Source organism: Solea solea, chromosome 15, assembly GCF_958295425.1.
Source record: "Solea solea chromosome 15, fSolSol10.1, whole genome shotgun sequence".
Classification (NCBI taxonomy): Eukaryota; Metazoa; Chordata; class Actinopteri; order Pleuronectiformes; family Soleidae; genus Solea; species Solea solea.
This window is the reverse complement of record NC_081148.1, coordinates 3,545,560-3,617,648: the sequence shown is the minus strand read 5'-3', so window position 1 is coordinate 3,617,648 and position 72,089 is coordinate 3,545,560. Positions and strand designations below refer to the sequence as shown.

At 39.9% G+C, this 72,089-nt stretch overlaps 3 protein-coding genes and 1 long non-coding RNA gene across 5 annotated transcripts in view; 1 reads left to right on the top strand and 3 right to left on the bottom strand.

The window, feature by feature from the left end:
* LOC131474147 (B-cadherin-like) overlaps positions 1 to 7,710 on the bottom strand; it is a 19,496-nt gene extending 11,786 nt beyond the window's left edge. The window contains exons 1-4 of the mRNA XM_058651896.1: positions 7,393 to 7,710; positions 5,632 to 5,746; positions 1,131 to 1,219; positions 329 to 679 (exon numbers count right to left, since the gene is read on the bottom strand). Of these exons, the coding sequence (XP_058507879.1) occupies positions 329 to 679; positions 1,131 to 1,219; positions 5,632 to 5,746; positions 7,393 to 7,443 (606 nt within the window). The 5' untranslated portion in view covers positions 7,444 to 7,710. The remainder of the gene's footprint in view (positions 1 to 328; positions 680 to 1,130; positions 1,220 to 5,631; positions 5,747 to 7,392) is intronic.
* Positions 7,711 to 21,335: 13,625 nt separating this feature from the next.
* On the top strand, positions 21,336 to 22,884 carry LOC131474413 (uncharacterized). Its single transcript, XR_009242286.1, has 3 exons — positions 21,336 to 21,458; positions 21,564 to 21,700; positions 21,943 to 22,884. It is a non-coding gene; the product is annotated as an uncharacterized LOC131474413 (long non-coding RNA).
* Positions 22,885 to 39,382: 16,498 nt separating this feature from the next.
* Positions 39,383 to 58,525, bottom strand: si:ch211-195b21.5 (uncharacterized protein DDB_G0287625). Of its 2 annotated transcripts, none has more exons than XM_058652446.1 (8): positions 58,160 to 58,525; positions 44,896 to 45,035; positions 44,073 to 44,790; positions 42,850 to 43,360; positions 42,069 to 42,133; positions 41,885 to 41,981; positions 41,660 to 41,799; positions 39,383 to 40,517 (listed from the first exon to the last, which is right to left on the bottom strand). In XM_058652446.1, the coding sequence occupies exons 1-8, from the start codon at positions 58,376 to 58,378 to the stop codon at positions 40,005 to 40,007; spliced, it is 2,403 nt and encodes an 800-aa protein (XP_058508429.1). In that variant the 5' UTR covers positions 58,379 to 58,525; the 3' UTR covers positions 39,383 to 40,004. The 2 variants fall into 2 exon arrangements, with proteins under 2 accessions (XP_058508429.1, XP_058508431.1); XM_058652448.1 differs by having other exon boundaries at positions 39,383 to 40,514.
* A 560-nt stretch (positions 58,526 to 59,085) lies between these two features.
* fam98a (family with sequence similarity 98 member A) lies at positions 59,086 to 70,539 on the bottom strand. The gene is made up of 8 exons (XM_058652449.1): positions 70,309 to 70,539; positions 68,071 to 68,219; positions 66,884 to 67,018; positions 65,695 to 65,876; positions 61,743 to 61,823; positions 61,540 to 61,656; positions 61,022 to 61,189; positions 59,086 to 60,357 (listed from the first exon to the last, which is right to left on the bottom strand). The coding sequence occupies exons 1-8, from the start codon at positions 70,344 to 70,346 to the stop codon at positions 59,689 to 59,691; spliced, it is 1,539 nt and encodes a 512-aa protein (XP_058508432.1). The 5' UTR covers positions 70,347 to 70,539; the 3' UTR covers positions 59,086 to 59,688.
* Between the last annotated feature and the right edge of the window lie 1,550 nt (positions 70,540 to 72,089).

Sequence of the window (72,089 nt, the reverse complement as noted above, 5' to 3'; positions counted from 1 at the left end):
AAGGCAGTCAGAGTGCGATCGACTGTAACTTCAAATTCCCACACAACATCGAGTTCAGTTTAATTTCTTGTAAACAGTGCGCTCACATTTGAATTGTGATCGTCTAATTCTGCATCGTACATATCTGCCGAAACATTGCTCTGCTGTGTTAAAGTGGCCTCCCTCTGCTGTCACTGCAAATAAAATTAAAGCATTGAATACAATGCTGTGGCTGAAAAATTAAAGCCCTGTAAATGGACCTAAAAAACATCTAAAAACCATAATCTCGTTACATTTTGTATTGTATTGTTGAAGTTTCACATCCTTCCAACAGTGTTTCTAATCATACCTGAGTGTTGTTGGCAGAAACCACTTGAGTCAGAATGAGCTGATGGTCATGGTGTTTCTGTTCTCCAGAGTGATGCTCAACAATTTGATGGTGACTGCCATTGTGGGACCTGTGGTTGTTGCCATGCATTCTCCCATGGTGACCATCATGGGGTCTTTCGTGGTTACGCCCAAGGTGATGCCCACGGTGATGTCCACGGTGATGCCCATGGTTTTCCTCATGGTGCCCTTTGTGGTGATGTCCATGATGATGCCCATTGTGTACTAACTTGACTATTGTCATTTTGTGACCACTGGAAGAATGCATAGCAAACTCATGGCGTCCTCCATGAAGATTAACCAGCTTATTTACCTGGAGAGAAAAAGCTCATCAATAAAGGCTGAAAACTTTGTACATGAGAAAAATGTGACTCAATAATACACTCCAGCATGTCTTGGGAGGATTTACAGTCATGACAGCTACTGATTTTTATTGGGTCAAAATGCAGACTAGGTCAAGGAAAAAAAACATAAAAGACAAGTTGCTGGAATTCACACTTATATTAAATGTGACATGTTATTGTACTGTCTAAAATCTATGTTGAGGTTTCATGATGCAGAACTGGCCGGAATCTGGTTGTTTTACCCCAAACTATAGAACTTTAACAAGAAAGAAAATACATCAAATAATTAGCTAAGGAAAAAGAAACACCCCTTCTTATGATCACATTTATTGTCCAACCAAATTTAGCCAAATACACCAATTATTTTAACTTTTACAAATATGAAACTATACGTAAGGAAGCGTGCTAAAGTTTACTCACAGACAATACTCCATCTTTGTGCAGAGTGAAACGATCGTCATTGGTAAAGTAAACAAAGTCCAAGACGCTTGTGCAGTTAGTGAAGCTCACTGTAATGGGACGGAAGAAATTAGTCCATTAGTGCTTGCAGAGAAAACTGAAACTATAAATCCACAGCATATGACAAAGTACAATACACTTGATTAAAAAATAACAGAATGTTATATGCAACAAGATTAATAATAAAAAACACAATTCTGAATATTTTATTATCTTACATTTTATCATCAAATTTAAAACTTCTTTATTGTGATAACTAAGAGCAAATAATAAGAGAAGTTCATCTGACACATTTGCATTAACATTTCCAGCTCAGAGTGTTTGTACAATGCTCCAAAGTATCAATGTATAACAAACGTTTGTTGTACTGCTACTGAAGAGTGCATCACTATAATTATTATTTTACTAGCTGTGCAGTTACACCACAAGAAGTTGACGTGTCTTTGTCTCTCTTCTGCTCTGCCTTGTGGTTTTTAGGGACACTGCTCCTAAATTAAAACATTTAGGAGCTCAATTAAAATGTATCTAATAATGGGTTTGTTTTTTTATACATACAAGGAAATAGAACTTTGAAAAAGGCTGTCATAAATTCAGTTTTTAATGATTTGTTTCATAACTTAATATGTAAACGTAACATAGAGCTTGGTTTGGATGGAAAGGAAGTCTGTGCCTAAAAAGCCTGCACAGTCTGCTCAACACACTGCTGCGAGCCTCACATGCGTCATATGTCGGGATTTGCATCGTATGTGCGCGTGCCGTGTGACGCCATCCTGCGAGTTTAACTCCAGCGCGTCAAACAGATCATTACTACATCCAACAACTCCCAACGTTATTTCTTCCAACAAGATAAAAGGTGCAGGCATTAAAGTTCTCCATCGCCACAATAAGTTTGGCAACAATAACAACAACACTCTCACGAGACGGAGACGAGACAAACACGTCCTGTGTTAATTAAGTTAGTGAATGAAAACTGAAGCTCCAACTTCAGCCGTTTTCACTGATGGAACTGGGCGATACGGACTAAAAGTCATATCTCGACATTTGTTCTGTGACGTAATTGGGGTTTCCCCCAAAGCATTGTATCATATTAGATAAAATGTTTTCCAGAGGCAAACCCTTTAAAAATTAAACAAACAGTCCATTATAAATTTAAGCCACATGCCAAATGTCTGGTCACTGAAATAAAAATGCTCCTTGAATAAAAAAAACAAATCTCTTTCCTGCATGACAATAATATACAGTAATCGATTCAAAAATACAATATTGTTACAATTTTAACAGCAACAATAAACACTTTTCCACTGACGCATTAACTGCAACTGCACTGCAAACTGTTATTTCAAAAATAAAGGAACAACAAAAACAGATGATGGAGATAGGACCTATCTCCCCATATAGTTTAAGTTATTTCATTTCAAATGTTCAGAGGTAAATGTCCAGTTTTTATGTATTGTTCTGTGTAGCTCACAAAATAGTATCTGTGCTCCAGTTTCTGTGATGAGAAGTAGCACATACAGAGGGGTGTGGTTTCTCTTTTTTGCCACAAGATGGAGTATCTGCTAAAGTGAGCACTGCTCAGGAGGTAAAAGCACACGTGTTTGCTTTTTCAGCGTGAGAAATACAATGTGTGGCAGGAGTTTGTGGCAAAAGACTGAAAAGTCTGACTGTCACGATCTAAGTGAGACGAGAGCCCTGCAACAGGTTGCAGTACATTTATAGAATAGATTAGGGCTGGCCGATATCTCGACATTTCAAACCCTGCTGCAAGCTTCATTGACCCATGGTGAACAAGTGACATGATATTACCAAAGTTGTGGCTTTCCATATCTCTAAAGACATGGCCCCCATATCAACAGTGGAGCAGAGCAGCTTTGTAGAGCTGCTAAAAACACTGAATCCGAGAAACCAATTGCCCAGTCGCAATTACTTTGCAAGAGAGGCACTTCGTAAGTTTCTGTTTACATTTTTTATTTGAAATGTGCACAAAGGAGGAAAGTTTACATGTTTGTTGAACTTCGCACAAAGAGATGCACTTAAGGTTCTGTTGACATGTATTATTTACAGAACCATCAACCTCAGTGGAAAAGTGTTTATTGTTACTGTTAAAATTGTAACAGTATGCAGCGCTTCTCTCACAAAAGGTCAGAATGATTATCCAAAATTGTCCACCAAGCCTAGAAAAATGAGTGGAAGCCATGGCTGAATATGACAACAGAAAGGAGGAGTTGGTATCTGGATGAGCTGAGGCAACTAGGTGAATGACTCCGCGGTCAGTGCTCAACTCAGTATCGACCGCTTTTGCTGACACAGTCAATACATTTACTGTACATTGACAACATGGAGAAAACTGATGCACATCAACATCACACTACAATATAACCATCATATAAGTGTTTTAAAAGTAGCTGGGACAAGAACTTTCCTATATGAGACACGTTCATTGATATCCATTGAAAGTCATTACTCTGACGCATTGATTACAGTATAGTTTTACAGAAACATTAGTCACGCACCACTTCAAAGCAAACGATGGGTGTGAAAGAACACATCAAGAAAATGTATGTTACTGCAAAACCAGTCTAATCTGTTATGGTTGAAAGAATTTCTATGACAATAAGTCACACACGCACGCAATCAACTAACAAACATTTTAAGTGAGTCAGTTGAAGTGGTAAAAGAAAATAATGCTATGCTTCAATCAGAGACAGAGGCTCGCTCTCAGTGAAAACATGCAAGAAGGTAAAACTGATTTGAGCCACTTACAAAAGGCTCTGCTAATAAAATCTATGCCTTTATATCACCATTGAAACAGCTTTTTCTGACTGGAAAATTTAGTCTGTCATCTGATCACTCAGCATCAGCATCTTTAGCTCATGGAAAAGGCGAGCTGCTGGTCGATGGCTGCCTTGTTTGGTCAGTTTTTGTCACCAAAGTCACACAAAAAAAAACGACATTTAAACTTCCCAATGGAGGTAGCACTGGAAACAAATCATGCGTGACATGATGTAAAATTGTTGACTTCTCTATGGACCCGATGTGGGGAGCGCACAAAAGTGCCACGGATTATATAGATAATGAGGCAAACCTATTCATTAGACATTTTGAACCTTTGCTACTATAGTCTTTCAGGTCAGTCTTTGTTAAATGACTGAAATCTGTTTTTCTCTTTCACCCCGCTGGCAGCCATGTTTTCACTGAGAATGTGTCAGTGCCTCAGAGAACCACACTTCAAAATCCTGAACTATGCCTTTCTCTCAATAGTGCTGGTGTTCACATGAAGGTGAGGCTCAATCCTGCTCATTCATGCACTCAATCAAATACCACTGGCATATACTGCACACTGGACAGGCTCCACTCCCTCAGTGATACTGTACAGGAAAATCATAAGAGCCAAGCAGCAGGTTAACAAGTGCCTGTGTTAACCTTTACACCAAAATATTAAGCACACTGAACTCTGCTGTTTTTCTTGGTTTCAGTCTGTCTGACAAAATTCACATCAATATTCCTCCAGTACAAACTAGAATTTCTAATCGGCACTCATCACCCATTTTGATAATCGATTAACTAGTTGTTTTTGTTAATAATTAAAACAAGCTTTCTGATTTTGCAGCATCTTAAATGTAAATATTTTCTGGTTTCTTTGCTCTGTATAACAAAGATATCATTAAACCTAAATCATTTTGGTCTGTGGAAAAACTAAGAAATTTGGGAACATTATTCACAGGTTTTGAAAACACTGATTCACATTTTAACAATTTATGGACCAAATGATTCATCGAAATAAAGAAGATTATGAAAATAATGTTGGAAAGTAAAGTTGGAGCCTTAATCAGTAATAATGGTAAAAAAACAACTCAAAAGCCAAATAAAGCAAACTGGAAAACTGGTTTAACTGGAAAAGCACTTTACCTAGTTAACTAGGCAAGCACAGACATGACATAAGAAGAGCACAACAAAATGTGTCATCGTTTCATCAAGTAGAAAGTAAATGTTCGGCTTAGAGAGGTTGAGAACCGTGACAGACATAATGATCTGACAATCAAACAGTAACGGAAGCTATAGAAAATGAGGCATTAATGTGGATGAACAGCTTCAAGTGCTCCTTGTCTCTGAATACACGACACCAGTTTAAGAGCAAAGGCTGCAGAACAGGCTCAGGGACATTGTTTTGGCTGCAGATAAGAGCATTACAGAGAAATGCAGTCTGAGGCAAGCTGAGAAGGGAGGTTGTTTGCACTACCGGAGAAAACAATGTAACTGGTCTAAGCCAGAGGAGCTCCCTCACAAAACTTCTAAAGCCTAATTCAGGTCAGAATGCTTCCTTTGCTAAATTGTTCATCCCAGGTGGGAGTGATTAAAAATGTAAAGTGCAAGGATACTGAAAAACCACCTCTCAGTTTCAATCTGCATCCAAGTGCATTATTAAGCAATAAGTGACAGGACTGGACTGTTCTGGTCTTACCTCTGCCCAGTTTTGTGCCCGGCCTCAAGTGATTACTGGTCACAGTGAAAATCAATTCATCGGACTTGAATCCAGGTTCACATTCTGGCTTCTTAGCGGTAACTAAAGCTGAGACCTGAAGGAGAAAACAAACAAACCTATTTTAGTTAATCATAATCCAGATGTAATCAGTCGAAACACCAAAATAATAAAAAAAAATAGACATTGAATGACACCACACCGAGAGTTCCAGCATCCAAACAACTTCACAAATCAGATATTCAGTGGTTATTGTTGGTGGCAGTGCTAGTTTCGTAAAATAATCACATTAGCCAGATTATCAAACATCAACATGTACACTGGCACTATTAATGCAGTGGTATGTGTATATATATATATATATATATATATATATATATATATATATATATATATATATATATATGACTTATAAGAATGGAAACAAAAAAGACATAAGTGTTAAGTGCTACTAAACTAAGAGTTTACTAATGCAACAGTTATACATCACTCTGTGACACCACAGACATGTAAACAAAACAAAATTATGTGAATCTGTAATTTGTTATATTGAAGTTACACACTACAGCTTTACAGTCGCTACTCAAGAAAGAGGAGATGATGTGAACAAGTTGATGACTAGGAATTTAAATTAAAGGGGACTCGTAACAGGAAATGAACAATCTCAAAGTAAAATTGGATTGCTGCCTATTCACACAGCTTCCTGTGTGTGAATACCTTCTGGTTCTCTTATTTTCATAATCGACGAGTCTGATTTTTATTTTCTCGATTAATTGTTTGGTCCATAAAATGTCAGAAAACTTTGATAAATGTCTATCACGTTTCCTAGTTTAGTTTTAGTTAGTTAGTTTTTAGTCATTTGCTGAAAAAGAAAATGAAAGAAAACATGTGTGTGTGCAGATACTGGGTGAATACTATTCTCTACAATGTCTTGGATATGGAATTCCAAAAATTCCCAATTTTTACTGCAAAAACCCAGTGGCCAAGTGAAAATCCTGGGTGGGGTAATGAATGCAAATGGATACCGTGTCGTTTTGCTGTCTCTATAAACAATTGTCACCATAATGACTGTTTTAAGCAAATTCTGCCTTTAATAATCTAAACATTTAACATGAAACGAATATTAAACACTGGCACATAGAGAAACAGAAAGTATGCTGTACACTGACACATTTAAACCATGATAACTTCCCTCAAACAAGTTTGGATAAGGGATTATAAGGGATTTCTACATTAAGTTCCACACTGAAAGTCACGTGATTAAGGAAACAATACCAGGGAAAAAAGACGTGTGTGTGTGTGTGTACGGAGAGGAGATCAACGGTTTAAGTGGAGTTTAACCTGTGAGATGACGACACACGCGGAACAAGGGCGAGGCCCACGCAGATTGACACATTAATACCCACTTTACTTAAAACTTATCGTCGTTCGGGGACCTATCTTTAAAATAGTCTGTACATGTACACACACACTGTAGTTGTTCAATAACGGTATCGCCGGATACCTACCTCAATTCAATTTAATTTAATTTAATTTAATTTAATTTAATTTAATTTAATTTAATTTAATTTTAATGCAACGGCCGGTTTGAATTAATTTAAAAGTAGTGTTACACAAATAAAACGCCGATTCAATCGTGTCAGAATGTGTAAATACGTGAAACGTTAGAAATAAACGGCTGATGTTTTTTTAAATTGAACACGACAGAAACGGGTGTAATTTAACGACAGCTGGAAACCTCACCTGGAAAACCACGAAGAAAATGGCGACAGCGGCGAGCCGAGTCGTCCCCATCTGTTTTTAAATCCTCGTTTGAATATTCCACCAAAAAATAAAGTCTTAAAAAACCAAAGGTAGGGTGTAAAGAGTGTGAAACGGTTTCCTCAGCGAACAGTCGTCGTCGCCGCGGCGTCTCCTTTGTCCTGTGTCCTGGAAGTAGTTTGACTAACTGAAGAAGTTCAGCTGAACGTGTCGCTGCAGGTACTTTCAACCTGTGACGTCAGCTCACAGGTGCAGCTCCGTCTTCCTGATATGGTCATGGAGGCAGAACACACCCACACACCCACTGAGACAGATACCAGCAGTTTCTGTTCACTTCAAGCCTCAGCACAGGTAGTTGTGGTCAACACTGTGCTGTTATTAACTTAGCTGCGACCATTTCCTCTCTGCTGACAGTCATCACAGATCTGTCTGTCTGTCTGTTTGTCTGTCTCTCTCTCTCTCTCTCTCTCTCGCTCTCTCCGCCACCACACACTCACACTCACACGCATGCGCGCGAAACTGACCGCACTTTATTCACACACTGGCAGAAAAACAAACCAGATTTCCGCATTTTCACATTTTAATCAGATTAGTTTGGAAAGTCTGTGCAGCAAAAAGAAAGGGGAAAAGATTTGATTTTCCTTTAACCTCTGCATTATGTAAAGGGTTTTGCACCACTGATATCAAGGCGTTTATATGATGATATTCATGATAGTGGAATTAAATATTGATTTAAAAATACATGGACGATTTTTACTACAACTAGATTTGACCATATTTATTGTCAATTTAAACACTTTCATTAAACATAATAAAACCAAACAAATACACCAGATATCATCTAGAACTTATGTAATACTGCTCATATAAATATGCACACACATTGCAGGGGGTTTCAAATGCAGTTCAGAACAGGTTTCTGCACATGTTTTTCATTCTGAATACTGTGTCCGATTAAAATCTGGAAAAAATAAATAAAAATAAAATATGGCTGTTAGCTCAGATGGTTAGAGTGTGGTGTCAATAATGCAAATGTTATGGATTCAATCTCCATACTGATCAAATAACTGTTTTGTGGGCATCCCATGGCAAAGTGAAAGGGAATTGAGCTTGTAACCAGACAGGTCAAGGGTTGTGGTGCTCCTGAGCAAGGTACCCATCACCCATTGCTCCCTTGGTGTGCTGCCCACTGCACCCGTGCTCCAGTTTGTGTGTGGATAGGTTAAATGCAGAGGTCAAATTTACTATCCCTAATTGGTGTGTCTTAGTGAAACCAATTCTGAATGTGTGCACATGCAGGGCGATTGTTCATGGTCATCATCAGACAGACGAGGCTTGGACTTCACCCCTGATTGTCTCTAATCCAGATATCTCTAATCCAGATATCGAGTGTATGTTCTTTGACAGAACATACACTCGACTGTGTTTTCACAAATAAAAGTTGAGGACATCTGTTCATTTTATTGGAAAAATAATTGAATATAATATATACTGTAGTTCTGCAGGTTATTGTGTTGGTTGCCTGAAAGTCCATGTCGTGTTTTTTAATTTTAACCCCCCACACTGTGGAATCAATAAAACCTTTATTTTAAGTTTCCTTAACGTTTCCTCCCGTAACTGCCGACCGGGAAGCTGTGAAACTGAATGTTCAACTTTAGCATAGTTACAGACTTCAATGTTTATTTTATATTATTAATTTCTTGTGATGTGTGAGTAGAATGAGAATGTAGATTTTTTATCAGAACGTTGAAAAAAGTCTGGAATAATGTCCATACTTGAGAAAAAAGCACCCAGGGCTATAGAACGGATCAGATACACTCAGTTTGTGTTCTGTGATTTTTTTTTTGTTGTTGTTTGTTGATATCTGCAGATTTGAAGTCAACAGTGAACTTTTAATGCTTGAAACCAGCACTGATACAGTTAATTCACGCAACGTCCATGGCAAATCTGAATTGCTATGACTGTGGGGAGAAGACAGGAACATTGCAAGCTTTGAGACAAAGAATATATCTGGTCTAAGATTACCGTTGCACTACTTAATGAATCATTAATCTGTCATTAGTGTGAAACCAGCATTATTCTCAAAAAGTAAGTGGGAGTTTCAGGTTCCACACTTCCATCTTTACATCTAAATGAGATCCATATCTGTTACTGGAACTCTCGGTGTGGTGCCTTTCGTAAGGCAAAATAGATGTTAGAATGTCATTTCCACACATGAGTTGCACAGCACGAGCAGGAAGGAACAACTGATACAGAGTCACTATAGTGTCTGATGTCAGGGTGCGTCACTGCCACTCTCGTTTTTATTCATTTGTCGTTATACCCTTTGGGCAGGCAACATCATTACGTCTTAACCGTTCCATAAAGTGCATTGAAGTCTTTATGATGATACGTATCAATAATTAATGACAAAGTACAAAGCACTTCGTCATCCATACATATTTTTCGTCCCCTCATTGTATGGACATCAGCAGACTGGAAGAAGAGTGCTTTAATAGCCTGGACTATGGCCTAAGTGAATAAAGCCGCATTTCTACCAAGTCGAATGGTTTAGAACAGTACGTATTTTTTGTGTTACCTTTAGCAATAGTATAGTATAGGCACCCTTCCCTTGGGGTAGCAGAGTAAAATGGTATGGCAGTCAGAGATGAGTAGGTGACAGAAAACCGTCACTACCTTGCAATCAGTGTAAATATCCCATAGAAGTCGATGCAAACACCCACAGTCTATTCTCACACAAAGCCTGACGTCTTGTTGACACAAACAGCCACAAACCGAGCAGGAACAAAAGAGCTGCTGGATGTCCTCTATTGTTGTCTGTTGTGTTGCGTTCCATGTTGTCGTTTGTTGTCGTTGCACCAGTATGACTTCACGTTATGTATGCAACTGCTCATTGTCTCTTCATGAGATCCGTTATGCCATGCACTCCTTTATGCCATTCTTTAATTATTACACAATTTCTTCTCACTTTCGTACATTTTACAGTTTAAAATATTTATTTGTATTGTTTTGCTGCTATGTTAAAACAATTTCCCCTCGGGATGAATAAAGTATTTCTATTCTATTCTATTCTATGTATCTCACTGACGTGGCCATCAAGCACAGCCCACAAAATAAAGGACAAAACCCTGCCCACAAAATAAAGGTATTGTTCTTAGTCAAAACACAAGCCTGAAGCCGTAACATACTGTACCAAACCGAACCATACCATGATGAAAACACAGTATAAGTGACTGCTGACTGCCCCACCCCATCATGCAAAGTCATTGGCTGGTTCATAACAAGGCTTTTATTTTATTTATTAGCAGATTACATTCCTAAGCACAAACTTACAAACAACAACTCAGGACGGTGCCAGCTGTAACTCTCTAATCACAAAGGCCTCGGTGTAGCATTGGCACCAGTCCTTTTTGCTGTGTCTTGCCTGAGTGGGACAGAGGACTGATAACTCAAATAACTCAGCTCTATGTATCAGCAGAGAAAAGCCTCCAAAAGCCTCTTACAGATCGTGCTGTGGTTCTGTATGTTTCATGTACATCGTGATACAAATCAGAAGCAGCATGGCTCTTGTGGGTGCTGTGTTGTGTGTAGGAAGACAATGATTTCCGGCAACAGTACTGCAGTTTATATGCCGTCTCCTTCTACTTCTGTGTTTGAGACTGGCGAGGACATGTTGGTGCATGTGCAGAACACCAAGTACGATTCCAGTCGGACTAAGCGTATATATGCAGCAGTAATCAGACTAACCCATGAATGGCATTATCCAGGTACGTTAGTCCAGACAGTGTTTACATGACATTAAGAAAACTGAATTATTGGCTAGGAAAGTTCTGCAGTTATTGTGAACAATTTGTCAGGGTAATGAGGAGGTCATTTTGGGAAAATTTCAAAATAAAAGAACTAAACTGAGAAATGTAGCTCTTGGCAGGGCTGAGGTTTTGTCAAACAGTGTCCCTTTAATCAGATGTGTTCTAAAAGTCTTACGGTCTCACAGCTTGGAAACAAGCACTGCAGAGATGGGGGCTTTTCTAAGAGCAATAGAGAGAGATGTTATCTTCTGTGCTGCCTCTCCATCACTCATCTGTCCATCCATCCCACAGAATGACAGCGGGTCGGGATGTGGGGGCAGAGGAAAGAGCGGTCAGTTACTACAAGCATGCTTGTGGGATAAAGAATTACAGGCGGAAGGAGGGAGAAAAGAAAAGAGAAGGAAGGGACAGAGGAGGCAGTGAGCAGTGTCAGATTACATGTGCAGTAAGTGAGTGATTCACTTCCTCATATGTGGCTATAGGGGTAATCACTCCTCTATATGTTATTTTCACACTAATGTGATGTCATGAGCACTGGACATTTGTTTACATGAAGAGATAATTGTCCACATATATGTCAATCTCAGTAATGTCATCATCAGTGTCTTCACCAGTGTAGAACTAATCTGGATGAATATATTGTGAAAGTTCTGGATTCATGTTCATGATTCATGTGGATTCACAGCAATGTTTGAGTCTCGACCTCCCGTGTTCTCAGGGTCTAGTGCAACATAGTAGTCTATGACCTGTATTATGATGATTCCTTTAGTGTTCCAATGTTACCTAAACTTCCTGTTTGGAGACCCACTTTCTGAGGATGGCAAAATATCATGACCCAAATCACAATATAGAGCAGCCAATCTGGGCATTATGTAGCAAATCATTTCTAGCCACATCACTAACATCTCATATAATTTTGAATTTGTTAATCAATTATTTCCAATTTTCATTTTATGTTTGTTATTTGGAACATATACACATGATTTTTAACTAGAGGTTTGGGAAAATTCTGCTTATTTGTTTGGGGACCTCAAAAACAATCACCCACGACCCAGTGTGTGGGAATCACAGTCACTTTGACTGAAATATCTCCACAGCTGAATGTTGCTGGCGATCCCTAGATTTTATCCTGTAACATTATTATATATACACTATTATTATTTACTGATAAATAAATAATAAAAAAATAAATTGTCACAGCTAAAATATTACAGTTAATAAACCTAACCTGGTGACATCATCAAGAGCAACAGGAATTGCTTTGGATTCTTTGTCTTCTTCACTGTAAAGTGGAAGGGAATGGGAAAAAGGTATTTCTGAAAGTCTCACTTTGTCAGATACATGGGTTGTGAATCCCAGACCAAACAACTAACAACAAAATGTCTGTAGGCAACTTCTTGCCTCAGGGGACAGCAACCTGTCTTTTAATGAAACAAGTCCTGTCTTTCAGGACGTAAAAACCCATCATCCATTTGCTATGAAGGAGAAAAGGGTCAGGCTCAGCACTCCCCCACACAGAAACTGAATGTTTCACATTCCAGGGGCAATTTTACATTATCAAGGTCCCACTGGATGATAGGCTTTAGCTTGGGTTGGTCTACTTTAGCCATGGCACACTCTGCCAGTGCCAATAATGCACTATATTACAGATAATTCTACACACACGTCATCTTAAGAATATATTCACTGATGTATTTCAGTATGGCTGGAAGCAGTTTTCATCCATCCAGAGCCCACAAATGAAATGGTGAAACCACACATGACAGCGGTTTGTTCTCTGCACAGTGCAACAATGCGTCTGATATTAGCCACGGTTAACTGTGAAAACAAATGTACGTCTGTTTTCTCTTATCAAACACAAATGTGTTTGTTGTGAGCGCAGCATAAGAGAGTGAGCGGTGGGATTATGACATCATTGTTTTACCAAAAGTAGCAGAATTGTTGCAGGCACTTTATAAACTGCTTATTCTCTCACACCAAAGTCCACTGAGAAAATCACTGTGGGATTTCTAAAATATTCCCACACACACACACACACACACACACACACACACAGAGTGCTGTGACCTCCCAGTATCACACTGGAATGTATAACAAGCGCTCACACTCCAGATGAACTTGAACCAGGTTAATTAGTACAGTGGGGATAGTTCCGTAGCAACCAAGCTAATGTTGTCACAGACATTAAGTCAAACTTCATTCTAATTACCATGAAGTTTGTTATTGATGTGAATGTTTCCCTAGTAATTAAATATAAAAGCGACATTCAGATTCAGTAAACATTATTAATATCATACAAAACATCAGCTTGTTAGCATTCTCAATCACAAGAGCTATTCTCATAGCATCTGCTTTTATTTCACTTTTGGTGGCATTCAATAATTGGCCCATTTGATATGTAAACCCCAATGATACAAAGATACAGACCTTTACAACCTTGCTCATTTGTCAGAAGTCAACACTAGGCTCCTTAGTTCTACTGCCTAGTATCTCCTCCATCAAGGCCAATATTGTTGGCCACTAAAGGGACAATGGAGTTAATTATTAACTATCAGGTCAATGTTTAGACAATCTAGTATCTGTTGGTAGTTGTGGACACAGACAGAAACCAACAACAATTACAATGTTCAATGTTGTACGTGTGTAACTTTAAATACGTATTAAAGATGAGTTTTTTGAAGTCTTTACTTCAAAAAACTCATCTTTTACTGACACATCAGCCCTAACTTCTCTATTGTTAAAACATGGTGGACCTGGCTGATATAAATATAAAAGGCTTGAAAAACAACTATTCATTCAATCAAGTGATTGTACACTATAATCGATTTACCTTCAATGTCTGCCAGATGAAAGCTATTTCATCTCAATTTTCCATACTGGACTTTTAAGGTTATGATATTGTAACAATGAACCACTTAAACCAGCCATTAGACAGTCCTGTCTGTCAGGAAACTTAAGTCTGTAACCCACCTACTCTCACACACACAGTCCACACAGCACTGAAAATGTAACCATGGCGACATTTTATATCTGTCACTGGTCCCTCTTTCAAGTTTAGCTCATTGTTTGAACGGCACACATCGTAATGTCGCGCTGGAAAAGGTGCAGGGCTCAGGGACCAGACTGCCAAAACAAATAATTAGAAGACACAATCTCTGTTGATCAGAGCCAGAGCAAATGCAAAGCTGCATCTTTAGTGTTAGGTGTTAGTCATGATAACAATGGATCTATGCGGTTCATGTAAGTCAGGACAGTGTGACAGAGAGTCAGCATGAACCCTTAAAGCAACAAAATGAAGGATTTCAATGTACAAATACTGTCTCCAAGTTTATTTTGATGGTACATCAACTTACAGCAGGATGAATGGCCCCACCTGCAATGGCACGAAGAGAACTTGACTACTTTACCATATACGTCACAGTCCCACATTCACCCATTCACCCAAAAGACGACGCAAACAAAGCGATACATTTACACAGATGGCACTAATCAATGAGTGGATGTCATGGCATGTCATTGTCAGAGGAGACAAAGAACAGAAAGCCAGCGAGTGTTAGAATAAGACGCTGAACAAGGGCCGAGGGTGAGCTGGTGCTGTTACTGTTGGACAAGTAAGTGCAAATAGTTTGCTTTACATTAAGCACCATTGTTCTTTTGTTGTATAAAATGCTGTAACATAGGCTGCGGTACTGGGTCTGAAGACATGGTTGTTTGTACATTAGAAGGAGTACTGCTTCAGAGTCCACTGGTAGATGAATGGATGGGAAAATAAAGAGGGAAATGAAATAATAAACTGATTAGATTTATAATGCTGAACTCTGTGTCCTCTGCCTGGCGGTAACAGCTCATACTGACACAGTATAGTATAGTAGTACATGTCGTTGTCTAGTCAACAAATGCACGTTACTGCAACATACAGCATATTTCACGTGAGTTGTAACAGACGGTACTGTGACAAGTGTAAAAGGGGCTTTACACAGTCAGAGCAGTTCAAAGACAGACTCAGTCACACAGGGCAGCTCATCACTCCAAGTTTCTCTTAAGAGCACATTAGACGAACAACCATTAACCACAAAGACACCAATCACCAAGTCTCTGGAGGGCGAAAAAAAAAGAAAAGAAAAAAATCAATGTTGTGCTGGAATAGTTTAAGAGTTCTGAATCTTTGATCGGACATTATGTCTGATGTGTTGAGAAGGAAACATGAGCCGCGAAGCAAAAACGTCAAGCCAGAGTTGATCAAAAGTAGCACAACACACATTGTGAGAAGTTTGCTTGTGGTATCTTGGTCTAGTCAAGATAATTACGGCAGAGTGGCGATTCATAAAAACAACTTTACAGCAGCCTCCTCTAAAATCACTTTCATATGACGTTTTATAAGCAATGCAGAGATTAAGCCTATTCAGACAATTAAATGGCTTTTGGGTAAACAGAACTCTGAAATAAAATTTAATTGAATTGAATTGAATTGAATTAAATTGAATTGAATTCAAAAAACATCATTGCATCTATTACCAAAGTGCTTGGTATGTCATGTGCAAAGTGTAATTGTCCAAAGTGATTCATACAGAAAGTAAAATCACTTGCTGTATGAATCATTAAAGATGGCAAACTACAGTATGTTGACCCAAATCACAATATAAATCGCAAAAAGAGCAAGAGCAAAATTGCCACGTACCAAGTGCCACTGCTGTATTATGTTCATTTTGTTAAATGTCGCAGATTTGAGCACTTAGGGTTAAAACATACACATAAACCTTGACTTTAAGGTTTCAAATCTTCCGTCACCCATCTGTGGGTCCTGACCCAGTCTTTGGCAAACAAGAGCAAATGGAAATAAATTGTTAAAGGCGACATAGACCGGAAGCTCCAATTAACACTGCGTTTGTGTGTGTATCTGCGTCATTACCTCGTTTATGAAACCCTAAAGTTTCAGAACAAACAGATCAGCCACTGCTGAGAAAATAGGGTTTTATTGTTTTCCTGGGCTCTGCGAAGCGGATCGGCACTTCCGCATGTTGATGATGTCATCAGTAATCCTCACCACTCCTCTCACCACCGTAGCGCCTCCTGGTGCGGGCACTAGTCCGGGCACATCTGGTTGCGTACATTTAACCGCAGAAGAAGAACTACTCTTGTTGTAGCTGCTGAGATGCAGAGCATCCACCGTGCCAGAGGGGGAGCTGTGTATCTGAGAGCTGGCCTACCAATTACGTCACTTCCAGGTACCTGGCTAATCACAGGACAGTGGGAAAGCTCTCGTTGGCTGGCCAATCACAACACAGTCTGTGTTCTGGGGGTGTGGTTTTGGTCTGAAACAGCGCGGCTGACGAGAGCGTCATTTTAACCATGGATTTTAACCATGAAAACAAGTTAAAGGCGACATAGAATGCTTGTATCACACATATATGTGAGTTATGGAGGTCTACTTACATATATTAACTTGTTTTCATGGTTAAAATCCTCCTAATCGCTGCAAACGAGCCGATCAAAATATCTCCTCACTGACGCTCTCGTCAGCCGCGCTGTTTCAGACCAAAACCACACCCCCAGAACCAGGACTGTGTTGTGATTGGCCAGCCAACGAGAGCTTTCCTACTGTACTGTGATTGGCCAGGTACCTGGAAGTGACGTAATAGATAGGCCAGCTCTCAGATACACAGCTCCCCCTCTGGCACGGTGGATGCTCTGCATCTCAGCAGCTACAACAAGAGTAGTTCTTCTTCTTCTGTGGTTGAATGTACGCAACCGGATGTGCCCGGACTAGTGCCCGCACCGGGAGGCGCTACGGTGGTGAGAGGAGTGGTGAGGATTTTTGATGACGACATCAAACTACGGAAGTGCCGATCCGCTTCGCAGAGCCCAGGAAAACAATACAACACTATTTTCTCAGCAGTGGCTGAACTGTTTGTTCTCAAGCTTTAGGGTTTCATAAACGAGGTAATGACGCAGATACACACACACAAACGCAGCGTTAATTGGAGCTTCCGGTCTATGTGGGCTTTAATATATGTAAGTAGACCTCTATAACTAACATATATGTGTGACCGTGAAAACAAGTTAATATATGTAAGTAGACCTCCATAACTAACATATATGTGACCGTGAAAACAAGTTAATATATGTAAGTAGACCTCCATAACTAACATGTACGTGACCATGAAAACAAGTTAATATATGTAAGTAGACCTCCATAACTAACATATACGTGACCATGAAAACAAGTTAACATATGTAAGTAGACCTCCATAACTAACATATATGTGACCATGAAAACAAGTTAATATATGTAAGTAGACCTCCATAACTAACATATATGTGACCATGAAAACAAGTTAATATATGTAAGTAGACCTCCATAACTAACATATACGTGACCATGAAAACAAGTTAATATATGTAAGTAGACCTCATAACTAACATATACGTGACCATGAAAACAAGTTAATATATGTAAGTAGACCTCCATAACTAACATATATGTGACCATGAAAACAAGTTAATATATGTAAGTAGACCTCCATAACTAACATATATGTGACCATGAAAACAAGTTAATATATGTGAGTAGACCTCCATAACTAACATATATGTGACCATGAAAACAAGTTAATATATGTAAGTAGACCTCCATAACTAACATATATGTGACCATGAAAACAAGTTAATATATGTAAGTAGACCTCCATAACTAACATATATGTGACCATGAAGACAAGTTAATATATGTAAGTAGACCTCCATAACTAACATATATGTGACCATGAAAACAAGTTAATATATGTAAGTAGACCTCCATAACTAACATATACGTGACCATGAAAACAAGTTAATATATGTAAGTAGACCTCATAACTAACATATACGTGACCATGAAAACAAGTTAATATATGTAAGTAGACCTCCATAACTAACATATATGTGACCATGAAAACAAGTTAATATATGTAAGTAGACCTCCATAACTAACATATATGTGACCATGAAAACAAGTTAATATATGTGAGTAGACCTCCATAACTAACATATATGTGACCATGAAAACAAGTTAATATATGTAAGTAGACCTCCATAACTAACATATATGTGACCATGAAAACAAGTTAATATATGTAAGTAGACCTCCATAACTAACATATATGTGACCATGAAGACAAGTTAATATATGTAAGTAGACCTCCATAACTAACATATATGTGACCATGAAAACAAGTTAATATATGTAAGTAGACCTCCATAACTAACATATATGTGACCATGAAAACAAGTTAATATATGTAAGTAGACCTCCATAACTAACATATATGTGACCATGAAAACAAGTTAATATATGTAAGTAGACCTCCATAACTAACATATATGTGACCGTGAAAACAAGTTAATATATGTAAGTAGACCTCCATAACTAACATATATGTGACCATGAAAACAAGTTAATATATGTAAGTAGACCTCCATGACTAACATATACGTGACCGTGAAAACAAGTTAATATATGTAAGTAGACCTCCATAACTAACATATACGTGACCATGAAGACAAGTTAATATATGTAAGTAGACCTCCATAACTAACATATACGTGACCATGAAGACAAGTTAATATATGTAAGTAGACCTCCATAACTAACATATACGTGACCATGAAAACAAGTTAATATATGTAAGTAGACCTCCATAACTAACATATATGTGACCATGAAAACAAGTTAATATATGTAAGTAGACCTCCATAACTAACATATATGTGACCATGAAAACAAGTTAATATATGTAAGTAGACCTCCATAACTAACATATATGTGACCATGAAAACAAGTTAATATATGTAAGTAGACCTCCATAACTAACATATATGTGACCATGAAAACAAGTTAATATATGTAAGTAGACCTCCATAACTAACATATATGTGACCATGAAAACAAGTTAATATATGTAAGTAGACCTCCATAACTAACATATATGTGACCATGAAAACAAGTTAATATATGTGAGTAGACCTCCATAACTAACATATATGTGACCATGAAAACAAGTTAATATATGTAAGTAGACCTCCATAACTAACATATATGTGACCATGAAAACAAGTTAATATATGTAAGTAGACCTCCATAACTAACATATATGTGACCATGAAAACAAGTTAATATATGTAAGTAGACCTCCATAACTAACATATATGTGACCGTGAAAACAAGTTAATATATGTAAGTAGACCTCCATAACTAACATATATGTGACCATGAAAACAAGTTAATATATGTAAGTAGACCTCCATAACTAACATATATGTGTGACCGTGAAAACAAGTTAATATATGTAAGTAGACCTCCATAACTAACATATATGTGCGATACAAGCATTCTATGTCACCTTTAAGTTGGGTAATAGTTGGATCCTCTCCAGATTACCTTTTGATTATTGTCTCTCCTTGTTCAATGTGGACAATTAAGTTGAACCTATCATAACCATGTGAGAAGATCCATTCATAGCATCTGGGAACAGTGATAGTGCTACAGTGTAAAGCAGTCAGTGTCAGCCCATGTCCTCAGCTATCAATTCCTGCTCAGTGATTATTAAGACAGAGAGATTACAGGAAATGCTCCATAGGAACAACTGTGTATAGTATGAGACCAGTGTGTGTGTGTGTGTGTGTGTGTGTCTGTGTGTTGTTTATCAGTGCATCTGCAGCTGAGAACAGCACAAAAGCACTTCCATCATCCCGTAACACTGAACTTCCTGCTAAAAGCCCATCATCAGGCCATACATAAGCTTTTAGTTCCCCTCACATCTTTATGGCAGCAAAGCCTTTTTACATTCCAATGAGAGCTTCTCAGCACATGTTCACAGAAACTGATACAAACAACTTCAGTGTTTTGAAATAAAGCACCAAAGACAAGATTCAGACTGTATGTGTGTGTGTTTGTGCTTGTGTTTCTTATTTCGGACCTTCTCTGACCAGTCGTCAGAACCTTCCTTTCTGAGGAACTGGATTAGTTTAGGGCTAAGATTTGGGTTGTGGTTAGTTTAATATTAAAACATGGTGCAAACATCTAATACATACAAATGAGTGATAGTGAGTAGAAACTGATGTAGTGTTTCTGTCATTGAACTCAACACAAAGACTATGAGCTCCAGTAACTGACGTCACGCAACCAAGATAATGCCGTCTGACAGGAAACAGCGCTGTTCACCTTGATGGACATGAATACATGAATCAGGCAATAATGTCAGACAACTTGTCTCTTCGCTAATAAAAGTCAGGAGAGCATGTTACCGGAGCCCGAGCTCTCCAGAGAGAGAGTGGAGGTGAGTGGCTGCTATGAGATTCACCTCAGGAACGTGAAGCCATGAGGATTCTGCAGGTCTGGAATAACATACTCTCTGGCTGTTTCCAAACTCACATTATAAAGATCAGATATGCGATGTATCATTCGATCTACGTGGATTTAAAGTGTGCAGGTTGAATCCAACACCGCGGTTCATAGAAACTCTATTGAAGTTTTCCACGATGGATGCTATCCTTTTCTTTTTCCTTCACAACAGCTCACAATAAACCCTGATGGTCAGTGCTCTATAAGGTGTGTGACATGTACGTGTGTATTCACGAGCCTATCGCCTCCTCCTGGGTGTAACGACAACTTTTGTCCTTTGTCGTAACCATAAATGAAAGCTACAACCACTGCACTTATGCTTCAGCTTGGTTAAGTTTGGACAAAAATCTATTCTATTATCAGGATGTTCCAACAAGTCTGCTAAAACCCTCCAGTTCATTCAAAATGCTGCAGCACGAGTTCTGACAGGAACTAGAAAGAGAGACCATATCAATCCATCTAAACTGGCTTCCTGTACAGTTAATAATTCAACTTAAAATCCTCCTCCTCACGTACAAAGCACTTAATGTTGTAATAAATCAAATCAAATAATAATACTGTAAATAATGTAGGCCACCACTGTCGAAATAATAATCCCTATTTAATACAATTTAAACTGATACTTGAAGTCTGTCTCAGAAGAAGATTTAATCTTTTTCCACTGAGGAAGTTTCTTTTCGACCACAGATAAGAAAGAGCATAAAAGACACAAAAGAAGAAGTGTGCTGTAATGATGCCAGTTGAAACGTCTGTGTGGTGCGTGTCACTACCCGACCCGTACCGCAAACACGTCGTGTTCCTGGTGAAGATCAGACAACACGCTGTCTTTTCCCGCAGTTTTGGAAATCAGCCAATCAGAGGTAACTGGTGCTTGACTGAATTCCTAAAAATGTGTTGAGGAATGGGAGGTGTGGTGTTGGCAGCCCTGGCTTTGGAGTTGTAAATATTGCCCTGTTATGTTTCAGATTCCAACAGAGTTCAACAGAGTAGTGAGGAAAAAATCGTGGAGAAACCTTCTTTGATGCACTTGATGGTTTCTCTCCAGGCCTCATGGACCTCTTCAGGAACAAGAGAGGGACATGATCCTTCTACCTTATTCCTCGTAAAATCTTTTTTAAAGATACAAGAGTGTCTGGCTATAAAACCAGTTTTAGGGCACTCTTTTAGATCATCGTACATCATCGTACCAATATGGCAGAGAGTAGTCACTTTAGACAGGTAATGTTCATGTATTTAATGACTAGAACTGTAGAACTATAGTTTTTTTTTGTCTTAATTGATGAAAGTGCCTTGTATTCGGTAGCTTTATCTAACTGGCATGGTTTTCTTCTCTTTCTGTGTTAGGATGTTAATGACAAGGACACATACAGTGAAACTTGGGTGGGAATCTCCTGCATCAACGAAGAAAATCTTCAGATCAACCCATCCAGAGTCGGGATCCTCTTGGAAGGCAATGTGGTAATGGATGAACTGTGATCTGTGTCCTGTTTGGACTCAGTTGTGCTCTGCACCTGGACGACCCCAAGTCCATGAAGAACACTGGCTTATGTATTCAGCATGTTCAACCTTGGCAAAAGTACTTTGGCATCCAAAATTCAAGAAAAACCAGCTTGCAGCGTAAAGCGTGGTTCTGGTATTGGTTCCTGATGTAGATGTTGCACTTTGAAAGAAACAGGTTTGTTCTAGCCGTTGTTCTTGAATTTAGGCATTCACTTACTTTATAGTGATTGCACACTAATTTCAATTTTTTCCCTTTACATTTATTTTACTATTATTATTATTATTGTTGTTCATTTTATATTCATACAGCCTCATTGGGTTTGACCAAAACTGTACTTTTTGTCAAATGTCGCAGGCTTTTAGAGCATGTTTGTCATTTTAGTCACTGTATCATTGCAACATTTAAAAAAGAAAAAAATTCCACTGTTTAGTCAGACATGCTGTGGAATTTGATTTTCATCCAGGGCAAGAATTAACAAAAATAAAGTTAGTTAACCTCTTGAATGTTTCCTGATTTGTAATCTGAAATACAATGGAAAAATTCAACGTTTTTGGTTTGGTTTTCTTCAATTTTATATTTCTGTGTACAGTATGTTTTGCACATGGGTTAAATCGACATATATATTAAGAAATTGTAGCAGTTGTAATATATTTAAAGTTGAATCTGCTTTGATTAAATATATTGAACTTAATATACTAAGTGTAATAACAGAGCAAACATTTGGTATTACACAAGATCTGAACCAACTTTAATGTTAGTATATTAAATTGAATAAACATTGTTGTTTCTGTCTTACACAGTGTCGTGAGATGAGATGAGCATGTTGTCCTTTGGTACTAAAACTGAATTGAATTGAATTTGGTTAAGGTTAGGATAACACTTTGGTGAAGATGTCCAAATGAATGTCAAAAGCCAACTGTCTGTGTGTGTGTGTGTGTGTGTGTGTTGACAGGCCCAGTCATGTTCTTGGAATGTGCTGTGGTTTCACCTGAAATACTACACTCATGCAGAGGTTGGATGGATGAGTTGTTGGGGGTGAAGGAGTGAGGTCGTGAGGAGTGGAAGCCTCTTCCTGCTCCTGAGCCACTGCTTTAACATTCTTGTTTACTTTCTATCCACTAAACTAACTCTACACAACGCTGTTGACAGAGCACAGTAGACAGTAGATTGAATGTGGATGAGCTCGTTGATTCATGGTTGAAAACAAATACAATTTGGAGTCACCTGTGGAAACTACACCTCCACCAGTTACCTTCTCAGTCACATGACCCTGTTACCAGGGCTGAACTCAAATCAAACCAAGTCTATTTCAGTTTCCACACAGGGGAAATGTGGACACCCGTCCTCCAACATATAACAGGTAAATAATACATTTAGATGGGCCATTGATCCATAAAACACTGTGAAAACAAAACAAAACAAAGTAACCACAGAGAGATTTGAGATAAATGAGAGTTTGAGATCGCTGGGTTAACATTTGCTCGCCGTGACATCGTCAATTCATTTTTCATACAAAACTCAGTGCTTCACAGGATAAAAACATAAGGAAGGAAAACAAGTCACCACCCAACAATCATCTCAGACGACATACGGCTGGAATTATGCATTAAAACTATTATTGTGGATGTGTAGAAGTGAGGAAATTAAAAAGTAAAGAAGTGAGAAAGGGAAGTGAAGTGAGGAAGCTATCAATAGATGTGTGGGAAAACACTGAAGACTAAAATACTAAAAACACAAGGTAAAAAAGGCAAAACAAAAGTGAAAATGGAACAAAGACAACGTAATAGATCAGTAAATCAGTACAAAATAAATGAATATAAAGAATAAAGAAGGACTGTAAGCAATGAAGGATGAGATAATATATAGTGTTATGGTAACAACAGGGACCAGACCCAAATGCAAGACACAATGTCTTGCATTTGCAAATCTCTAATTCTGTAGATTAGAGAATAAATGTGCTGGAGAATCCGGGAATCCCACATGGTTTTGGTGAAGGTGGAAAGTGAGTCAGTGTCTGTTTGTTTGGCGTCTCCTGGTGTAACGGCGGACCCACGACCAACTGGGAGGTTTGTTCAGAGGACATAGAACTCACGGCTGAGACAGTTCCTGAGACAGGAACAAACAAAGAACTTCTACAACACTGTCCAACACCACGCTGAAGAGAGGGGAAGATCTGGTGATGAGTGGCTGCAAATCCAGACGCTTTATGGAGCTGCTCTGATTGTGGAAATGAGTCTCACCTGCAAGAGAGAGTTAGCCACGCCCACACACAGAGCACACAGACAGACCACAGACAGACTACAGACAGACTACAGACAGACCATAGACAGACCACAGACAGACCACAGACAGACTACAGACAGACTACAGACAGACCATAGACAGACCACAGACAGACTACAGATAGACCACAGACGGACCACAGACAGACCACAAACAGACTACAGACAGACCACAGACAGACAACAGACAGACTACAGACAGACTACAGACAGACCACAGACAGACCACAGACAGACTACAGACAGACTACAGACAGACCACAGACAGACCACAGACAGACCGACCACAGACAGAGGAGAAAGAGGGGCTGCCATGACGATATAGCATCATAAAATAATAGGTGCAGTAAAATAGAATTATAAATTCAGTGAAAGGAGACTTAAGGGTAGAATAAAATAATAATAATTTATTTTATTTATTTAGTTGTGCTGGATACTAAAATGATGGAATCTTACATTGTAAAGTGAAGTAAAAAGAATTCAAATAAATATGAAGAGCCAGGATAAAAAGGTAGGTTTTAAGTTTGCTTTAAAAAATGTGAACATTCTCTGCCCTGTGATGGACTGGTGTACCCCACCTTTAGCACCAGTGATGAATGAATGAATGAATTCATTCACTGCTGCCCTCAGTTCTTCAGGAAGGCTGTTCCATAGAGTGTTTTAGTTCTTATTTGGAGTATTTAAAGGTCTGGTCTACCCTGAAGTCCTGAGCAAAGCAAATCGGATCGCTAAGTGGGGCTAAGACCATTAACCATTAGATTATATTCAGGAAATAGATTATGTGAAGGGTGATTTAGAATGTAGAATTTAAAATCTAGTAAAAAAAACAAACACTAACATGCTGTGACCTGGTGTACGTCAGTGTGAAATCAGCATGGACTCAAGGATGAATTCCAGAGAAAGCTACTGTGTTCATTCTTTGTCAGTAAGAAGCCAATCAGAGCCTGGTGAAAACAAAACATGTGATAATGATGGAGCTGGGAGCAGATTACTCCCAGATTCTTATGAAACATGTTGAAGGTCAGTGGACAGATGATCTTCAGGGTCAGGTCGTGTACATTCAAAGACATTTCCTCTGCTGTAGGCAGTGGCCTGTGAAACAGGGGAAGCTCATTTCAGGCTCAGTTATTTATACATACGTCCTGCAAACCAACAACTAGAACAAGGAAATGTGATAATTATGTAAAACTCAAATGCAATAATAGTGTTTTAATTCAGTGTATATGTACAAACAGAAATGGGCTCCATCGCCGAGCAAATACCACGACCAACGACCAGCTATTTATCTCAAACTTCCCTCAGCAAAATCCACGCAGGCCTGAGGCAGAAAAGGCCCCACTGTTGTGTTTGTTTCTGCAGCGCTGTCAATCAAAAACTGCTTCTGCCTTTCAGAATCGCTGTCACGCACACATCACACACACACAGCACACAACACACACACTGCGGAGTGTCACACTGCAGCATTTGGACGCACTTTTCGGACGAAAAGAACAACAAAGCAAAATGCAACATATGCCAAAATAATATTTCTTTCAAGTCTGGGTCAACAAACAATTTGCATCGCCATTTAAAAACTCACCGCCTGACAGTCAAAGTGGTTTAATATTGACATGTAAATACAACACAGTACAGTTCTGATGACATTGTAGAGGAAGCTGAGCGTCATTTCCTGTGTAGCCTACGACACTAAACTGCATCCAGGCGGTGAGGAGGTCGCACGTGGGATCAGTGCACCCCAACCTGCGCAGAGGTGACCGTTACTACTCACTCTGTGACTGACCAGTGCAGTCGGGTCACCTGGGTTTGGAACCTCCAGGTCTCCAACAGCAACTGGCGGATAAAAGCAGTGTCAGAGAAGGCAGGTGCCCAAAGTGCGTGGGACTCACAACTCACGCGAAGGCTATTCACGCCAAAACCAGCGAGCATCAACCACTGGACCAGACTACAGGTGACATAATTACCAGCACTTTATCATAATTCAGCGTTCAAATACTGAAGGGTATATGACTGTGAAGTGGAAGAACTGTATACACCTGAAAGGGTGTGTGACTTCATTTTGTACCTGCCACATGCAGCACACTCACTCTCACATGACCTAACATTATCCAGGAATGTGGGAGTTAACAGGAGAACAGGAAAAAGTTGGGACTTCAGTGTAAGTGTGAAATGAGTGATTTAGTCTACATGTATCAACATAAACTGTTACTTTCATTGTGATCATTTAACTTTTGTTGTTTCTACTTCAACAACCTCAAAAATCCTTCTTTCTAAATTCTTTCACATTTCTTTGAAACACCACTTCCTTATTCATGGTAACCTTTATCATGAGTTCCTGTAAAACACCCCCTTACTGTACACCAGTGACATGCGGTCAGGGGAGGCAGAGGAGTCGTGACTGTTCTATAAATTAGTTTTCTGTATGATTTCAACATTTCTGTGGTCAAAATCACTGAATTATCACAATTAAAAGCTTTTAAAACGACTAAATGTTTCTATGAAGGTCAACATTGAAATATAAGCTTGTATTTTGGGTTGTGATATTTGAGGAGTGCCTCCCGGGTCATGAACCTCACCGCACGTCACAGCTGTACATGTGCAGTCACAGCTGATGAAACAGTGTTGTACAATCACACCCAGACAGTCTGATGCATCCAGAGCTGCATTGAACATGATAACAATCATTTACTAAATGATCACTTATGTGTGGTTTTCTCTTTAGTTTGTCCTTCTGTTAGCGACTTCTTGTCTCGGTGACTTCCCAAATATGTCCCCATTACATTTTTGGTAAGAATCTACTCACTGATGACATCAGAAAAACATCCTTATCTCTTAAATGTGGTATGTGTATGCAGGATCAGACGCACGTTCACACCTCCACAAATGAACCGGACTAACGGCGTTGGATTTGAATTAGAAGAGCTGGTGAGAACACGACATCAGTGACATCTTAACAGATCAGTAGATATAAGCAAGTTAAGTTCTAGAAGATCTAAGGATTTGAGGTGATTTAAGAAAATGTCCTTTCTTTTCCCTTTAACTCAGACTGAGAGATGTTCTGTGCTCATCTCTATCAAAAACAACGTTCCTATTAAACAGTCTAGACAGTGACATTAAGTCATGGATTGCTATATTTAAAATAAAAAAACAAGTTATAATGAAAACGTAACAACATTAACTCTTAACACGTTTACATGAAACCTGACCTCAGATAGATTAGGATTTGGTGTGTGGCATCACTCTCCCATTTCTCACGCAGACTGCCTCATCAACACCCACTCGTCACAGCAGGACAGAGGATTCATTGTTTCCACTGATATCACTGATAGTACACTGAAGTTTCAACACAGTGACTTGCATGGAAAGTAACTGAGTATATATACTCAAGTATTATACAGACAAATGTGTTGGACTTGTAATTAGACGTACGTATATATATGTGTGTGTAAATTTGAGAAAATTCTCCTTTTTATGTTAAAACAAAGACATCATCGAAAAGATGAGAACACAAAAGTGTTTTTCTAAACTCATGACACGACTTCTTAGAGATATGTGGTTTGTAGACGTGCAGCAGGTTATTTTCAGTCCAGTAATGAAAGCATCCAGATGAGTCTCTCTAATTCCCCTTGTCCCCCCTGATTAGGCATAATTCTTATTATTCTATTCTATTCTAATTATAAACCCTCAGGGCTCCTCAGTTAAAGTAACACAACGTTACACACCTGTGACATCTGCTGTAACGTAGAATTTTATAGTTTTCTTTTAGTGGCACAGACCTGAAAGAGAGGTGCCCTGTGATAAATTCACACACACACACACACACACACACTCGTGCCGAGGATGCACTTTCTCCTCTGGTGGCATATACAGGAGTAGCTTCTTTGAACACAGTGCAGAAACATGCACCAGGTTCCACTGGCCGACGATCGACAGTTGGGACATCTTCTCCGGCCGTCATACATTTGTTCTCCATGTTGTAGTTTTTTTCCACACACACAGTAAATAAACACTGTATGAACTGCTGTTCCTGACAAACATACGCTTTAAAGCCTGCATTATTCGACTTTAAACCTCTTTCACACAATAATCACAAAATCACCACAAAACAAAACAATGTGAGGGGAAAAGAAAAGAACAACATCATGGGATCATTTACAGTGATAGAGTCGTTACTGTTTCATCTCCTTTTCTGTCGTCCCCCCCCCCTCTGTTGCTTATTTTAACCATAAAAGTGCCAGGAAATGTCCTGTGAGTGAGTGTTTTTGCTCATTGTAACAGAATAACGTTCAATATCTGGCAGTTCTATACAATTTACTGCATGTTAAAGTATTATATTAACAATTTAAAATGACCGTAATAACCAGACGTTGGCTTTCACTTTCACTTATCAGCTTTCAGAAAGCGTTGGAATTCTTCCGTTACATACTTACGGGAATGCAAAGTGTGCTTGTGCAAACGTATCGTCGGCAGGATTGTGTGAAGTACTTGAAAGTGATACTTGAGGAAAAGTACAAGTATCTCACCTTTTAGAATATTACTAAATATTACTTGAGTACTTGAGTATATGAGTTGAGTATTACTTGAGGCGAACAACTTCAAACAACATTCAAATGAACCTTCTGTCATGAATGGTGACAAACTCTCTCTCTCTCTCTCTCTCTCTTACGTCACCAACTCTTACTACTTGAGTAACGAAGATGATTATGGTATATTTGTATCAGAGTAAAAGCACACATTTAATTTAGGAAATGTGGTGGAGTAAAAGTAAAAGTTGTCAGAAATATAAAGTACAGATATGTGAACATTATAAAAAGATCTGTGGTGTCGTCTACGTACATGAAACACAGGTTTACGCCACAACTGAAGGTTCAGGAGAAAAGAGCAAAGAAAGGATTAGTAATCATACTCATAGTCATGATGAGTTACTAAAGAGCGACATTCATATGATGGCCCACCGTGATACTGTCCCTCTGTGCAACTTCCTGTTTGTGTGTGAGTGCTTGTGTGTGTGTGTCATGCCCTTGAGGCTTTGTGAGTCACGCTGTGATGAGTCTGTCAGTCACGCTGTGACAGAGACAAGTCAGACTCAAACGCTCATCAAATTGCACAATCATATCACATCTTCTCTTATTTCAGTACAGATTTGACTCCACTCTGTCTTCTGTAAAGGACTTGTTTTTATTACGTTAGTATCACTGCAACATTATGAGTTCACCATCAAATTTGATTCCTTTACTCAATCAACCAATCAATCAATCAATCAATCAATGTTTATTTATATAGCCCTTTACAACTCGAACCAGGTCCCCAAAATCCTTTACATCAAATAATAAAACATACAATATAAATAGGAGTAATACAATGTACATGTATTTTTCATACAAATATAAAATATAAAATAGAATTAATAAAATGAAAGAACAGAATCAGAAAATATACACTGAGAGCAGAAAGAGTCGTTAATACGTCCTTAAGTAAAATGCATGTTTATCAAAGTTCCTGCTGCAGAAATCACCCTGTTAACTGACCATCAGCGCCACCTGCTCATTCAGTGATGGACAAGAAGCAGCTCTAAATGGATACTTCAGGGGTTTCTAATGTGGCTACATCAGGTATTGACACATTGTCAGTGCTGCTCTCTGCTCTCTGCTCTCTGCACTGAGAGCGATGCTGCGTTCCTTTTATAAAGCTGGGCTAGTCTTTGGGAGGACGATGGGAGGAAACTGTAAAACACACACATTCAGTCACACTAGCTCGTTTGAATTAGCAGCTAAAATGCTATCCAGCTGAATTTCACGTGACTGGACATAATAGGAAGTCGCCAGTTGCCGTGACGTCAGCTGATGAGCACAGACTTGTTTGTTGCAGAGACGTAAGGGAGAGGCCAAACATGAGTAACATTAGTGCCCTTTCCCACCCCCACCCCACCCCCCACCCCCATGTGGAGCGTGGGGTCATTTCCTGTCAGGCACCATGAGAGGGAACATTTCATCCTTCATCTCAGTGATAGCAGCAACAATCACTGATACATTTAAGTGCTGTAAATGCAGACTGTGCAGACACTGGTACGTGTTTATCTCTTTAATAACTCGAGAAAAACAAAGAGATTTGCATGAAACATAGAAATGTGTTGGTGTTATGAGACATTTTCATCTGGTCTTGAGCACCATCGTCCCCTGTGAACTGTGAAGTAAAAATAAAAAATTGTAATCGTTTTCCCATGAACCTCAGGGGACGTTCAACGAGGCCAGAAACACAGACTATAAATAAAACTGGTTTCAGTCTCTTCTTGTCTGGAGACTGAAACCAGTGTGAAAGTGTCTGAGACCTGTGTTCTCTGGAATAAAGGTCTCTGGTCTCCAGGACTAGTTTCAGCTCTTCTTCAATACAGCATGCGGTCGATTGTGTAAATGATGGTCGCGTTTAGAGTCAAACAAACCATAAACCACAGCATGTGATTGACAGCCAGTACAACACAAGCTCAGGACGTCACATGACTCCATTTCTATGAAATATTTCTCGACTCGGGGGAAACTGAGCGAGTGAAGCACGATTATTCAAAAATAGTAAAACAAAGCTACATGCAAAGCTGGATTGAACCTGTCAGATTTCACTGGGCACTTTCACAGTTCCACAAAAATATTCCACAAAACTTGACAGACTGACTTTTTCTCATCCTTATGATGAATAGCCAGAGAGGACCTGATTCTAGACCTGCTGGATCCTGCCACAGGGTTCCCACACCTTGGTTGACATCAAATTCAAGGATTTTTCAAGCATTTTCCAGGACCAATTTCCTCAAATTCTAGAATGAAATTTAGAATTTCTATCTATCTATGTATCTATCTATCTATCTATCTATCTATCTATGTATCTATCTATCTATCTATGTATCCATCTATCTATGTATGTATGTATGCCTGGTTTCTGTGTTGTCATGCATATACAGTGTGTCTGTAGAGGTGAACAGCGTTGTTTCCTGGGTTGTGTGACATCAGCTACTGTAATGATGTGATGGTGAATGTGCAGCAGACACGTTCTCAGTCAGGCTCCACCCATGCACTTCCATGTATGGTCACTTCTGGTTATAAAAACACAGCATTGGGATGGATGAAGCAGTAAACTGGAGGCTTCAAAACAAAAGTGATACAGACAAAATTCATCATGGATGAGGATAAAAAAAAAATGAGTATTGATTGAACATGTCTGATTGGAAGTGATGTATTTAGTTGCATCTCATACGTCTTTTACGCAGAAATAACAATAAATAAAGGTATTGTACCTGCATCGTTATATAAACCTGCAAAAGAATGCAATGGTCTTCTTTCCCGTTGCCAGTAGCAGAGTTTATCTTTCTCTTTCTTTCCTCCAGAGTCGTGTTTGGCATCACAAACACCCAGCATGCAACACACAACAAAAGAAACAAAAGAAAGCACCACGGTTGTAGATCATTACTTGAATAGAGAAGGTGCAGATTCTGTGACTGGACTGGAAAAATAGAAGTGTGTGGTGTGGTGTATAGTGTTTTGTCAATAGGTAAGTTCATTGTTCATTTCACCATGGGAGAAATGCACCATGCATCTAAACAAACCTCACTCAGGAACTAATAATGGACCTTAAAAATGCAAAAACTCTGCTCCAGACATGTCTGCGGTACATTGTATTTTAGGGTTTTAATGCTGAGCATGAAGCCTGTTTAGTCATTTTTCATGTCATTTTTAAAGTTTTCCATTAAAAATGACTTCTTTCAGAATGACTCTGCTGCTACAGAAATACACCAACACTGGATAAGTGTGAATAACATTTGAATAATAACAATGTATACAATCATAGAAACAAAGACAGTATGAAGAAGCTAATCTTCCGTCTGGTGGTGCTCTCATGACTCTGAGTCTGCCAGAGCTGAGGTCAGAGGATAGAGTGTGTCCTGGGGGGGCGGGGTCATCGTGGATCTTTGTGGCCCGACGGAGGAGCCAGCTTGACTAGATCTCCTCTAGGCGTGGGAGTGGGGATCCAGGTCCCACTTCTTCCCCATTGATGCTCAGGCCTGAGTGTCACATGGTCCTTGTCCTCTGGAAGTCAATGAGAGAATTGAAATGTTCTTTTTGGTCAGTTTTGTCTAGATTTTAACATTACTCAAGTTTTATTTTACTGTAATTCTACTAGATATTTGTTGCCAGTAAGTTACTGTTGATTTAACAGTAAACGTTTAACAATGCTGCACGTGTTGCACAATCATTTGACTGTGGAGCGAATACTGCGATTGTGTCTAATCCCACTGTCGACAAAAAAGTGTGTGAGCGGGTATTAGTGGGTTTGATGTTACACACCATGTGTATGTTGGTTCTGTTTATGTTCTCACCAAATCACCTGGTGAGAACATGCCTCACGGTGCCTGCACTGTCATGTTCACGTCATGTTCAACCCTGCATGTGGCAAAGAGAACCAATCCACCACTACAATCAGTGGTGGGATTGAAAATCAAATCAAAGGGTATTTTCTGGCTGCAGGTAAATGGCCAGACTTGCACAAACATGAAGGATTCCTCTGCCGCCCTCTAATCCCTGCAAAGACGAGCACCGCCTGAGGACGAGGCCTGTCTGTCTGTTGTTTACCTGTGACAGAGCTCCTGATCACACCCTGCACCTCAGCCCCTCTTTATCCCTGCTGCATGCCTGTCTATTGTCATGGCGTAGGTGTGGTTCCTCTTCACAATTGCAGTCATTCACATGTCAATAGAAGCAGCAAATCCACTTTAAAGACAGAGAAAACAAAGCAGGAACGCAGTGACCTTCATTGTTTTTGAAAAGGATAATGAGGGGAAGTCTGCAGTGTTGTAGTGAGCTGAGCTACCAGTTACTCTACATTTAATTAAGCTTCACTACACCAAAGCTACCCCCAGAGAATTGTAGCATGCTAAGCTACAGCAACATGGCAAAGGTAGTTTAACTACATTGAAGCTATTTCTTTTTCATATATATATATATGTATGTACGTATGTATATATATATATATATACATATAAATATGTATATATATATATATATATATATATATATATATATATACTGTATATGTATCAAAAGAATAAAAGAATAAAAGGATCAAAAGAATAAAGACCTGCTTCAAACATCTCTGTGATGTTTATTTTGAACTATGCCATTAAAGACAATGTGCGTCTAACTCTGTCCAGGTCACCAGGTCAACTCTCATCAACTTAATTAAACACATGACATATTTTGACACTGACAGTATCTGTAAGGCTTTTTATAGTTTATATATAAGTTTATATCTGATGTTTATGTTTATTTTAAAAGTTGTGCTTTCACAGGAAATTATAAGTAATGTTTTCATGTCCACTGTCGTAGTGACACATCAGAGAGAGTTGTGTGTTGGGTCGGTCGTCGATCACTGACGTCATTCAAACACAGATCTGTCTCGAGGTTCGGCCACGGCTCCGTCCTCGAGATCAACGCGGCTCAGTCCTCCACATCCACGGCCATCTTTCCATCTTGGTGACGTAACTCAAGCTAATCTCTGTTGTAGGCATCAGCCCAAGGATTAGTCCGTGATGTCACCAACATGCGGAAGCGCTTGTGTCGGCTCCACATACACGGCCGCGCATGGCGGTGACGTCATTGACTGATCCTTTTATTTCAGACCGCGGTAGAAAACTCCGCTGCGCTGAGCTTCATGGCGTGTTTCCACCGGCTCGGCTCGACTCGGCTCGACTCGGCACGGCACGACGCGGCACGACTTAGGTCGCATCAACACTACAAAAAAAAAGTACCTACTTGACGTGGGCGGAGCCATCACTGCAAAAACATGCAGACACAGGTGTGTGTGTGTGTGTGAGTGAATCCTTACTGTCTCTACATGTTTCCCCTGTGATGGACTGGTGACCTCATGACCTTGTGACCCCGTGACCCTGCTGGGATTGGCTCCAGCAGCCCTGTGGTCGACAATGAATGAATGAATGAATGAACCCTTCCACAGTCAGGGATTTTGTGGGATTATAGTCAGGTGTATGATTAACCAGTTCTACCAAACAGGTGCTTGAAACACAGTCATTAACTGACCCATAAACAGTTACACACCCACCTAAAACCTTTACACAATACTGTATACACTATTCATTTGTTATATCTATATTTATTTAGTGTTGTATTATCATTATTATTGCTAAAACAATTTTATTTATTCCATATCTTTAGAAGTCTGCAGCCGGGTACTGGCTACATTTGTATGTTAAAATAGTTTTTAATAAAAACGTGAAACCTTCACTTAAGGAAAAGGGGAATTCAGATCACTATTTTTAAACCTATCCCAAGGAGATTGTAGCATTTTGTCAGAATTATGGCTTTGAAATAGCGAGTTGTTAACAGGTTTATAAAATGTGTACAATGACTGTATCAGACTGTTTATACTCGAGCGTGTGATCAGGTATCAGACATTGTCGTGTTAGCATTAAATTAGTGTAATGTAAATAATTGCTGTGTTAACATCGCCGTGCAGACTAGCTCTTCATGATTTACCCACAAAGTTACCCACACAATCTGTTGCTAGTGTTTGTTCCCAATTGTCTGTGTTCCTGACTCCACTGTGTCTCTGGATCTGTGTGTCTCTGGTAAGATGCTCTACACTTTGCCTGTTAGACTGTTTCCGACTGTTTTGACACATCTATCCACCATCTTCACTTTTATGAAGACATGTTCCCTGATTTTCTCTCTCCTCTTCCTCACATATACAGTACTTCACACACTGGTGTAGTGAATTAGATTAAGACGGAGCGAGAGATGGATGTTATTTATTTCATTCATTCATTCATTATTTTGTCATTTGTTCATTTTCTACGCACTCTGGTTAAAATTCTTCAGCTCCACTCCAATCACACACCGTGGTGAATACAGGAGAACCATATTTATGATTTCCCCCCCAAGTACCACCAGAGGAAGCTTGCGTACCACTGGTGGTACACGTGCCACCGTTTGAGAACCGCGTTATTTCCTGCCAGAGGGCGGAGCTCTATCAGAACATATGCCTAAAATGACCCAGCCATTGTGTGGTTGCACAGGTCACCTGACCCTGGTTGACCTCAGCTCTGTTTTTCTGTAAGACTTAACACTTTTGCTTCGTTCTCACGGCGACCGCAGGATGATTTTAGTTCAGAGAAGTATCAGAGACGTTCACAGGAGGGTTTACCTGTTTAAAACTTTTTTTAACAGCTCAAAAACAACATGCTTGTCTTGACTTGTCTGATGATAATTATGTGTGTGTGTGTGTGTGAGAGAGAGAGAGACTGCTAGACGAGAAGTGAAAACAAGAGGATGTATTTCACTTCCTGCCTGTGAAAGTCATGCAGTGATTCATACTGTTGTGTACAGAGGCATACATACATGCATATATACATACATATATACATACATACACACATATATACACATACATACATATATAAACATATATACATACATGCATATATACATACATACATATATACATACATGCATAAATACATACATACATATATACATACATACATACATATATACATACATATATGCATATATATACATGCATACATACATATATACATACATGCATACATATATACATACATACATATATACATACATACATGCATACATATATACATACATACATATATACTGTACATACATACATGCATGCATACATACATATATACATACATGCATACATACATACATATATACATGCATATATACATGCATACATACATACATATATACTGTACATACATATATACATACATACACACATATATACATACATACATATATACATACATACACACATATATACATACATGCATACATACATATATATACATACATATATACATACATATATGCATATACATACGTATATACATATATACATACATGCATACATACATATATATACATACATATATACATACATATATGCATATACATACGTATATACATATATACATACATGCATATATACATACATACACACATACATATATACATACATACATACATATATACATACATATATACATACATACATCACTCCCTGTAATGCTGACTGGGAGCGGAGTGGGAGTGAAGTATTGTTTTCGGTGGTTCTGTCTGTCTGTCTGTCTGTGTGTGTATGTGTGTGTGTGTGTGAGGCTTGTTAGAATTTGTGATAGACACACACACACATTGCAGAATTGTAACCCTGTCAGACGCTCTACCACTGCACCACAGAGTGTGTTACACATACAGGCCTACAGAGGCTTGCTGTGTGAATGGGGTGAAGTCTGCCATCTCTGATTGCCTTGTTTGTTTACTGTTATTAACCTAAATGTTAGTCTCATTCTAGTTATTTATTTTACTGTTTGTGTTACTTTTATTGTTTTGGGTTATATTTGCTTCATTTGTTTGCTGTTATTAATTTCACTTCCAGACTTGTTGTTGTTGTTGTGTGAGTGTTTTTATTTGTATTGTTATCGTCATTGACAGTGTTTGCTGTTGTGCTGTTGAGTTGCATTGTTGTGCAATAAAGCATGTTAATGTGTCGGCTGCTACTTTGGTCATAGTTAAAGTTGCTGACGTCCATGAAAACCTCTCAACCACATGACAGGGTCTGCTTTCCTGTGCAAGTGTCACAGACTCAGAGTGAACGTGACGTTGTTGTGTGTAAAGAAGTGACTTCAGCCGCTCTGCACCACCGACTGAGGCGGGTTGTGACTTGACACTGATTGGAATGCACTTCAACCTGAATCCTCAGACTAACTCATGTTACTGTGCAGAAAGTGATTGAGTTTATTGCTGGAGTGTATATTTTGTGTGTTTTACTGTGCGGTGTGTAGCAGAAGGTGAAATATAATATGATATTCCTACTGCCTTATTGTTTCATGTCTTTGCTGTTTTATTGATGTGATCATCAAAGCACGTTGGTCGACCTCAGTTGTGTTAAATTCATTTTGAGCATTGTAGCGACCCCTGGTGGACCTGGTGCAGTGGTGGACCCCTGCAGCTTTATCTGTGGGCTTTTTTTTGTTTAATTCACCTCTTCTTGGTACGTCACATGGCCTGCAAATACTGTATCTGAATGCATTTGTTTGTAAGTTTTAATCTGTAAGCTTTATATAAGGTTATTCCACCTACTCGCAGCTCTCTGATGCATGTGTCTCCCCCGTGTTCAATTATACTTCAGGTATCTGTGGATGTGAAGAGCGCAATATAACCGATTCTATACACAATAAGGCCACACACCATTTTTTTAGGTGTTCATAAATTTGCTCCCATTCTGGCCGTTCAGGGTCACACGGGTCATCAAGAACATGTATATAAATAAAGCATAATTACTGTGTGGATCCTTAATGTTAAACAAGATGTCAGCAGTCCTTAGTCGCCAGATTAAGAACAGGAATCCTTCTCCTCGCTCCTTGAAGTTGGCAGATTTAGAAATCTGAAGAAGAAAACTGATGAATTATGTGGACTAGGTGAAATTCTTCTGTGTTGTCGTCACTATGATGATGTAAGAAAACATTTACTGAATGATTTGATTAAGTTTAATGTATACAAGTTGGCAACCTTTGTTTGTAAAGCATGGGGAAGAAAACCCAGGAAGGTTTATTTCATTCATTGCCTATAATTATCCCATATTTAATTAGAATCATTTTCTTTTTTTGAGGAAATAATCTTTCAATTCAACCATTTTCAGAGGAGGTTTTATGTCTGGCATCTCTTCAAGGTACATTGTTTAAAATGTTGCAACATTTATTGGTGAAATCTTTCACCTCACTCTTCCCTTCCAAGCATGAAAGTACAGGGGTCTCCAACTCAAATGACCTGGGGGCCAATCAGCATCTAGTCTGGTCAGGAGGGGCCAGTCAGGTTGTTTTTGGGGAACAACCGCTTAAAATTGTCATGACAATATTTCAGAATTTCAAAATAGAAGTGTTTGTTTTGACATGAATGTAATTTATATTTCACAATAACACCAAACATTTATAATGCAAAAGTAATCTATAAAAATGCAAAAACTGGTGGTGGGTTTGAGACCTCTGATGTAAGAGAAGCCATGTAGCCTTCAGTGAGCATCAAAACTCAAAGGAGGTTTAGTTTGTCCACTTAAAAACATGGTGGCCTCTGCAGAACGGACCCAGCTCCTGACATAAACAAATAAAAGGTTCATTCTAAGGTAATCAAAAACAGCAATTCATATCAGGAGAGTGAACACTTCGGAAAATATTTTTGGATAATTATTTCATTTTACAATGCTGCCAAAAAAAACAAAAACATTTCACCAGGATTTTACATTTTCCATTGAAATCAGCAGTATAATCATGTAACTGTGTGTCTGACCTGATTTCCTCTATAGAACAGCACAGACAGACCTGTAGTACCTTGTATCGGCCAACAATTTGCTGTAGTTAATCATTTTTCTTTTTCTAAGAGGGATATAGAATGAAAACAACACATGGATCATAACCAGTAACTGATTCTGGCTCTGTGTTTTCAGTCCACATTTGATTTCTTTATTTCTAGAGATGTGTAACTTGATGTGTGGTTCTCATAAGTGTCAATGGAGGAGCAGGAAAGACATAACACATTACCTCAGTGTTTGTGTGCCCTACAACATTTGTGTTTATTCAAACAGCTGTACAGTACAATGTATACAATCACAGAAACAGAGCCAGGACGACTAAGGAAAGAAAATAAAAGGTATCAAAAGGGAAAGAGCATTCCTAACATTCTCCAAAAACAAGGAGGAAGGCGGCGACGACGACGACAACAAAGATAGCGACGGTGAGAATTTTCCCAGAGTAGTGTATTGGTCGTCTACACAAACACAACGACGGTGTTTTGAGAATTTCCTGCTCAGGGACCCGTTTTCATAAAAACTTAAAACAGTTTCCGTGAGAATGCAGTTTACCCTTATGCTCAACTTACCAGTGTCCCCTATTGAAAAAGGTGAAAGTTGACAAAAATAACTCACTGCATCATTTAAAAAAAACTTTATTTAGGAGATGGAACCAGGAATATTTACATTTTTATTTTCATATCATCTGCATCCATATTGACTGAAAACCAATCATACACTAGGCGTGTGCTCAGATTTGGAAAGTTCTGACGAGAAACAACAACGGTGTTGTAAACTCCAACCATTCCTTACTTTCATTAACTCAACAACAAAAGTGAAACCTTAGAAAGTAAGACCTTATCCACGGGGAAACAGAAATATTATCTTTTACTTTTTTCTGTAAACAAGGCGTCGTTTCAGGAAATATCGTCATCCACACAAAACCCCCCAAAACAACAATAAAGATTTATATGAACAATCACAAAAACGACCAACATAACAGTTATCATAGTCCAAACCATGCTTAAGTTGTGTTCAGGTTAATGTGGATGGTGCAGGTGCAGAGGACAGGTAAGGTCCAACATGACAGACTGCTCCTTTAAGATGGAAGGTCAAACTCCACCTCCTGATCACAGAACAATGAACTGAGAGGAGAAAAGGGAAACAACCACATTATGTCCAGGTGTGTGATGACAAAAATCACCTCAGGGATCCGTCTGACATGGATCAAAACAGGGACACATTAAACCGTAACACAAGGATTAGGACTTATCTCCTTTCTTCTTCTTCTTCTTCTTCTTTTCCTTCTTCTTCTTCTTTTTGGGTGATTTCTTTTTGTCGTCATCACTGCTGTCACTGGTTTCCCCTTTGTGTTTACTAGACCTTTCTCTGCTCTCTCTCTTGTTTGTGCCTTCCACTTTTGTTTTGTTGGAGCTCCTGCTGGCCTCCTCCTTGACTTTTACATTAGGAGGAGTCAGCTGACGGGAAACGGTGATGAGCATCCTCTCCTTACACATCTCCTCCTTCAAGGAGAAGTTGTCCTGCTTCTCCCTGTGGTTTCTTCGATCTCTCTCACTCCCCCAGTCTGGTTTCTGCTCTTTGCAGTCCTTGTGCGCTCCAGAATCTCTATGGTTACCATGGTCTCTGCCGTCAGACCGGTGTGGGTGTTGGTTACTGCTGCTGCTGCTGCTGCTTCTGCTGCTGCTGCAACAATGGGAGGGTCCATTGCCGCCTGCAGCTGGCTGTCCAGTATGTTTGTCCATTTGTATTTTCTGCTAAAAGAAAAAAAGCATTTGCAACTTGATGATAAAGAACTGGAAAGTCTATGGCCATATTAAGACTTTTACCTTTTCTCTTTGTTTATTTTGTTTCTTCCATAAGGACGTGTTAAAAAAACAGACCGGTATCACATTATAACGCCACCATATTATAGGTTAACAACATGTTTCCTATTGTTGTTTGTTTATAGCTAGAAAAATATATATGTTACAAAACTAACTATTGCATATTGTTCTTACAATCTGTGTATAACTGTGATCCAATTAATAAAGAAAAAACTGAATACATTAGTGATGTCCCGATCCAATATCAGCCAAAAAACCGAGTATCGGATTATATCAGACTGCCTCTAAAATCTCAGATAAATTCCACTCCAGCACTTCTATCCAGCAGCGCCCGTTGTGATCACATAGGCTCTGTGTGTTGGATGCATGCAGAGCCCACATGATCACAACAACAGTGTGTGTGTGCTACTTCTATTTCAGAGGTTAAACATGTTTCTTTAACCTCTGAAATCAGAGGCTACGAAGCCGCACAGCAAGCGCGACACTAGCTCATTCTGAGGCGAGCTGCTAAAACAACTTTATTTCATAAACCAGCGCCACCTGACGACTTTCAACAGGAACTTTTCTCATACCTACTGTTGCTGACTATTGTTCTCTAGAAGCCTATTCTAACATTCCACACTAAAATAAGTCCTTAAAGTATGTATGATATCGTATCAGATCGATATCGGTATCGGCCAATACTCAAGGCTGCAATATCAGTATCGTATCGGAAGAGAAAAAGTTGTATCGGGACATCCCTAGAATACATTACATATATATATATATATATATATATATATATATATATATATATGTGTGTGTGTATATATATATATATATATATATATATATATACACACATACAAATATATGAAAATATATATAACTAATATAATATGAAATCACTGGGATACAGATGAATGAGTTGAGGTGTCTTTTCAGTGAATGGGAAGAAAAGGTTTGAGTTCAACATCTGTATTAAGGAACAGGAGTGTGAACCCAAACAAAGCAAAGTTTAATTAAATTCACTTTTGACTTTGTTCATTTCATGAAATTGATTGACAAACATAAAGAAGTAGTGAGGCACTTACACTGGTGCTGGTGCTGGTGTTGGTGCTGGTGTCACTACGCTGGTGGACGGCTGCGTGGTTCTCAGCAGAACTTAAGTCCCCAATGAACTCCTCACATTTCTGGCAGTAAAATCCAATCACTGGTTTCATAAACCTCAGTCCTGTACATGAGACGAGACGCATTCACAGCATGTCAGTGTGTGGCAGACATTAAAGAAAACAAAACCTCACAGAAAGCTGGCTTACCTTGCTGTTTCATCATATCCTCCAGTTCTTTTATCAAGGATTCCATTTTATTTACAGTGAGTTGTTTTCCTCTCTTCTCTTCCTCTTTGTCACTTGTCTGGAAAACACAGGACAAATATCAAAACAAAGAAGATTGGCAGCGTTCATCGTTCATATTTAAGGCTTGAGTAGTTTTTGACTTTACTTTGTGTTTGTCGGAGCTCTGAGACGAGCCACAGCTGTCACTTTTTGCCCGTTTCTCCTTTGTGGCTAAAGGCGGGGAACAAATCAAACAATTCATCTATTGTTCACACAAAGCATTCGACAATAAAGGCAGAAAAATCCAATGACTGGTGTCATAAACCTCAGTCCTGCAAATGACGCAAAATTACAAGGTCAGGTGGTATCAATTTTCAGCAGTCTGGAGAGAAAGAAATTCAAAATCAACTTCACTTGCATCTCACATTAAATAAAATGAGCAAGTAAACAGCAATGTTTGGGGATGAGATTTCATTATTTATTTGGTATTGATGACTCTATTTAAAGTAAATTAACATTTGTGAACAATATGGACTCAGTACCATATTTTCTGTATCACCCGATTAGGTTTTTTTTTTTTTTTTTTTACCAGCTCACAGCATATCATCCTTTACGTATACATCCATTTTCTACTGCTTTATCCTCCACAGGTGGAGCTGTGCCAATCACCGCTGACATAGGGCGATAGGCGGTGTATGCAGTGAAACCAAAACAGGTTGGATAAATTGGCCTTTTATTGTGATTGCTAATTAAGTGTAAAATGTAAAAACCATCATTTTCCAGATGTCTTTCTTTTTCAGTAAGGTCCTTAACCCAGTATTTATGATATGCCGTTATTAGCGTGTGTTAAAAACACATCTGTAGCTTCAAATTTCAAACCACAAGTCAACTCAAGTCTGTTAGTAAACAAAAAAAATACTAATATTGTAAAAATTGTGGATTCTCACCTTTGATCAGAGACTGCAGAGATTCCAGAGCCTGCTGTACTTTAGGGTTTTTCATAGCTGTTATTGCATCTGACGCATGTGATGAAGTGGAAATGATCTTGCTGATGTTTGCTGTGCTCAGACTGTATAACGTGTGTTTGATCTTTGCATTCTCATTGTTGTCCAGATTCACATAGGACGTCATTTGATCTCCAGAGCTTTTGAACGTGGTCTGTTGACGCTGTTGACTGTTCACGGCAGAATCTTGTCGTTGACAAATCTCTTGCATCTGGGTAAACGCTGGGAAAAGAGAGGGGGACTTGTCCTGTTTTCCTCCAGCCAAGTCATTCCCATACAGGAACGACTCTTCGTCTTCCAGCTCATCAGCTTTCTTGACTGTGGAGTCTTCTACACTTTGCGCTTGGAGCCAAGAGAAGTCACATCCTACTCTGTCGTGGGGAAGAAGCATGCTGTCGTTTTCAGGTGACAAATCCTCCCGATTGTTATGCTGTGTTTTGTTTTCATCAGAGGCCTGTGCAGAAGAGAATACAACAACAGCTAATTAAAATACAAATTGTTTAAAATGGCAAAGAACTTTGAAAACCTCAGAGCTACTTTTTAGCTCAACACCTTCATTTTCACCTTATTGTTGGTCGAATAAAATAAATCTCTGCTTTTTCTTTTACTCTCTCTTTTCTCATTGGTAGAACTTCATGTCCAACAGTGGTGATTGCTCTAAAACAGCAAGAAAAGCTCCGCCTCCTCTATAATGTCATCAAATATGTACTGTGTTGTATTTGTATTTCAATACTAGTGCGTTCAGAATCAGCCGTTTATCACGAACGACGGATCGTCTTACGTGATTTCCATATTCCTAAAAACCACTTGAATCTCAGCTTCAACTATTTTCTATGGGACGGCACAGAAATGCTTTTTCCACTGTGACCTGGACCGTGATTGAACACGTGGCAAAAAACGTCACTTCCACGGAAGCTCAGCTTCTCTCTGAGTCAATAAAGCAAAGGGCAGGCGTGTACGCTGGGCTTCTGCATGATGATTGGAGCGATGATTGAACCTTCAAACAGTTATTTTGAAGGTTGAAATCCTTCATTGTGTCACTTGAACTCCCATCAAGTATGAATGATGTGGCGTTGATTTACACAATAAATGATCAATGACACATGTTTGACACCTGTGCTCATTGCTGATCACATTGAAACATTTGGTAAAGTAATTAACTCTACCTGAATAGTGAGGATGGCATCTTTGAGGGTTGGTAACCGCTCCTCCAGGTCTTTGCTGTTCATGACCAGCTTCAGTCCTTCCAACAGACGTTTCCCTGATGCATCCTCACTGATGTTTATACTGCTTCTGCAGCTTTGGCCAGGGCTCATCTTTCTCTTTTTATCCTTGGCATGGCTCTTTTCACCACTGCTACTTCGCGATTTTGAACTTGTGGTGCGACTTTTGCTCCGGCGATGACTTTTCTTCTTGCTTTTGCACTTGCTGCGAGATCTGCCTCTCGTACGACTCTTACCACGAGTTCGACTTTTGCTTCTTTCTCTGCTTTTGCTGCGTGCTCTGCTTTTGCTGCGCGCTCTGCTTTTGTTGGGCGCTCTGCTTTTGCTGCGTGCTCTGCTTTTACTGCGTGCTCTGCTTTTGCTGGGTGCTCTGCTTTTGCTGCGTGCTCTGCTTTTGCTGGGTGCTCTGCTTTTGCTTCTTTCTCCGCTTTTGCTGCGTGCTCTGCTTCTGGCTCGAGATCTCCCACGACTTCTGTCATGACTTCTGCTTCGGCTTCTGCTCACATACTTCTGGAAATTAGGGTCTGTTTTTAAAGCACCTTTTAGGACATTTGCTGATTTTAATGCCTCAGCAAGATTGAATGCCATGTCCCCTTTCAGATAGTCTGGGAGAGGCTTGTTGGCAGCAATGCATCTCAAGAATTCCTCTCCAGCTCGGTCACTGAAAATAAACATGCATGTGTTTCAAACACCAGCAAAGAAAAAAGTTAATTAAAGCAACAGTTCCAGTTTAGATTGAAGCATATTATTTTATAAGCAGATTTACCTGTCTGGAAGATGTTCTCCTTGGGTGGGTTTCCACTGTGGGACCTGAGGGTGTGGTGGTTCTGGGTGAGGGACGACCTGCTGGCTGCCTCCCAAGGCAATCACTGTACTACGGTCTATGGAGAAGCTGCTACAGTGGGGCTGAGAGTTTTCAGAATTGGTGTTATAGTGCTGCACAAGACATGGCATTTTTACTAACTTTAAAATATTTTAAAAAGGCCTTCGTAAGGCCATCAAACATGACCGAAAATTTCAAAACCAACTGAATAGCTGTACACATTCAAGTTGGAAAAGTTTGCTGTACAAAATACTATACATTAAATCCTCATATGAGCAACTGTGTAAAACATTTGAGGTTACATTTGAGATCATGTGCAGAATAAAACCTGTTTTATGCTCCATCACGCATTACTTTTAAAATGCGCCAATCAACAGAAAAAAAATGTAACCAGTGATCTTGTGCCGTGTTTCCACCGGCTCTACTCGCCTCGCCATGGTTTATGTAGTGTTTCCACTAGCTGAGTAGGTACTATGTGACGACTGGTCAGAGTGCCGTTACAGGAAGAGATGTCCGACGCAGAAATCAAGCCGAACAGTGGCGAACTGTAGATTAGTAACAATCCTAAAAACGTGGGCTAATCTCCAACAATTAACAGGGTAATCTCAATATTTAACAGAGGAGCTCAGTGACTGTGTCAGACGGAGTCTGTGCTCCGGTCACGGAGGAAGTACTGAATAAATATTTTTACTTAACTGATTCTAGTGATTTGATTCAGTTACACTGAAAACAACTGCTTTGCAAGTCAGTAGTCCCTCGTTTGTGTGTGTGTCGTGTGTAAAACAAAGTCACCGCAGTTTCACGCAGCTGTGCAGTGATGACTCCGCCCACCTTAAAGTAGGTACTTTTTTGTAGTGGAGATGCAACCGAAAACCGTGCCTTGTCGTGCCACGCCGAGGAGAGTAGAGCCGGTGGAAATATGCCCTTGCTGTGAGGCAACAAAGATATACCCGCTCTCAGTCAACTTCATCAAATCTATCGATTATGCATCCAAGATCATCAAAAGTATTGGTAAATGGTTTGTATTTATATAGCGCTTTTCTAGTCTTGATGAGCACTCAAAGCTGCTCTACACTACACTACACTACAGTTTTGTCATTCACACACACTTACATACAGCGCATCCATGTGCAGCGCATTTTCTATCACTCATCTTTCATACCCACTCACACGCAACATGGGGTTAAGTGTCACATCGGCATGTAGACTACGGGAGCCGGGAACTGAACCTACAACCTGCGCTTCGAGTTGAAAGACGACTCACTCTACCACTGAGCTACCGTCGCCCCAAAGTGTAAAAGTGTAGATACTAAATATAAACCAGGCCTCAATAACAAAGCAGGGTTTCCCCAGTGCATTACTTGTCCCCCCACCAGGCTAAGCATGGTCAATACATGAACACATTGGGGGTGTGAGGTCAGGTGTATTTTTCCATCACCTGAACCCCCAAAAACCACTGCCTGTCTCTACCAGTCTTCACGCTAACAATTGAACAACATGTCACGGAGAAAGGGTCAAAAAACATCGGACACTTTCTTTTTCCGAAGTCAGAGGAGCCGCGGCTTGATGATGAGGCAGAGCCAGTGCGAGCTAGCACGGATGTTAGCACGTCATCAGAGCCATGGAACTAGACGTAAACATGGAACTAGTGGATTTAATCCAAAATGATGTAACATGCAACTTATGCAACAAAAAGTAAAATGTCACACAGTACAGCAAAACTCTTCAGCCTCTGTTCTCAGAGTTCCCTGTTTTTACCCCTTGGTAGCAGTGCAACGGATCATAGAACCCACGGATCTACAAGCACGGTACCACATCTAGCATGGCCACCCACATTAAGCGACATCACCCAGGTGGGTCAGTGATGGGAGCGAAAACAAAAGGATGCTCAGCAACAACTTCCCCCCGTGGCAGTTAAGCAGCCCTTTCCTGCAGGCTCAGACTGGGCTAAAGTCGTTACTGATGCTATTGGGGTGTTTATAGCTGCTTATATGAGGTATTACTCCGTTGTGGAGAACAAAGGCTTTAAAAATATGGTAAAGATGCTGGAGCCACGGTACAAAATACCCTCGTGCACCCACTTCATTATGAAGATCGTACCAGAACTTTATGCAAAAGAAAATTAAAAAATGTGGAGGAATTATCTGAGGCATCCTCTGTTGCCCTCACCACAGACGGGTGGACCTCCAGAGCCACGGAAAACTATGTGACTGCTCACTTCATCACAGCAGAGTGGGAGAGAACAGTTTCCCCCCCGGGGTTTAATAAAGTATTCTGAGAGGAGGAGTCCAGTAGACACGCCCTCTCTATGAGAGTCACACCGGCACAGGTACTGACATGAGCAGTAGCAGAGTGGAAGCTAGAGAGGCCCAAAAGCAACATCCCAGTCACCACAGATAATGCGAGGAACCACGTTAATGCAATAAATTAAGCTGGGCTGGGGCCACAGAGAGGATGCTTTGCACATGTGATACATCTGGCATCCATAATGATGTGGACATGGTTGCGATAAAATACTAAAAATAAAATAAAAACTGTGACACGATCAGAACCGTGAGTTTTGTGATCCGTTGCAACCCCTACTCCTTGACCATGTTAATTTATTTTACTTTTAAATGTGACCAGAATTGCATGGCTTGTTTTAAGGTTCACTGGCCGATTACTTAGGATTTAACTTTAGTGAAAACAATTGATATTATTTATTTTAATTGTATTCGTGCGTGTTTGTTAAAACAATATTTCAAGAGTCTATAGTTGGCGTTAAAGTATTGTTAATAAATGTCTTACAATAGCACAATACAATTTCAAATTTCCTGTCAACTTTTAACATTTTTTTTTTTACAAAAAGAGTGGACCGCTGGAGGTTTTCTGGGGGAAACCCTGCAAAGGATGCTTTAGTCAATACATTTCTGCAGGTCTATATGACAGAAAGGTCCACACTAATCTACATTTTTGAGTTGTTGACATTTTTTTTTGCTACTGGATAAATAAATTCTTAAAAAGTGAAATGTGTATGAAAACTGAAAAAAAAGGTGCATTAAGTGACCCCAAATCACATCACAATCAGCAGAACCATGTCAACTACTGACATTATCCAGTGTTGTGCAAAATGTGTGGCATTGTGCTTGTACTGAGGCTACAGTTCCTGTAGTAGTGACAAAAAGGACCAGCTTAAAGAAAAGACAGTAAACAGGTTTTTTTTACATTTCCTGGTGTCTTTTATATGTTGTATGAGATACAGCTTCACACACCAAACAGGAACATAATACCAAAAGTTCAAACAAGTTATAGTTGTGTATGATGGATTCAATAAATAATATAAACACAATATACAATTTTAATTAACAACCTTTGCAAAAAAAAGTAACCGTATATGAAGACTGAGATATTTCAATACTGCACATGTCAGAGACTGAGAAGGAAACCAAGAGGTCAGGTATGAAACCAGTGTACACTTCTCCCTGATGCTCTAAACACAGCAGCTGGTAATTACAAGTCGGTTTCCTGCACCAACAAACCATGCAGGCAAAAGGTCTTGACTTTACTATGTAAAGTGTCTTGAAATAATGTATCAATGTAATTGAAATGAAAAGATTAAATATCTACTGGCCGCATAGCAGTATTCTCATTTGTCATGTCCGGGCTCACTGGTTTCTCCTAACATGGTTAGATCCTCCAGTTCTGTCTGTGAATGCAGACATCGTGTAGACTTACACAGTTTCAACCTGGCCTCAGAATGTCCTTTCCCAGTGCATAGGCATGTCCCTACAGTTGGCACAAGAACACCACTTTATCCCTGGCACACCAGCAGAAGGTGGGTTATTATGCCTGCACTTATGCATCAAAAACTCTCCAGCAGCTGTGCTCCTCCAGAGTCATCTCCACCAGAGGTCTATGTGCATAAAAGACAGAAAAGAGAAAAGTGTTTGTTTGAACAATGTTTGGTAGATAAAATGTCAATGGATTGCAAGTTCTGTCGGCTATTTACTATCACAAGACCATAAGTATTATAGCAGCTCAGCCTCAAACTTCCGCTACTGAGGTTTCTGACTCCGGATGACCTGGTTGACGCGCTTTGCCTTGGCGATCGCTCTTTTGTACTCTGATTGAATGTCCACGCTGTTCGTTTCGTTGCAATATATTGGTTTTATTGCTGTGCGTTTCCTTTGCATAATGAAATTCCTTCAAACAATCCACAACCATTCACGAGTAGCGCCTCCGCGGTACAGCGGTCGAAAACCGTTTGCCCTTCCGGTTCACAAACCTGACAATGACAGTGATAATGCCACCTATATACACCTGAGTTCCCCCTTCTGAGAGCACAGCGACCCCACACACACATTGAGTGAATTACACCAAACCCTCATACCACAATCAAACACATTCGGCTTCTATACACCGGCCCCTAATTGTTAATGGCAGCCTGACATAACAATTCAAACACAACAAGACAGGAGCAAATAATGTGTTGATACAGTTACATTACAGTGCAGTACAGACAAATCTATATTCCATGTACCAAACAAAGTTTCGTCACTGGCCTTTCAATAATGTTGGCCCTTGTCTGTAACCTCACGGAACGCACCAGCCCTTGTTTATCTGGAAAAACCTCCAGAACCCTGCCAAGCAGCCATGAGAGGTTCCAGGCCATAGCATCCTCTGAGAGAATTCTGTTCCTGTAGGGTGGTGGTGTGTCGCTGCAGTGCCACCATATGGTTGTTAAGAGAAGTGTTCTGGTTCTCCAACTGCTTGATCTGGTCCTTCAACAGGCTGCTCTCTGTCTGCAGAGAGGCATTTACTGTCTTATGAGCAGTGGTTAGCTCGGCACGCAGTGCAACATTGAGTGCTTTGCTCTCCTGAAGCTTCTTATCCAGAGTGGAGATTTTCTCCTCCTTTATCATTGACTGTTGGACAGTTTTCTCCAGTCGAGACTCAAGTAGCCTGTACCTGCTGTCGTCCAGCGTTTCTTCGAGCTTGCACACAGAAATCCTGTTCACCATCGCCAAGGGTAGCTCCACCTCCGAAGCACCACTGTTTCCATTCAGTGGTCCGTTAACAACCCATCCAAGCACTGTCTTTATAGCATATGGGCCATTCCCGCTACTGTTAATGACCTCCAAGGGTTCTAAAATCCTGGGAGCGTTGGTTCCAATTAACAGGTCGACGTTTGCTTTTATGTTTGGGATGTTTACCTTGGACAAATATGGCCACTTTGCCAGTTCTTCAGATGTCACCATGTTGTTAACATTGACTGGCATTTGTGTTTGTGTGAGAACCTCTGGGAGAATATGAAAGTCATTGCTGTCCAGAGTAGATACCTCCAAGCCAATTAATGAATATGCTGGAACCACTGTTTTCTGCCCCATCGTGCTCAACAGGAAGTTGTTTTTTCTCCCTGTGATGTTTAGCTTCCGCATTAGTTGTTCTGAGCAGAATGTGGCTGAACTTCCTGGATCCAAAAAGGCATACGTTTTTATTATGTGATTTCCCTTTGCACTTTTGACCTTCACAGGCAGGATGGATAACACACACCGGTCCTTACCGGCCCCTGTATATCCACATGTTTTAGGTGAAGTTGGCTGGTGAGATGTTTCAGACTTTTCCAGGGCTGGTTGCCTTTTAATATGAAGCACAGTGGGGTGGGTTTGACTACATATTTTACATGTCAAGCGATCTTCACAGTCACGACTCATGTGTCCCACACATAAACATGCAAAACAAACCCCCCTTTGCCTCAGAATCTGAATCTTTTCCTTGTGCTTCCAACCCTTGAACTGTTTGCAGTCCTCCAAAGAGTGGCTACGAGCACAGCAAAGGCATTCAGTCTTTTCTGGGCCTGCTGTGGGCTCCTCAACCTTTTCCGGCGCTTCCATAGATGTTATAGTGGTGGCCATGACATTTCCTTTCATATTGTATCGAGGTTGTGCTTTAAACCCAGTGACAGACTTTATCCCAGCAACACCAGATGACTCCTGTATCTCACCAAACAAAGGGTCAGAAAGAATCCTGACACGACGCTCAATGAACATGACCATATCCATGAAGCAAGCGGGTTGATTGGTTGTCTCCATTATGTCATGGGCTATGGTCCTCCATTGCTCCCTCATTCTGAATGGCAGCTTTGACACAATGGCTCTTATATTTACTGGCATATTCAGTTCCTGCATGTACTGAAGCTCTTCCATTACATTGCAGCATCCACGCAGAAATAATGAATAGGCTTGCAGAGTTCTTACGTCCTCAGATTTAACTGTCTGCCAGGCCAGAGCCTTTTCCATATAAGCACTTGCAATCTTGTACTGATTTCCAAAATGTTTCTGGAGAAGTTCCTTTGCCACTGCATAACCACGCTCTGGAGCCATATGCTGGCAGCTTCGCACCAGTTCACGTGGCTGTCCTCTTGTGAACTGTTCCAGATAGTACAAACAATCCGCTTGTCCTGCCTTTTCCTCTACTCCTTGCTCAAAGGCTTTGATGAACGTCCTGTAATGGAGAGGGTCCCCCTCAAATGTGGGAATATCTCGTGGTGGTAGCGTCATCATACGCTGTTGCTGTACCAGAGCTGCTGTTATTTCATTTTGCCTTTGCATTATGGTAAGTATGTCAGGTGGACTTTGGCCAATGTGGTGTTGTTGCATAGGTTGAGCAGTTGATGACTGGTGTTGAAAATGCAGCAATGTTTCAGATATGTTGACCTGTTGCTGCTCTTTTTGGCTGCACTGGTGCATTGAAGCAGCTTGGACCCATTGCTCAGTTTCCTTGGGTTGCACATCCTTTAATAGGATTTCCTTGGGTGGTAGTGACCATTTTGACAGTTCATTTTGTGTTGATTTCCATGCAACAGGACGGTACGTCTTTGCCATAGGGTTCAACGTGGTGACAGAGTTTTCAAGTCTTTTCCTTTTCTCCTTTTCCAAATAGGAATTCATGCCATTGCTGTGTGCTTGAGAAGAACCTCTCCGCTCTGAAGCCTGTAATACAGCCAGCTTAGCAGTGGATGCAGCTATTTCAGCTTGTAAATCAAGCTGTTCTCTTTTCCTTTTCAGCTGCTGTTCCTGTTCCTCCAAGTCATGCTTTTCTTTTAAAGCTGCAGCCAGAGCAACAAGCGCTGCCCTTTCTGCTTCAACCATTATGGCTGCAGAGGATACAGTACTTGATCTTACACTACTACGGCTCCTATGGCTCGAGTGCTTACTAATATTTGAAACACTGTCATTAGGATTAACTTCATCCACAACATTACCATTTTCATTTGCAACACTGTCATCATTTGATACCCACATTTTTGTGTTAGCAATACACTCACTAATAGGCAACATTTTTGCCTTGAACCATATTTCCTGTTTTTCCTTTTCCTCACATGGCAAAGAATCCAACAAATTATTATGCATGTATTTTGCTTCATAACAGACTTCCAACAATTCATCAAGAGCATCCTGTACCTTTGTTTTATCATTCTTTAGCATCAAATCTTGTATTGATTTTCTTATGATGGCTGTTTGATTTAACTTAGTTTTTCTGCCAGACTGCAACTTGTCTAATTCATTAGCAAGTGCCTTTGCAGTGAGTTTAACCACACGTTTTTGGGTTTGCGTTTCAATACCGCCAGCCACACTACTAGATGTAATAACATTTTGCACATTAGTCCCAGCAGCTTCAATTGTGTCCGACATAGCGCTGCTTCTTCTCATGATGAATAGTCAGTTCATAAACAGCCAGCAGCAATCAACGGATCCGTCGCAAAGTTTATTGTCCCCCTCGCTTCGGCGACCAATGCATTGGGTTTATGCCCGGCGATGTGTGCACACAATTTCAATGGCCATTTACTGGTGTAGCGCTACACATACCTCCGTGCGTTGGGCGCCGTGCGGTAGTTCCATGGTCTGATGGTCCGATGATCCGATGGTAATGGTCCGATGATCCTATGCTCCACAGTCAGGTTCAGCTCCAGCACCGCTCTCCGGCGTCTCGATATCCACGTCCAGACGCTCTCCAAATTCCCTCAAAGTCCAAACCGCTTCCAGCAGCTCCCCCCGTCTTGCGCTCTCGTGAGCGGGTGCGATGACGGCGTTCACGGGATCTGGACCTCCGGCGTTCTCTTCGTTCCGTACCAAACGTGCCTTAAGTGTCCAACAAAGTTCCAACTGGTGCGGGTTTTCGACTAATATTATAGCAGCTCAGCCTCAAACTTCCGCTACTGAGGTTTCTGACTCCGGATGACCTGGTTGACGCGCTTTGCCTTGGCGATCGCTCTTTTGTACTCTGATTGAATGTCCACGCTGTTCGTTTCGTTGCAATATATTGGTTTTATTGCTGTGCGTTTCCTTTGCATAATGAAATTCCTTCAAACAATCCACAACCATTCACGAGTAGCGCCTCCGCGGTACAGCGGTCGAAAACCGTTTGCCCTTCCGGTTCACAAACCTGACAATGACAGTGATAATGCCACCTATATACACCTGAGTTCCCCCTTCTGAGAGCACAGCGACCCCACACACACATTGAGTGAATTACACCAAACCCTCATACCACAATCAAACACATTCGGCTTCTATAATAAGTATGAAACATCATTTGGTCTATGCATAAATATTTGACAGTTTTCAGCTGACATTACTTTTATAATGAGATAACACATCAAACTGGTACCTAATGTAATTCTGTTGTTACTGAACAGACCAGGTAAGAAAATCATAGAGCATTACCAGTACACACCTCTGTAACTTGTCTTCAGGGTGTGAGGAGCTTCTCTTCTCCGCTCTCTTTTTCTGTGGAGGCAGTTGCTCGTTCCGCCTCCCACGTCTGCTGCATCACTCTACTCCCGTGGGCAGTGCACACCACTCTCCTCGCTCATTCAGACTGAACATCTATTAATTATAATTATCACTAGTCTTTGTACTATTACTTTGATAATAGCTAGCCTGCCTGATATAATGCTAACATGTTATGGAAAAATGACAATGAGTTGCTCTATCATACACGTCTATGATATATACAATTACAATATACACAAGTAAAGCGTGTCTTCATATGGGAACCTCATCTGTTGACACAGTCATAGAAGACAAGGACGACGTTTGATCGGTGAAAGCCACCTTAGTTTTCAGGAAGAGCGTTACAATTTTGAGCCTCTCATCTACAGTAGATGTCACTAGAAATTACACAATTCACATAATTAATATATATATATATATATATATAAATTCATATAATTAATATAATGAATATATGCAAAAGAGAGAAAGCGACCATTACAACTTACTAATAAAACAAAAAGAACTGTACATGATTGTTCAACAACACATATTAAATGTGTTTTCATTGGAGAGATAATGAAGAGATCTTGATTATCGAGTGTGGATGGCCGCTTCGGTGCTTCACTCTCTAGTACTTTGTGTGTTTTTATGCGTTTGCAACAATATTTGGTCATTTACCGAACGGTTCGATGCGCCCTGTTGATACACAACGGTATTTGGGTACGTCTCAGCCGGTCACAAAACATTGTACATACGATTAGATCCACTCAGGAGCAGAGACATGAGAGAGGCGCTGCACTGTTCAGGCTCAGTGCTCATGCCGCCTTCAGAGCCAATCGCTGAAGTTCCCCGCAGCTAATCAGCGTCTGCATGTAAATACTGAGCGCTGCCTGAACAGTGGCGAGTAAACGAGACTCTGGAAAAAGTCTTGTTTAACCGTGGGAAAACTGTACCGTTGCATCCCTGGCGTTTACTTTAGTCTTTTGCTGCTATACTCCCGTCACTTTCACCAGAGAGAAACTCTGCAAAAATAAGACAGTCCTCTCTAGTTGTTTTTTCTCCAGTTTTCACAAAGCCTGACTTTATCTCTGAGTTTTTAGTTGGAGGCGCTGCGGGTCCAATGTGGAATATACCAGAGACACAGGCCTTAATCAAAAAAACTCACTTAGGATACCGGGCTTCTGGCTGCTCCGAGTGGACTGCAGCAGAGCTCACAGAGAAAAAGAGTGGAGGTGAAATATGATTCTACACAAACAAAGATGAGTGTATTGATGTCACAGTGTCGGAAAAGTCATGTGGCCCTCATCTGGAGTCCCTTTCCATAGACTGCAAACCCTTTTATTCACTGCGGGAGTTTTCCTCATTCATTCTGGTCTGAGTTTACAGCCTACCACAAGCCTGTGTATCAGAGGCTCAACAACTGCTGGCTGACCAGATAATGGACATGGAAAGAAAACAGCCAGACTCCCTCATCATTATTCTTGGGGATTTTAACAGTGTAAACCTGACCCACAAACTCCCAACATACAGACAGCATATTAAGTGTCCCACCAGGGAAACCAACACACTAAACCTCTGATACACTGTTTTAAAGGACAACTATGGGGTTGTTCCCCGGGCTGCTCTTGGACTCTTTGATCACTGTCTGCTTCACCTCATACCTACATACAGACAGAAACTAAAAGTGGACAGAGGAGTCAAAGCAGGAGCTACAAGCCTGCTTTGACTGCACTGACTGGAGCGTCTTTGAAACTGCAGCCACTGACCTGAACTAACTCACTGACATTGTGACATCATACATCAGTTTTTTGTCTATTGTCTTTGAGGTCAAAAGTTCACAACACCACAAAACACACACCATTTCTTTTAATGTATGGAAGAGAAGCAAGATTTCCATCATAAGTTCCTGATGAATTGCCGGTGAGTGTTTGGAATTCTCTCTATACTCTCATTGTGATTTAAACACATTGTCAGTTATCATTAGCATAGATTTAATCCCTAGGGACTGTAATATGCATTTTACATGCTTTTAATCTTTTGATAAAAGATGCATGTGTTCATGCATTATGGCATGAATTTTGGCAAGTTTTTGTATTTATTTTTATCTTGTTATTTCCAGCCCAGCTCCTACTGTAAACCTTAAAGGGGACATATTATGCAAAATCAACTTTTTAACCATTTCAATACTTATATTTGGGACTCTGGAGGCCATACCAGTCGCCACAGTGTGGAAAAAGAATACTCAGTCATGTTTTCGTGGTCCCCTTTAGTGTAAGTATAGGCGATAAAATTCCCTGTGCCTATGACGGCAGCATGCGCATTTCACTGCAAATGTTACCACCCACCAGTAAGTTTACCTAGAGAGCTCCACCTTAGCTCCACCTTGTCCCTATAAAATGCGAGAGTGCAGACGAGGGAGGAAGAGCGGTATTATGTCAATGCGGAGGGACAAGTGTGCTGTTGGTGGCTGCACAGTGGAGCACAGTGTTTTACACAAACTTCCAGCCTCAGAGGATTTTATATATGAAGCTAATGTGCCGGATAAAGTCAGCAAATGTGTGTTTGTGTGTTCGCACCACTTCACATCAGACTGCGGCCAGCGGTCGCCGTATTTAGTCAGCAACCATATTTCACCGACGTACAAACACACACATTTTTAAGAAAAGGTCAAATAGACCTCATAACTGACCATTCTGACGTCCTAATTAAAAATATTTGTTCAGTACGTCCTCCATGACCGGAGCACAGACTCAGTCTGATACAGTCACATACAGCAGCAGTTTATGCAGCTGCGGTGGCGTTCAGCGGTGCTGTCCCTAAGTCTTTTCAACTGATTTACAGTTTGGCAGTGTTCGGCAGTGTTCAGCTTGATCCTTGAGAGAACAGGAGCTGAATGAGTGAGCGCTGTAAAAAGGACAAATCAGAAACCCCTTGGAAGAAGTGGGTGTGTGTTTGCCTGTGTCTCATTTGCATATAAAGGGACCAGGCACAAAACCGAGCATTCTGAAAGTGGCAGTTTTGGCAGGGTTATTGAACTGCTATGGTGCTTCATCCTTATGGTATTTTGACCAAAGCATGTCACAGACATGTTCATTAGGACACCAGGGAACTATTTTAACTTGGGGAAATAGGGTATAATATGTCTCCTTTAAATTCCCTACAATTGTTACACTCAATCTATGAAGCGCAAACATTTTGCCATTGAAACCTGCAGAATATGCAGGTTTAAATCATCATTTATTCCTCTTATTGTAGTATTTAATATTTGTTTTGTGTTGTGGTACTTTTATATGCAATGTAAATGCTGGCTGTAACCCATATTTCCCCTTAAAGATAATAACACTTTTGAACTCTAATTTAAAATACATAAATAGCACTGTACGACACACAAACACTCATTACATGTACATAAAATATACACGCATCACATACAGTACATACTGCCTGGCCAAGAAAAAGTCACCACCTAAAAAAATGGTCACACACGCTAATATTAATTGTCCATCAGGGTAGAAAAAATCCATTGATGGAATAATCTGGTCATTCAGTATATTCAGGTAGTCAGCTGACCTCATTCTTTGGACACATAATGTTGCTGAACCTAGACCTGACCAACTGCAGCAACCCCAGATCATAGCACTGCCCCCACAGGCTTGTACAAAAATCACTAAGCATGATGGGTGCATCACTTCATCAGTTAAATCCAGGTGGCGACTTTTTTTTCGCCAGGCAGTGCATCATATTTTTTTCATAAATTAATATTTATCAAGAAATGACATGAATAAAGAGAAAATCGCTTCATTGTGTTTCTCGGTAATGCAGAGGATTACTGGGTGGTGTGATTCATGCTAGAAAATTAGAAGAAATACTTGGTGTAATCAGATTCACGTTGTCAAATAAAAATTTTGTTAACATCTGTATATTTTTCCCCCTCCAGGTGCAGTGTGATTTTTGTCACAGATGGGCAGAGTTCACACATTCAAGCTTTTGTTTACATTTGTTGTCCCGGAAGTTCTGTAAAACCAGTAACCCGCTATAAATAGGTGAAAATATACTCTCGGGGGCCAGTCAAGTAAAAAAAAAGCCCAACCTTTTTGGGAAAAGCAAACTGGTGGACGTTATGAGCTCAAAATGACATATCAATATGCTGTATTAATTCCTTTTATTATATGTACTCCTGCCTCGTGTGAGCGTTCTGAAAGGGGCGGGTTTAGCAGGGTTATTGAACTGCTATGGTGCTTCATCCTTATGGTATTTTGACCAAAGCATGTCACTGACATGTTCATTAGGACACCAGGGAACTATTTTAACTTGGGGAAATAGGGTATAATATGTCTCCTTTAAGCTACATTAATAGACCTAAACTACTCCTGACCTCTTTTTGTCGCTAACCCTAGTCTGAAACATGTCTAACCAGCTAAGCTAGCTATATTACCATGTTGGGTACTTACTGTGACAAAATGCTCCCTCTGTGGCCGGTTGTGCAGAAAGTGGTTATCCGGTGGCGGGGCAGAAAATGGTCCAGGGGGCAAGTGTCTGGTAGGAGGAGGAATACTACAAGGCCCTTTGAGTGTGAAAGGAGGGCCGTGCGGTGGAGGAGCTCCGAATCGCGGCGGTGGAGGTCCGAATCGCGGCGGCGGGCCGTGTGACGGTTTGCCTGGTTGATACATGATCGTGGGCTGGTTAACTCATAGAGAAGAAACCAAAAACACAGAAAGTTTCAGTACGAATGTGCTATTATTTTTAAACAACTGCTCATGTGGCGGTTTCAATGCGACTCCTCACTGCCGTTGCTACCGGAAATACAACAGTGATCCTCAAAGACATCCGGGGTAATCTATTCAAATTAAAAGTCCACGGTGTGTGGGTGCAATCCTCTACATAATTTATATCATGATTGTGCAAAACATTTTTATTCAAAATCATAGTTTAAATATTTATTTAGACATCCCGGACAATATTAAAAAATTATAATAATTAGGGCTCACTCTTTCAACATAAAAGCCCAAATTCCCCCTTTTATCGATTCAGTGACTTTTGAGCAATGTTTCCCTCGTGAAAACCTATTCAAATATTCAATAAGAAAACCTATTAAAAAAAGTTAAAAAATGGGTTCTTTGTAAAGGAACCCACTTTTCAACATAGATTTTTATTTAACATAACAAAATAAAATATTTCCTGACAGGCAATAGGCCACACACATCCACCCTCACCACTGACAGTAAGAATAAAATAAGCACAATTAAATGTGTTTGGGAAACGTATACATTTAGCACAGATTAATGAAATAAAAACATTATCAACCAATGACTTATTAAAATAATTGTTATTTACAGTCTTACTTGACTCTGATAATCACACCACTGAATGACCAAAAGTGGTTCAACATCCTCATTTGAGATTTTATTGCTTATTTACACATTCATGCAAATCTTCCAACATCCAAATATTCACACAACTGTCCATTGTACAGGATGACATCTTTAATGTAAATAACAAAGGAGATTCCAGTGAAATCGAATGCAACAAAAATAAAGACTGGAAAGAAGAGGTAATTGTCAAATTAAAGGAATTCTAAAAGTAATAATGATGATCACTTACTGTATGTTATTAACAGAGATGGAGCTCCAGCATCAAAATATTAGGAACCCTTTTTGTCTTTCAATAAAATGTCCAATGTAAGGCTAATTGGGTGGAACAATGAGGTCAGAACAGCGCAGTTGGCTTTTTTTGGCCAGCCGTTGGCTTTTTACATTTCCAATAAGAAGGCTAAGAAAACAGAGACACATCAAGTTGGATGGCAAAGCATGATCCCTCTCTGCCGCAAAGATATTTCCAGAACAGTCTAGAGTGCACTTTTTTAACCATGCTGAAAACGAAACACTGGAAGATAAGGCATTTTAAATCTATTTTAAATCCATTCACACATGATGAGGAATCCATTTTAGAGTGGACTCTGCTGAAATGCACCACTCTGGTTTCAACTAGTATACTGTCTGCCTTGATTGAAGCCAGCTTGGTTGAAGTGCTGTCCCCCCTGTTGGAAGAACTGTTCAAACTGTCCTCCTTGGTTAAAACTTGAGCCTCCTCTCCCTCCCCATCCTCCTCCTCCTCCACCTCCACCTCCACCTCCTCCTCCTCCACCGCGGCCTCCCCTACCCCTGGCCCCTCGACCTCCTCGACCCCCGCCTCTCTCCCAGCCTCCGTCTTGATGGTAATTGTCGTGGTAACTACCACCACCTCCTCCTCCATGATACCCAGGGTCCTGGAAGCCCCCTTGGTTGCGCCCTCCTCCTCCGTAACCCCCTCTCCCTCCTTCCCCATGATGCCCTCCTGCATCCTGATAGTAGCCCTGGTTGTAACCACCTCTCCCACCTCCTCCACTTCCTTCTACCCAGTTTCCCTGCACCTTCCCCCCTCTGCCACCACCTCCTCTTCCACCCCTGTCTCCGTGTCCTCTCTCATAGCCTCCACGGCCACCTTGGGAGTGGTGATCGTAGCCCCCCCTGCCACCTGCATGCCCGCCCCCACCGTAGTATGCTCCGCCCTGTGGAGCATCTTGACGCTTTTGCCAAGAGGGCATCTCTGGTGGAGGAGCCTCAATCTCGCAGGGTCGGCCTCCCCTGTCTGGCACTCGGCCCATTCGTACCTGAGGAAGAGACGCACATCACATTAAGATGGTTTAAAGAAGGGGTGTCGAACTCGTGAGGGCCAAAGAGCATTTACTCTGGTCAAGATGGGGGTGGGTGTGGGGGTGATTAATATGAGTTTAAGATTATAACACAATGTTCCATCATGATATTTCACAGAATTTCAAAGTATTAGTATCACATAAATTTATGTTGCAAAATAAATATTAATATCAAAAACAGACAACAGAATCTAAAATTAGGTCAATAACATGTGTACAACTCTACTAAACAAGCTTTTATACTCAACATTACATTCACTCACTAACACACACACGCACGCACGAATTTGAGAGAAGATGGGAAATCAATCACAGCCATTGCACAAACATTGGCCACAGCCAGTACAACCATTTGGAATGTGCTGAAGAAGAAACAAACCACTCTCAGGGTATTTAGTGCAGCAAAGCACTCACTTCCTTCACTCGATCCCTGTACCTGAAAATGCCCAGAACCAATTTTCTGTGCAATAGTCCAGTTGGCTCATTGAAAACCAGGAAGTGACCATGCATATTATCAATTTCGGTTCATATCTAAAAACATCTTAAGAAAACATCATATATTCAAACATTTCTAACTTAAGAGAATAGCTGTTTCTCTGTAAAGACAGTGTTTAGAGCCTACCTTATTAATAGCACATGCAGTTTTCTCTCTTATTTTGCCGCTGCTTGTACGTAGGATCTTGGAGAAGTCTTGTCGAGCAGCCAGAAGATGAGCAACGGACATTTTACTTGTGGTGTGGAGTGTCGAACGCAAAGGCTGGTAAACTTTGGACAACTTTTCACCATGTGTCTATGAAAAAGGCACACAGAGAAAAATCAAACAATAAGTAATATAATGATATATAGCATCATGAATACATTATCTGTGGAACATGACATGGAAGCTGCTCTATATGTCATAATATTGTATTCTGTGTAATACATGTGGAATGGGTCAGTTTAAATTAAATGTACAATGTCGATTGAAAATGTTTAAATTGCCTTTTAGTAGTTTCAACAAGGCCTAAAATGCACATGTTCAGTGTTGACGTTTTCACGTCTATGGTGTAGTATGGTGCATCTGGATGAAGATCATTTAGAATGGATGTAGCAAAAAAGCGCATCCAAATGGACAAAAATAATCTGTGAATTTCAACATACCTTTGCTCTTTCAGACCAAGCAAAAGACTGCACTGTCACATCCAGACGCTTCAGTAACATCTTTCTTCTGACTTCGTACTCATTCACTAGTGCCTGGTTTATAGCTTCAATTTTTTCCTAGAAAAATTTGAAAACAAGCACAATTGAAGAATCAGTCACTTACACAGTGTTATTGTGTTTCTTTATCACTTTTCAGTATTTACCATGTGCAAAGGACCCAGGGCCTTCTTCATCAACGGCTCGCCTACATGATTTGGTGGGACTCGACTCATGGCTTCTTTCAGCTGAAAAATAAAACGTTGAACACAGTTTATTAAACTACAGTGAGAAAACAAAAGAGGACAAAACTTGCAATACATCCCTTACAGCTTCTCCCTCTTTAGGGGTCACCACTGCGGATGAACCACATAAACAGTATGATTTACCTGAGATTTTTATACCAGATGCCCTTATGGACACAATCCTATTTATCCCATATGTCATGAGCAAATACATGAGAAAACAAACACAAAATCTACTAAGAAAGGGCATAAAAATGTATTATTTGTGATACAAATGGTCAGATTCGGATCAACGATAAAATGCGTATTCATGTCCCTTCTCATATTCTCCACTACAACCACTCAGCTCTGCCTCAGCCCACTATATTAACAGTATCTTGCCATTTGTGCCTTTTGAATACATACTGCCCGACCAAAAGAAAAGAAAACCCTCTAGTACGTGGCTTAGTGCCAACCATTCAAGCCTCAGGTGGCCGAGTTATAGGTATAGGTTCAGCAATGTTATGTGCTACCAAAAGCACATAACATTAGTCAGGTGACTAGCCAAATATACTGAATTACCAGGTTTGTCAGCATATTCCACAGTGACAAAGTAAAAAAAAAAAAAAATATGTAAATAATAGTTAATGCAGTGGTTCTCAAACTTTTTCTGTTGGGGCCCCCCTTTGGAGGAAGAAATTCCCCGGGGGCCTCGTGACTCTCACAAAATTGTAACAATGTGTCAAGTATAACATTTATTGAATCAATATCAGAAGAAACGTTTCACTTTTCTTTCAATAATCTGTTGTGCAAATAACATTCTTGCTTTAGTAATAAAAATCACCTCCATATTGCTTTGTGAGAAAGCAATTTTCAAATAAAAATATGAAATGTGCAATTATGACTATAATACTGTCATTTTTTAAAGAATAAATACATTTGGATAACAAAGAATACTTCAAAGCAGGTCCACAGGTCATGTAATGCACACTTAGTTTGGTGAGTTTCTGTGCAGGGCAAGGCCTTCAAATGTGTGCTGGAATAGTAAGTGAAAGAAAAAAAAGATAATCAGAGCACATACAATAGGGCCTTTGCACCCAGGCTCTAACAAATACAACAAAGGTAAAGGCTGGAGAGTGTATGTTCACTTTACTTTAAAAGTATGCACATGTTTTACTGTATTTCTTATACAGTAAAGAGATGAGCAGACATGCACCAGTGCTGTAGAGGGAGATGCTGGCCCTGTTCAGACCTAGTGTTTACAACTAGATCTGGTGATATAATCACAAGTGGAGTTTGCCTTGCTTTGCAAAACACTCACTCCCCACACACCAAAGTCCATGGAGAAAATCTGTATTTTGTTGTTGGTCCACTGCCGTCTCCACCATTAAGTAGAAATGTGTTATTTTGTGACTTCTGTCTTTGAAAACCTTTGTTTTGAAAGTTTTTTTTATCTGCATGAGCAAAAACGCCTTTTTTCTCTTTGTGGACTTCACATAGCATACATTTCAGCATGGTGTCGATTTTTTTGCCTTTTGTTAAGTGGCTAAAATATTGTTTTACTGTGTCCCAGCTGGCTGCAGCTAACATACAAAGCCACAGCACAGACGCGAGTAGACGGACATTTCATGTTGGCTGGGTCAGGCGGTGTTTTGATTCATTCACTGTAGGAGCCATAGTTAAGTTAGTTTAGTTCAGGGTTAGACCGGGTGGCTGATGCAAGATTTGACACTTGTTACAATGTCATTTATTAACAGTTTTGTTCTATTTTGTTCTTTAGATAAAAGCTACCATGGACACTTTGATATCTTTGATGGCTATGATAGATAAAGGAAGATATGTACTAAAGTTATCTAGCAGTTGGATGGGTGTGTCCGTTAAGAAGCTGTACTTTAAGTTTTGGCCGTCAGGTCACTACGTGACATTAGGTTACACTGTCTTATAGATCGTCATTCACAAACTGAACATCAGAGGAATATTTCTGTGTTGTTGATCCTCGAGTAGCTTGGATACATGTGGATAGAAATGTAACTTGGATGTACAGCAAGTGGAAATAAATGTGCAAACCCTTCACACAACTCCCCCTCGCCATCGCGATTAATGAATTACAACAGTAACTACGAGTCAAGCCAATCGAAACCTACTTACAGCTAACAACTATTCAGTAGCTTTGGAATTAAGTGTACTTTTGCCACTACATTCACATTTTGCATCAATAGCTATATTCACTTGAAAAATTTCAACTTAGGCAAAAACATCGTCTTATACAATGATGCAAAAAAACAATCAGCTTCGAGATTCTCCAACTGATTTAATACGTTGTTAATGTACACAAGAATAGCAGAAAAATGATCTCTCGGCACAAATGATGCAAATGTGGCGCGATGCAAAAAGTTGAGTTCAGTGTGACCGCAGCATAAGAGTGAGTCTGTATTTAGCCAGTTCTGGTGAAGGGAGCAGTGTTGTTTATGCTTATTAGTTTTAGTCACATTTTAGTCATTTCTATGTGATAGTTTTAGTCCAGTTGTAGTCGACGAAAACTCAAAGGTTTTAGTCCAGTTTTAGTTAAAAAAAGAGAAAGAATAGTCTTTTAACAAATTAATTTAGGTCAATAAGTATTGGAGATTGTTGTTGGGCAGAAACCTTTTATCTCCATATTTCAGCTTTCAACAGTTTTTTCTTCATGAATTGATGCCTACTTCATCATAGTACAAGAGTGTCACACATAAGTTGTGAAAATGGAATTTCCTCCACCAGTGGTGCACCGCGACTGACTCTAGATTGGCATTTTGAAAGTCTGACAAACCACCCACTAACATTTAGGTCAATTTTCAACTAAAACTCACACACACCTCGTCACCGTCTCGTTATCGTCTCGTTATCGTCATGAAAACAACACTGGAAGGGAGAATGCAGGACATCCTTCTGGTGAAGGGAGCAGTGTTGTTTATGCTTATTAGTTTTAGTCACATTTTAGTCATTTCTATGTGATAGTTTTAGTCCAGTTGTAGTCGACGAAAACTCAAAGGTTTTAGTCCAGTTTTAGTTAAAAAAAAGAGAAAGAATAGTCTTTTAACAAATTAATTTAGGTCAATAAGTATTGGAGATTGTTGTTGGGCAGAAACCTTTTATCTCCATATTTCAGCTTTCAACAGTTTTTTCTTCATGAATTGATGCCTACTTCATCATAGTACAAGAGTGTCACACATAAGTTGTGAAAATGGAATTTCCTCCACCAGTGGTGCACCGCGACTGACTCTAGATTGGCATTTTGAAAGTCTGACAAACCACCCACTAACATTTAGGTCAATTTTCAACTAAAACTCACACACACCTCGTCACCGTCTCGTTATCGTCTCGTTATCGTCATGAAAACAACACTGGAAGGGAGAATGCAGGACATCCTTCTGGTGAAGGGAGCAGTGTTGTTTATGCTTATTAGTTTTAGTCACATTTTAGTCATTTCTATGTGATAGTTTTAGTCCAGTTGTAGTCGACGAAAACTCAAAGGTTTTAGTCCAGTTTTAGTTAAAAAAAAGAGAAAGAATAGTCTTTTAACAAATTAATTTAGGTCAATAAGTATTGGAGATTGTTGTTGGGCAGAAACCTTTTATCTCCATATTTCAGCTTTCAACAGTTTTTTCTTCATGAATTGATGCCTACTTCATCATAGTACAAGAGTGTCACACATAAGTTGTGAAAATGGAATTTCCTCCACCAGTGGTGCACCGCGACTGACTCTAGATTGGCATTTTGAAAGTCTGACAAACCACCCACTAACATTTAGGTCAATTTTCAACTAAAACTCACACACACCTCGTCACCGTCTCGTTATCGTCTCGTTATCGTCATGAAAACAACACTGGAAGGGAGAATGCAGGACATTACTACTGACCTTCTTCTCTATTCCACTGAAGAACTGGAACATGGTGATGTTAGAAGGAGGCTTGGACATGCTCAGTGCCACGCAGATGCCTTTCAGTTCCTGGAACTCGGGGCTGCCCGACTCCTGGCCTTTCTTCTGAGGTTTGTTCACCAAGATCATCCTTGACGCCTCCAACTCAGACAGCAGAAAGGCTGAGACACAAAACAAATAGGTATTAAAAGACAATCCTTCAGGTCATATTTAAACATTTGTTTATATATATATATATATATATATATATATATATATATATATATATATATATATATATATATATATATATATCTGTTGGGCTGTGTGATGAAGTAAAATATAAAATCACCTACAGGTCTTTTAATACCCAAATGACAATGATTCTGACACTTTTTTATTTAGGGATATGAGCTGCATCTACAGATACACAGATGTTGAAATCAGTATTAGATATCAGCTGAAACAATTAATCGATTATTAATCGAATTACTAAATTAATCGACAACTATTTGGATCATCGATTCATCGGTTTGAAGCTTTTTTCATGATTAAAACAAGATTTCCGATTGTTTAAGCTTCTTAAATGTGAGTATTTTCTTAATTTCTTTGCTCTGGATAACAAAGAAATCATTCAAAGTTAATCATCTTGGTTTGTGGAAAAAACAAGACATTTGAGAACGTCATTATTTCCGTGTTTGACGAACAACGATCAACATTTTTCAATCAACCAAACGATTGGACCAAACGATTAATCAGTTATCAATTATGAAAATAATCCAATTATAAACAATAATGATGAATGATGATTGTTCGCTGCAGCTCTAGATATCAGTCCAAAACTAGTCACAAGTACTTAGACCGAGCTATGGAGCGAGTACGAGAAGATGCTACACTGCAGAACCTGAGTCAATATCAATGGACTCAGTGTTTCCACAACCATTAATGTGGGGTGGTACTTCTTGAAATTTTTGGGACTTCTTTTGGTTTCTGCAACTTTTAGTGAAAAAGTGGCTATTCCATCTCTGGTTGTACTGTGATTGGATGTGATTGCCTGCTATGTCCACATCCACATGAGACAATGTGGGTGTCTCATATCACATGGGGTGTAATACTGTGGAATAGCCCACAGCGGAACCCAACAACACTTGTTTACACATTACAGAGACGTGAAAAAGCCTCATTATACTCAGGAGCAGGAGACAGTCCGTGCGATTGAGAAGCCTCTGGCCGATGTTTCCGCTGGTGAGGACAGAGTAAGGACAGGCGAGCTCCGACAAAAGACCACTCATCTCCAGCTGGAAGCCCTCCGCCTCACTTGGACCTAGAAAATAGAGAACAAATACATTTATTTTTTTATTAAATTTGTCCTGACACAATCAACTAAATGTACTAATTTGTCATTGTTAGTATACTTTTGATTGATTTCTTTCTAGTGATGTGATTGGCAGTTGAGAAATGCAGCATTAGGAGTCATACACACGGAATAGTTCAAGTTTTTCATCACATGGGCTTTTTATCCATACAGAACTGACGTTACGGGAGCACACAGTTTTTTGCAGGTCCAAGGAGAAAGATCTCGTTTATGTGTTATGTGCTACTTTGGGAAAAAGATGTCATAGTCCCACCTCTCTCTTGCTCTTACATACAATGTTGCTATTTTTGCTGTCATCTTCTTGCATTTGGAGATTGTTTTATTCACTTTATGATAACTTTTCTATCCTTCCTATGCCCTGGTCTCTGTGATCGTATACAGTGAATTGTATACTTTTTCGAATAAAGATTTATTTATTTAAAAAAAACAAAAACATTTGCATGCAGCGTATTCTGCTTTAAGAGCCCGCTCAACGCCTCCTCCTCCATTTCTGTAACAGCCATTTGGGGGAATTTGTGTGGATAAATAAATGTCTTAAAACAATGCTGTGTTTACAGAATCTTTGTAAAATAAAAGGAAAAGATTGTACATGTAAAGTTCTGTTTCCGTGTGGATGAGTCTTTGGTTACAATTGTCACTTATAGTGAAGAGAAGAAAACCAGCTACAGAATTTAAGTGAAAACCCAGTGTTTACATGTCCAGTCAACAATACACCTACGTTATGTTGATTGTATTAGCAGCATTCTGGTGGACCTCAGATAGAAGCCCACAATAGTGATCTAAAACATACAAAATATAATCCCCCCCCATATTCAACCAATGTAAGCACACTGCAGAACGAGACATTTAACACAAATAAGTAGATATTATGTCTTTGCTATTATTATCAACTGCAAGCTGCCAAATAATAGCTCTTGTATTACTATTCTATACATTCTTTTAATGTATTGGGGCAACATTACTTGATAATGATAAAAATAGTGATAAAAAAATGTCTTTACAGTTAGTGGCATGGACATTCTCCTCCAACTTGCAGTAGAGTCTAAGCTCTGAGACAAGCCAGGCACAAAGCTTAGTAAACTCAGGTGATGCTGCTCCTTCGCTCGCAGCAGAATCTAGAGCTCCCTCCTCCAAAAGACTGCCTTGGTACCTGAAGTGACAAACACATACACACAAAAAATGTTGACATGAGCCTGGTGGATAAGGACAAAGTCAATGTGTTTTAAAAACGTGGGCTTATTAAGTTTTAATCATTTCTAACGGAGCAAGAAACCACAGTAAATATTCACATTTAAGAAGGAAAATGTTGAGCAAGAAAAATCAAGTGAGACGTGAAGGACTTCCATTCAAACAGAGTTCTTTTTGCAACCAGTGCAGTCGGCCCCGGGTGGCTAACTACTATCATCCTACATCCTAGGCTTCACTTTTCAAACTAGAAAGCTCCGTCCATTTCTTATATACAGTCTATGCCAACCATAATCATGAGAAGTACATCTTGGATAGAAGATTTTATTTTTCTGATCATGCAGCGATACTATCCAAAGCAGTGGAACTGACCAGTAGCACACAGATATCGACTAAGTATCATATCGTCTCATAACTATTGAGGCAATGTGATAACTGATAAACAACTGATATTTCCAATAATTATATAATTATAAATGAAGTTTTAGATTATAATAAAGTTGATCAGTTACTATGATAACCAAGACAAACATTTGACAAATTATTGGATTTCTACTCCAATGACAGACTACTTTGTGGTGCATCTATTATCACAAGGTGGTGGCAGCAGCAGCAGCAGCAAGAATTTAGCTAGTGGACTTCATGTGTGTTTGCAGAAGTGATGAAATTGAAGACCTTTATTGAATGTGTCTTGAAGCTGCTCCTCTACGTTCAACAGGCTATAGATCCTGCAAAAGTGAGGACATTTACCAGGGTCTTTGAATGCATTTTGTTTTCTGCCTCCATTAGTTCAACATGCTGGGGAACCAGTGGTGTGCACAGATGGAAATTAAAAGGGCACCTACTGGAAAAAATGAAATGGTTACAAAGTGCGTACTGGGGCCAAAGGCAGCCCGGCCCTGGGGACTTAATTTCTTGTAGATCTCAACATGGACCTCCACACATAATTGTTTAATTAATTTCTATCACAGAAATGAGTATTTTCTATACAGCGCTGAATATCGTTTACTCCATGGACACCCGTTGGGACACAGTCATGTCGGGGCAGTAGGGAACTTCATAACAGCACCCTTTTTGACTGGAAGGTCATTGATTGGAAACAAAGTTGCAAGGGCATCTTATAGTGCACTGCATCACTTTTCTCCACTAGGAAAGGCACGATCAATTTGTTTAATTGATATAACATTATATTATTATAATATGATATATTATATATACCCTAGAGGGCACTTGAGCATGCTGCGTTTTTGGGGCTGCTCCCTGCACCACCCTGTACACGCCACTGCTGTGAACCATGCAATATTATCATTTTTTTGTTGGCTCTGTGTGTCTGTCTGTTCTTCCGCACTTGCACTTGCCAACATGACCAACAGAAGCCGCCAGAGGCTTGTTGCGTGAATGGGGTGAAGTCTGCCATCTCTGATTGCCTTGTTTTCACTAGCTGTGCTGGAGTTTAGAATATTTGAATATACTAACAGCATTTCTGCAAAAAAATGCCCATCCCTGTTTACAATGCCAGCTCATATTGGGCATCAGGCAAAGGCAGGTTACACCCTGGACTGGTCAAACAGCCCATTACAGGGTCAACAGAGACAACCAACCACTGACACTAACATTCACTGTGAGCCTGTGCATCTACTCTGGTCTCATGATTCGATTCGTACCTCCCTGGATCTCAAGTGGATCTAGTTTCATAGAAACCATTAAGCGACCCCCTGAGAAAACCGACGGCTAGTTATGGAACCAGTGACCTGCACTGACATGAAACATGACAGGAGCAGGTTCCGCTGACACAGCTTCTGGCACAACATGTAAAAACGTGCCCCAAACAATTAACACTATTAACACCAACGCGTGCACAGCGCCACACAGACATGGAGCACAACTCTATCCATTGCTAAGCTAACACAACAGCAGGTTAGCAGGTTAGCCGTTCAGCTAAGTCACAGCTACATAGCACCGCGCTGGCTAAATAGGACCGAGAGAGAGTGGGCTGATATTTGGAGAGAACATAACTGCGAACCAGCAGCTAGTATTTGATTATTTATACTTACCCTAAGTCTTCGAGAGAGACTATAATGTCATTCTCCATCCCAGAGACCTACAGTTCTACTGTAAACCACGTACAACGAAATACGCTTCTCACGTCAGCCAGCTCAGCTGTTACTGATACACGTTTTACTTCCCCCACTTTCTTCTACGGATCCGTAGACAAGCATTTAAAGCTTTTTAGCACCATCTGTCGGACCGGAATAAGTGAAATAACGGTGCCGGTGTTGTGCCGAAAAGAGACTGCTTGCCGAACAACGACTGCCCCTGACGTGAACGCGCATCACAGTTCAGAGGAAGTGAGCGTAGGTCTACTCGTAGATATAATATACGGGTCAGCTGGCAGGCGCAGCACTGAGAGAAATGTTTTTTTATACTGTGCAATAGAAATGTCTTGTAGCCCAAGAAGTGAAGAGGCTACGTAGAAAGAACGGCGCAGATTAAAAAAAGTAACCTGATGTTTTCATAATGTAGGCTAGTTGTCAACTAGGGGGGTAGATGCTTTACCTTGCCTCTTTTATTGTTGTTGTTGTTATCGGTGTTGCAATGTGATTTTACACCGCTTTGATCTATAAATAATTTGATCTTTTTAAATACCTCAGTTTCAATGATTTTATGAAGATTAGGAAATAAATGCAGAAAACAATGTAGAAAGTTTTAACGTCATATTAGATAGCAATCATATAACACATAATGAGAAATCAGTAAGTGTAGTATAATGTAGTATTTATAGAACTGTAACTGTAACGGATTGCCTTTACATTTTGCATAACATTCTCTGTGTTTGCCAGATGCATGTACAGTGAATTTGGTCAAAAAGAGTTATAGGGTGTAGTCACTTTTCGGCTGGCCCTGCCGAAAGGTGACTGCACCCTATAAGTCTTTATTGCAAGGAGTGATATTGACCAAATTCACTGTACATGCACCTGGTTTCCTCTACTGTTCATGCTGAAAATACAGAGAATGTAACCCCTACCAATCCAGAGTTATAGGGTACAGTCACTTTTCAGCAGGCAAAAGGGACTGATACTTTACCACGCACATTATACATGCACTTTTTATAAATAAAAATTATTTGCACTTAATTTGAAATATTTTTTTAGAAAACTGGTTGGATGGTGGTTTGCACCTTATTTGAGTACTATTTAATAGATTTTGTATCTGAATGTGACTTTGTATAATTAGACTTAGACTTAGACTTAGACTTCCTTTTATTGTCATTGCACAGAATACACAGCAGTGAAAACTGGCAACGAAATTTCGTTGCTTGGCAGCAGATAAGAAACCAACACATAGCATTGAATTTTTGTCACTTCTGAGTTTTTGATGGGAAATGTCTTTTATCTTACTGTAAATGTCTATACATGTATCCAAGTTTTTCAGCCTAACTATGATTAATAAAAAAAATAAATAAGTTTTTATGTATATAAATATATATAAAAATAGTGCAAAAAGAGAACAGGAATGAAAACTGTAAGCAGCAATATGAAAAGAAAAAAAACAGTTAAATATTGCACAGATAGTGTCGGGAGGGGGGGGGGGGGGGGGGGAACTGCTAAATTGTTATTTGGAATTTAGCAGTCTGATGGCCAACTGCCTCAACTGTTCTTGAGTCGGTTTGTTCTGCAGGGGATGCTGCGGAACCTCCTGCCAGACGCCAGCAGGGAGAACAGTCCATGGTGGGGGTGGGTGTGGTCAGTGAGGATCTGGTGAGCCCTGGTTAGACAGCGCCTGTGTGCAATGTCTTTGATTGGTGGGAGTGGAGTCCCAATGATCTTCTCCGCTG

Coding starts and splice junctions, on each gene's coding strand:
- si:ch211-195b21.5 (XM_058652446.1), bottom strand. CDS start 58,378: ATGTATCAACCAGGCAAACCGTCACACGGCCCGCCGCCGCGATTCGGA. Junction 43,361..44,072: donor ATGCCATCCTCACTATTCAG/GTAGAGTTAATT, acceptor TCTTCTGCACAG/GCCTCTGATGAAAACAAAAC. Junction 42,134..42,849: donor TCTGCAGTCTCTGATCAAAG/GTGAGAATCCAC, acceptor CCCCGCCTTTAG/CCACAAAGGAGAAACGGGCA.
- fam98a (XM_058652449.1), bottom strand. CDS start 70,346: ATGGAGAATGACATTATAGTCTCTCTCGAAGACTTAGG. Junction 65,877..66,883: donor GGACTGTCTCCTGCTCCTGA/GTATAATGAGGC, acceptor TTTGTGTCTCAG/CCTTTCTGCTGTCTGAGTTG. Junction 61,657..61,742: donor CCCTGGGTCCTTTGCACATG/GTAAATACTGAA, acceptor AAATTTTTCTAG/GAAAAAATTGAAGCTATAAA.